General features: G+C 40.4%; 2 protein-coding genes across 3 annotated transcripts; both read left to right on the plus strand.

Annotated features, from left to right (window-relative positions):
- Window positions 1-9,413: 9,413 nt before the first annotated feature.
- efcab7 (EF-hand calcium binding domain 7) lies at window positions 9,414-26,361 on the plus strand. 2 transcript variants are annotated; one of them, XM_012878076.3, is made up of 13 exons: window positions 9,415-9,756; window positions 11,238-11,449; window positions 12,397-12,483; window positions 12,740-12,929; window positions 14,327-14,448; window positions 17,445-17,586; window positions 19,681-19,790; window positions 19,961-20,124; window positions 20,281-20,414; window positions 20,790-20,938; window positions 21,052-21,261; window positions 23,538-23,645; window positions 25,125-26,361. In XM_012878076.3, exons 1-13 carry the CDS (start codon window positions 9,627-9,629, stop codon window positions 25,209-25,211), a joined length of 1,845 nt encoding a protein of 614 aa, XP_012733530.2. In that variant the 5' UTR covers window positions 9,415-9,626; the 3' UTR covers window positions 25,212-26,361. The 2 variants fall into 2 exon arrangements, with proteins under 2 accessions (XP_012733531.2, XP_012733530.2); XM_012878077.3 differs by lacking the exon at window positions 21,052-21,261 and having other exon boundaries at window positions 9,414-9,756.
- Window positions 26,362-30,435: 4,074 nt separating this feature from the next.
- On the plus strand, window positions 30,436-43,397 carry pgm1 (phosphoglucomutase 1). Its single transcript, XM_036140902.1, has 11 exons — window positions 30,436-30,788; window positions 34,257-34,419; window positions 34,575-34,718; window positions 34,892-35,017; window positions 35,106-35,296; window positions 36,089-36,243; window positions 36,335-36,450; window positions 37,094-37,229; window positions 38,616-38,799; window positions 39,256-39,390; window positions 42,653-43,397. Exons 1-11 carry the CDS (start codon window positions 30,543-30,545, stop codon window positions 42,740-42,742), a joined length of 1,686 nt encoding a protein of 561 aa, XP_035996795.1. The 5' UTR covers window positions 30,436-30,542; the 3' UTR covers window positions 42,743-43,397.
- The last annotated feature ends 7,749 nt before the right edge of the window (window positions 43,398-51,146 follow it).

The raw sequence follows: 51,146 nt of genomic DNA on the forward strand, positions 1-51,146 counted from the left end.
TGATTAATGTCAGTTTAGGTGGACCAGCACGTCTTTCTGGGTTTTTTTTTGGTTCCTTTGTTGGACTATGAATTGGATTTCATGTGATGTTCAAAGTTTAGGAAATTGTTTTATGACCTAAATGCTTAAAACCCTCCCAACCCTATCTTTTTTCCCTTTGTGCTGTCTCCCTGCTCTTCACCAAATCTGAGGCCTTTTCAGAGCAGCGCGAGTTCTGCCGAGATCAGTTATTATTCACTAATTTAGACACTTCTGAAGGAAATCTAGGGTTGAGCACATATGATAGATTTTCATTTGGAAAATGCGTTGCAAAATAGATACATTATCTTGGTCTATCACATAAAGTCCCAATAAAATATGTTAACATCTCTGGGTGTAGCATTACAAAATGTGGATAAATTCAAAGGGTGTAAATACTTCCTGGAACCGTGTATATATAACGTATGTATACGTTTCTTGCTTGTCTCGTTAATATATCACTAAAACATTGAGGTATGAGGTTCCTTTGGACCAGTGGTGTCCAAACTCTTTGCCATGAGGGCCAAAATCATAAAGTCGGAAGCATTTAGAAGGCCGGAGGAAATTACAAAATTACATTTTCTTTAAATGAAAATCTAACAACAAAATTCTTCTCAATAATGCAAAAAACATTTTACTTAAATCAACAAAATAGACTTTTTAAAGAAAAGTTATCTTTAAATCTTTGTATATCCGAAACATTAATTAGTCTTTGACGATTGTTTTTTTTTTTAAGTCAGTTGTCTTATGATAAACCTATCGTCAATGTGTTTTGGGTTGACTTTTTTCCTTTTGGGTTAGAGTCTTTTTTAGTTCTAGCTTAACAATAAGGATGAAGCATGGCTCCTCCTCGCTATATTAAGTTTGCTTTTTGGATAAACGTTGCCAAACATCTGTGGTTATATTTACTACAAAAATACAATGAACGCCTTTCTGTTACACAAAAACTTTCAGAAGGACTTTGTCTGTGAAAATGTTGCCCTGAAAAAAAAAACTGCCCATCTGCATCAACAGAGGGCAAATTTCCACCATGCCAGAATTCTCCGGGGGCCGGTCAAAACCATTCGAAGGGCCGCAAACGGCCCCTGGGCCACACTTTGGACACCCCTGCTTTGGACCTTAAGAAGAATGTAATGACATTAACTAAACCAGAAATCACGTTTTGAAACGCTGCAAACTCGGCCATATCTGCCGTCGATCGATAGCTTTCCGCTTTACTTTGATCAAAGCTCTCCTGTTTAATTACAACCACAAGACCAATCATAAAACACATGGTGGCTAGCTGGCATCTGTCCATGAGCACCCCCCCCCCACCACCCCCCAAATTGATGTGCTCCAGTGTTGAAGCTTCCTAAGCTGACGGCCCCAACACCCTGCGACACTGTGCCATCACTTTTATGACATCTTAAGGAATCTTTTTAATACAGTCCATTACTGCAGCCATACAAATCTTCCCCAGCGAGGCTCCATCTATAGCCTGATCAATTTTTACTCTGCTGAGCTGTACCCTTTACCGTCATTTTGTCATCTCAAAATTCATATTATATGGGATTTCCTTATGAGAAAAACTGCAATAAAAGTACGTTACCGCCCTGACGATGTGCAAAAGTCGGTACCCGACTGGACCTGAAAAGCCTTTCCATGAGGCAAAATTTGTTTCTGCAGTAAGCAGAACTGTTTAAATGTTATTTATTTTCAGGTTACTAAGAAAATATATTGTGAAGTGCAGCATTGATTTAGAACATAACCATGTCTTGATGCGGGTTGGAGGGGCTGAATTTATGAATCCTTTGCACAACTCCTTTAATTGAATTTTCCAAATCTCTCACCCCACACAAATAATCAATACGCACCGCTGAGAGAAACTTGCCTCAGAATTATTAGGGCCCTTCTTTTTCAATTTTGTAGTCATCAGCAAATGGCGTTGGGGGTATTTGTGATGCCGCGACTATACCTGGGGGATTTATGCTCGCCCCAAGCCAGACCGCTCACCAAAAGTGACTTTTTTTTTTAGAATACTTACCGAAACTTTTGTTAACCTTAAAGGAACAGCTGTAAGCGCTTCTGAACGCCGCAGTCCCGCTCTAAAGAAAGATGTAGTTTAAACAACAGCAGCATGAAGGGCGATGACAAGGCAGGAAAACGAGGAAGTAAAGCAAGAGGAAAGGTTACCTTACTCAGCTGCTCTCCAGAAGAGTAAAGCTGACGGCTGATGTCATATTTGAAAACCTGGAGTTTCAGTCCAAATTTTAACAATAAGGGAAATTCAAGTATTATAAACATATGAAAATAATAATACAATATAAACCATGAAAACGTTCTGTGTCATTGATTGTGTCGGGGGTCTCCAGCAATCAGTGGATGAGCACCTTTAACAGATCTCAAGCCCATCAAAGGACGAAAATGTAATAAAAATGCAATTTATGGTGAAGAATAAACTAGGGTGGCCTCAGATTCATTCCAGTTAAAATTACACAAAGACACATAATTAGAAAACTGTTACCTCAGACATTTAGTTTGGCTTGCTCCTCACACTGTTGATGTGAGAGTGAATGTCCGGGTGAGACTGAAGCTGTCAAAGTCCTTCAGAAGAAGCATTTGAGCGGTTCATGCATCTGGTAAGTAAGGGGTCTGAAGAGGTCTGAAAGGAACGTAAACACTGAGCAAAAAACTGTCTACAAGCAGGAAACGTTCAAAACATCTACAAGCATGCCCAGGTCTGGCTGTCCAGGCATCTTTACCCTGAACAAAGTCTGCAAGATGCTAAAAGAAGCCTCCAACAACCCTAAAATATCATCTTTGGGCCTCCTTTTGTTCATATAAAAGCACATGACTGTACGATCAGAGCGAACGCACATGTTAGGTCTGATGGGAGATCTCTAAGGAGAAAAAGCTTTGCTCTTGAGGAAAAACATGAATGCCAAGCTTAGGTTTGATCAAGATGGTGATTATTATTATGCTCCTCCATTTCTGGAATAATCCTCTTTAGCTGAGGCCGTTAAGCATTTTCGTTTCGTTGTACTTTTCCAACGTGGACTCTATGAATTTCAATAGCATTTTCATTCTGCATTGTTTAATGTTGAAGCTCACTGTGAAAACTGCAACAGTGTCCCCCAGGTGGCCACCGTGGGGACACAAAGTCTTCATTAAGCTTTCGTACACACCTTAATATTCCTGGGGGGCTCCTGTACTTTGTTCGCAAAACGCAAATTCACGTCTGTCCTGCCCGTGTGTCAGCTACCTTTTTCCCTGGCGTCCAATAGGCTTTCTTAGACATTCGGCATGCGAGCCCAAAGCTTAAAGAGCATATCAGCCATCTGAACAAACACTTTACACTAGAGGACACTCATGCATCAAGATACCATCGCCATCATCTGTTCGGATTTCACGCCCCCAGCAGATATAGGCCAGCGCTATCCAGCAGCTTTGAATAACAGTTTGTTTACTTAAAATGTGTGTCTCGGTGTTCACAGAGGGCCAACTCTGTCTGCCTTGACTCTGTGAGGTCTGTTGTTGTAAGGAGGTTAATGCAAAGCTGATAAATTTCACGGCCCCACCATGTGACAGAAATGTGACATTCCTGGGGTGTGGACCCACAATGTATCATGTATGTTCGGCTCCTTTGCTGGAACGAATTAAAATAATTTTTAACAACCTTATCAGAAAACAAGCTCGCCTCCCGACAATGCCCCGCATTCATTTTCCACAAGTGCCCATTGTATGAGTGAATCACAAGAATTGCTTCGCTGCAGGCACATTATGTGCCTAAAATAATCAAATTAATTATTTCTCCCTAGGAAATCTGCTCATTGACTTGTTTGTGCAACCATAACAAAATGTTGTTTTTCACCAAAGGTCGCACGGCACACAAGACAAACAAGCATCCATTGATGCCGGAGTTAAACGGCAAAAGGAGATACAGGGAAGAAGATAATCAAATAGTGATGCAGCACACGGGGATGTCCGAAAGAATGAAACAGCCTTGTGACTGTGACGTTTTTTTTCTTCTTCTGATCATAAAGTCGGCCAAACAATCAGAGGCGCGCGTTTCCCACACGAAGTCAAGACGCAGTCACACCAATACAAAAATAAAAAATGTATCCAGGGGCATCATTAGACATTAAAATGTCACTGAAGGTTCATAAATTTCAGTAAATTCATTTAGAAAGTTAAACCCACACAGATTAATTACATATAAAGGGATAGATTACAAGCTTTTCGTGTCGCCTTTGATTGTTATGACTTGTAGCCAACTGAAAACCCAAAATTTAGTCTCTAACAAAATTTGAATGCTGCGTTCATCCATCCTTTCGTAGTTTATACCCGTTTATCTGTGCCTATCTCCAGCGGTCATTGGGCGAGGGACGGGGATAAACCCTGGACTGAGCGGCAGATAAACTGCGTTGTTTTTCATCTGGTTTATGACTACGTTAACATGGTTACCTCTTAAAGCCTCGACTCCAGCTGTAGTCCATGTTTTGTGAATCTCAACCAAACTCTTAAATGGGCTTTGATTTACCAGACTTTTAAGGCTGTGGTCCAGGGATCTCTTGCATTTGCACCTTTTCTGTAGGCACACTCATTCCTTCCACTTAACTTTCCACCACAAAGCCTTCTGTGAACCGTCCGCTCCTTTAGGAAACATTTTCTGCGCCTTACACTCTGTGTGGGGTCAGGGACGGTTCTTCTAGACAACTATCAAGTCACCAGTCTTCCCCATCATTGTGTTCAACAGAAAAACATCATATTCTGACATTTTGGAGAAAATTTGAATAGTTTGTTGATCTTCTGTAACTGGTCAACGATTAAAAGATTGATCTGATTGCTGTAATCCAACTTAATCTTTTTTTTCCTCACCCACAGATTATGGAGAAGGATATGCAAATTTTAAGAACAGGCAAATTTTTCTCTTGACAGACGCTTGGCTTGTTTCCTATCAGAAACAAACTTCTTGGTTGTACGAAAATAGATCTGCCAGGCGTGTGTATTTGTGCCCTTAACTGTAAAGAATGAGAGTTTTACTTCTTCAATTGAATTCCTGAAATAAATCAACTTAAGCACCTAAACATCTGCAGTAATATAAAAATTAAATGCAATATCATCACAAATAGTCCCTGAGGGAATTCCACATGAAATTAAGAAAACTAGAGCTGCCAAACAGTCTAAAGGTAGCTCTGTCAATACAAAACGTGTTTTATGTTTCCATATGCATTATAGAGCTTGTCCATAGTCACTGTGAAACAATTTAAGAAGTCTACAGCACTGATCTGATGTAATAATAACATTATTATTACATTAATAATGAGAAACCCATGGCGACGCTATGCACAAAATCATTTATTTGTTCCTTTTGATGCTGAAAAATCCCCTGATGGTGGAAACATAATGTCATTAAACTCATGTCAAAAGCTGGAAAGAACAATTTGACTGAAATTATCTGCAGTAATCACAGCCATTGCCCAGTTTTCCCGCTCTCTTTGGCCTCAAAGAGAGCTTCTTGTGCTCTCATTGAAATCAAAGGAAGAAATACACTTGTTCGCTGCTGCTGCCCTCTGCTGATTTATTAGAATGCTGGAATTGAAAGGCACAGAAAGGAAGAGAGGTTGCATTGCAATGGGACCAGAGAAAAATCATCCAGTCACATGAGCAGCTCTTCCAACACAACGAGCAACACCAGAAGTCCATAGTCAGTTGGTAAAGAAAGGTTATCTCTTCGCAGAGAGGCATCATCGCTCTGTCTTTCTGCAGGATGAAGACGGCGATGGGTTTTCCTGCAGCTCTTTCCTTGCTCCTGTGACCAGTGATTGTTACAGTTTTGATAAAAAAAATAAAAAAATCATGTTACATTATTAGAAATTACAAAAAGATTGCCATTTCTTTGAATGAAATCGGTACTTGATCCATTACAACCCAGCAAGAATTTTGCCTCCCACAGACTGGTTATCCCTTCATGTGGACACACAAGATCCCAGTCAGTCGATTGAATGTAGATAACGCTGAAGTTCAATTGTCAAAAACCTCTAACTGTCCACAGAATCAGTTCTTTCCATTTCAGCCTCTTTGCATGTGTGAGCAAGACCGAAGGTCTAGGACTGGACAGCGGATCATCACAAGGCTGGGGTGAACCACAAGCCTGCCAGCAAGATCCTCCGTAACAATTCATGGTGCATTTATTCAGGATTGGATTAAATATGAACACTTCCCTGCTTCTAGATTTTCATGCAACGTGTTGTCTCATGGGGTGAGGGTGAAGGATTAATTCCCAACTTCACTGGAAGAGTTTGTCAGTGAAATGAAGGCAGTTGTGACCAAAATTACCTAGGACACCACACACAGTAATGTATTGACATCGTGCAGCTCCATGCTGTAGAAGGAACATGTAAAAGCCTTTTTCAGGTTTTCCAGAGAACATTTAATTAATGGGTTGAACTGAAATCAAGGTCTCTGGTAACAACTAGACCCCCTATGCTGTGCTTTAACCCAACAAATTATATCCCCACAGTCAAGCATGGAGGTGGAAACATTATGCTATGGGGGGTTTTAAGGGTGCTGGTGTCACTCCGTTAAAGGGGCAATGGAGAATGCTATGTAACATAAAACCTGGGATGAGAACATTGTTCTTTCAGCCAACACACTGATGATAAAGTTGTGAATGGTCATCCTAGCATGCCAGTAACCTAGAAACATACCATCAAGGCAACAAACGGAGTGGCTGAAGAAATACATTATGGTACTAAAGATGTGGAACATCTCAAGATCATCATCCTATGGAAAATCTGCCCATTGCACCAAAAATCTGAAGGATTTAAAGTTTTTTATGTAAACAAGGGATGAACAAAATGCCTCCGGAGAAGAGTGGAAAGCCAGCGACCAACGTCAATTAATGCTGTGTGTGCAAACAAATGTCTATATGTGTCTCCATCATGTTATGTTTCCCTGTGTCATGTTTTGCCGGACAATCAGGTTAAATAATAAATCTCAATCTCACCCACTGCCATGCAAATAAATTTTGTACTTTTATCGGATGGACTTTTTGCATTGCGTCTCTATTAAAATAAAAAAACACCATTAAAATTGCAGGTGGTTCGTATTACAATCCGTCTTATGTAATTCAGTTGTGAAATTAATTCCCAATATAGCCATTGAACATGTATGTCAATTTTTCATGTTTTTTTTGTAAGGTGCTATAAAGTATCTGTTTATACTCTGAAATGACTTAGATTGCTGCAGTCCTCAGAGTTACCTTAAGATGACAAATCAACTGTGTGTTACAAATCCTCTGTAGACTGATTTTGTGTGACTATAAAACTCTGGACTGATCCTTGTTTTGATAGATAGATCCAACTCCAACTGTCTGCCTCAGCTAAGGAAATGGTTCCTGTCTTAAGTGACTCTTACACAACTATTTTTAGTGCTATGTAAATCACTGATAATTTGGCCCGTGATGGATCTCTGTCATTCTGCGTCTCCTGTCATTAAACTCTGATTTGTCATTTTGACCATCAGAAGAGTGGTGAAAGCTGAAATATAGAGACCCATAAAAGGGAGTATTCTGTAACTCAGTGCTTAAGAAAGACCTTGGCATCATTTTGTGTGTAACAATTGGAATAGATAAGAGACAGAACTAAACCTAGTAGACCTCTTGTAGACCACATGGAGAACTTAAATATAAAGTGCAAGAAAAAGAATAAATGTTTTTGAACCAGAAAAAAGCATTTTTTCATTTAATAATCTAAAATTTGTGGCATTTCTTGGAATTAATCTTTCTTTATTCCAATGCCCCTGAATAAAATATAGAACTGTTAATTACCTACAAATTTCCTTTAAGTCAAATCCACCTGTGTGTATTATGAGCTCAGTTTAAATAAAGTTGTTCCACAAAGGCCGCATAGAGATTTGTTAGAGAACATTAGTAGACAAAAAGCACAATGAAGACCAAAGACCACACCAGACATGTCATGAATGAAGTTGTGGAGAAGTTTAAATCATTGTTAGGTTATATAAAAATACAGGTTTGACAATCTCATAGAGTACTATTCAATCCATCATTTGAAATACAGTATGGCACTATTACAAATCCGCCAACACAGGGCAGTCTACTTTCTGGCATTAAATGTCACATTTACAGTTTTCCTAAAAGACGAGTGCCACAAACAGGTGTAAGAAGGTGAAGAAGGTAAGATGAGACCAAATTATGTCACACATAATGTTTTCCATGGCCTACATGCAGACTTTATGTGGGACATGTAAACACAAAATCCCATGGTGAACATAGTGATGGCAATATTGTGGTGTGGGGATGCTTTTCTTCAGTGATGAAAGAGAAGCTAACCAGAGTTGATGGGCAAATGGATGGAACAACATACAGGGCAGTCGTGAAAAAACACTGCAGGTAAAAAGCTTGTGGTGGAGGTCCAACTTTTGACAGAATGGCAACCCCTAAACATGCTGCCAGAGCTCCAAAAGGAATAGGTTAAAAGCATAAGTATATGTCATTCTTGCAAGTAATGTATACTGTTCAGGTTCTGCTCTGGTAATATGAGAAAACCGATAATCTACTGCAGGCCTATAGCCTACGTACTGTGGGGTACTCACACTATTTTGAAAATATTATTGTGGAGGGTGTTGTCCAAAATTTCATCCATCATGGACAACACCTTTCACCCCCTGCATCAGACTGTAGAGGAGCTGAGCAGCTCCTTTAGTGACAGACTTATACACCCTGTTTGTAAAAAGGAGCGCTACCTGCAGGTCATTCATCCCTGCTGCCATCCGACTTTACAATGCCACTGCACTAAAACCTGGTGTAATAACAATGCAATAACTGTGCAATAACCTGTGCAATAATCCTGTACTATAAGAGCCTTCACCTATCTCAGTTATCTCACTTATTTTATTTATTTATTTAACAAACCAGAAACCGTGCTGTTTTTTACCTGCCACCACTTGGCAGGTAAAAGGAATGTACATAAGATACCTTAAATCCGTACTGTATATAAATCACCTTAGATCTCTTCTTCTTTATTTGTTCCCCATCCACTGTATATATCTGGATGCACTGTATATACTCATGTACCTTTTCCTCCTTTGTGCACCTTCTGTTGCTTATAAGAGCCGATGTCACAAGTGAATTCCTCCATTGTGATATCAATAAAGTTCTATCTAATATAATCTAAATAACATTTTTTAATTTGAAAGGGTTCCAATAATAATCAGCTACTTCGGTGATGTCACCTGTACAACAGTTTTATTAAACTCTTTTCTTCTCCGCCAAACACACTGAAATGGTTCACGTTTAATTTGACCAAACACGGGAACTTTAAATTCGCAGAGGCAATATTTTTATAAACGTAAGAGGAACGTTTTTCCTTTTTGATTGTTTCCCCCGTGTCCCGTTTGATGCGCACTGTGGAATTTTTGTTACCTTAGCAACAGTCCGCGCGTTAGCAACAACGTATCACGGTTATCAACGAAAAGGACAAATGCGGCAATAAAAACTCTGAAGCCGGTGGTCGTTTTTTTTTTTTTTTTTTTTTTTTTTTTAGCCTTTCCCCTCTATGACGGGCAGACATAGCGAACGGTAGCTTAGCTGTTTCCTCCCCTCCAAAATGTCTTCTCAGGAATCATCTCGTCCCTCCGACGAGGATGAGCTTTTTTACACGCAGTGTCGAGCAGCTTATCTTGCTGTGTTCCGATCAAGTTTGGCAAACATTTCTTCGAAACAGCAGTTATGTCGGGGTAAGGAATACTTTTAAACCACTTGCTAAGTTGCTGCCCGACACTGTTTTTATACGTGCGATAAACGCAGCCGTTGCCCACGTCAGTCTGCACCTTTTTACCTGCCTGTTACATTTTGCAGAATAGGACAGTAAAAATTGTAAATGTCACTGAAATCCCTGAACATGGAAGATCGCTGTTTGGTCTCTGTCAGCCATCTTTTTTTTTCTTCTTTTTTTTTTCCATAACGTATAATCAGTCTTGACATGAAGAAGCTTGCCTCTGATGTTATAAATTTTTAATCACGAATACTGCAAATATGTCGAAAATGCCGGACAAGTTTCAAGCTAATGTAAAGTTTAATATACAGTCATAGAAACCGATTTATTCTCTGCTCCTTCAGGGATTTAAGTTACATTAAGCTAGTAAAAAAATATATAAAGTGCAGTTCTAAATCCAAAAACTAGCCCAGTCAGACTTAATTTTGTGTAAAATGAATTAAAGTCACTTTCACTATAGTTTGAAGACACACTGCTATCAAAGGTTTATAAAAGTATGATTTTAACAGTTTCAAAACTGCCAAAATCTTTTGTCATACTATCCTTTTATAATGATATGCTTAAAAAAAAGGTTCCTGGATTCCATAGTTGTGCCCAACTTTAAAGGTACATAGTCACGTTATATGCTTTAAAAGAAAAGACCAAAAATACGTTTGATCGTGATAAAATAAAGTTATATACACCAAGCCTCCATCCTGATGATGTTTTGATGGTCCTTTTTGTGGATAAAAATAGCACCCAGCTAGCAGTTATAAACACACGTGCCACCAGCAACCAGCAGTATTGCAGTAATGCCGGTTTGCTTAAATAACAAACCACTTGTAAATAATGCCAGACCGAGCCTGATCCTCTGTAAAGCCTCGGTGTGATCGGAGACCAACCGTTATTAAATAAACGCAACAGTCCCAGATCTACAGCAACTTTAAGGGCCTCATATCAGAAAATTCACTCGCATCAGTCAACTCTGCTGTCACATCTGAGCAATCAGCAGGTTTAGCGTCCGCTTCAGTGAACACCAACGTTCAGACTGTATTCCCAGCCACATTCCAGTCTTTTTCCCTCCTGGAATCACAGCCAGTGGGAGCTTCCTTGTTTCATCACCCTGCTGCGCATGCGCAGTGATGTACTTCTGTTATTATTATGAATAAACACGAATGGCTTCTTTTTACTAACAAATTGAGAGAAAAAAAGCAGAAAACCAAAATAAGAACTTATATGCCAGCAGGACGAGACAATCTTTCATAAAAACTTTGTATGCAACCAGACTGAGCTACTGACACTTAAATAAATAAAAAAGTCAAATAATGTGGCTATGTACCTTTTATTATATTATATTTTCAAGATATTCTGTATATTTCCACACGCCTAGTTCCACATTTGCTTTCTGTCAACCTGTTCTTGCAACTAAAAGATGCAACGCTTTCTCCCATTTGTCTTGTTTAGTTCTCCAGCAGGCCGGAAGGAATCCATCCCATGCTACTCTCAATAAATACTGGACTTCTAGAACATCGAAGCTAAACTTTGATGACTTCTGCGAGATTCTGAAATGCGAGAGGAAAACCGACGAGGCCGAGCTAATGAGGGCTTTCCGGAAGCTGGATGTAAACGGCGACGGCTGCATCACGCACAGCGTACTGGAGAAGGCTCTAACCTCTGTGGGTGAAGTAAAACATAATCATAATATTTTTCAGCAAAGTACAGAATATTCTCTTAAAATAAGAATCTAGTTTTGTTGGTTTAATTTTTGATGGCGTCTTTAACCTGGGGCTTTGTTTTAGGTAGCATAATGACCCCTTTATTTTATTTTATTTTTTACAATAGAACTGAGCAATGAGAAAGGCTAGTTTTACCTCTAAATCCATCTCCTTTCACGCATTATGTGTCTCTCTACGCATAATTTATCATTAGGCTGCAAACTCTGCTCTTCATTTCAAATTCTTTCCAAAAAAAAGTAAAAAACAAAGCAACTGGACTTGTCTTCCGTAGTTTGTGGATGTTTCGCTTCCTATCCAGGAAGCTTTCTCAATTCAAAAAGTTTATTTCAAACATTTTATTCATTTGTGTGAAAAACAAAGTGTACATCCTACAAGGTCCCCATTTTAAGAGGTAAATGTGAAATCTTCTGAAAGTCTTGTAAAGTATGGAACTTGAGTTTTTATAATCTAGATCTAAGTATTGCGTAAAAAGTATGCAAAAATATCCGTATCTTTAGACTCAGTTCCCTTTCCCATTGTCAACATTTTTTTATCTGTCCGTTCATCCATCCTGTCAGCAGTTTTTGCAGCTTCCATATTTAACCCTGACCACTGTGGAACTGTCTGCCCTGAATCTACAGTAAACATTTTTATTTGGTGTTACAACTGGAATAAAAAGAACAGAGAACTGTCTAAAAGTATAAAAGTATAGCATTTTGGTTTTAAGGAACGCGTTGAAGTCCTGCATTTAGTAGAAGCAAAGGAAAAATGGCTGCTTAGTCCGAAAGGGTTGATAAGCTCTAGTCTAGGACAGCCAGCCCATAGAACCCTTTTAAGTTAACTTATCAAAGATGCATCTGCGTCACTTTTGGTCATGATTTTGTTTCAAATTGGGTTTGTTCTTGCAGAGAGGTGAGAAGATGACAGCCGAGGAGGTGAATGCTGTTTTCTCATTGGCAGACGTAAACAAGGATGGTAAACTGGACTATGCTGAGGTACGTTCAGTCATTAAATGTCCCATTGTAGGATAAGTAAATCAAAAAACAAAAATAATAGCATTTTAAATATTTTCAGCCTTGTTACTTCCAACGCAGGGCATTCATTTTAACCATTTCAGTTTCTGCACATGGTTCCATCTGTATTTGCCGTAAATCTGTCTTGATTTTTAGCGTTTCTCTTCCTCCTCGTTGGCTGGAAACCGTGCTCGTGTGCAGCACGATCTCCTCATTACTTCTTTCCCGTTGCTGTCAGTTCTGCAGGCGGCTCGCATCCACAGCCGAGCAGTGTCAGACGGCTGCTTTGGAGAACCTAAAAGCTGACGCTAAGCTAAGGAGGCAGAACTTTGGCAGCCAGCTGTACAGCCCTCCGAAAAGCTCAGTGGCATCAGAATCATCTGCATCAGCAGCTCAACATGCAGAATCAGACTCCTCCGCAAAGAAAGGTATAATTTACTGTACGAACGGGCGATACAGAGCAGGTTTACACCCAAACTTCCCCCCGTGCGCCCCCGTGATCTGTTTTGATTAATAAATAATAGCTCTTTTATCGATCAATTTTTCATCACCAGTGTGACAAATCGCCCCATTAAAGCAGTTCACATTTCGTTACAGCCACAAAATTAGGGTGGCTTGTTTAGAGGGAGGAGACGCCATTACTGCCATTAGAAGATTGACAAAACCCACTTTGGCTTGTAACCACTTGGATTCACTCTACTTGAGTTTCTGATTGCCAGTGACAAGGAATCCGTGCATTTTCTGTCACTTCACCTGTTGGAAGAGGACGTGAATTTGCTTTTTTTGAAACGTAGGACCCAACTGTTGAAGAGGGGATTAGAAGGGCGGAGCTCCAGGAAGATAAGGCGAGTGAGAGCCCAGCATTGGGAAGATAGATGGGGTTGATTTAAGTGGTCAGTCCATTGATTCGGGGAGGATTCCAACCACTTCTCACTTGGGAGGTGAGGAAGGATTAGAGAGGAGGAGCAGTCAACCACCGCTGCAAAAACAAATGAGCTCCGCGTAGTTGTCGGGATTATCACGTTATTGTGCCTCTCCCATGTATTGATCGGGACCCGCTGCCTTTTAACAAGGCTTTGACCTGAAATGCTATAGGATCACACGTGGCAAATGTGTTATTTTTCCATCCTCAAAGCTGTTTTGATTTTGCTTTTGCTTTCATATAGACTTACACTTGTCTGTGAAAGGGATTTTACCTCTACTGCCAATTAAGAATTTGGCTGATTTGTTTTAAAAATACCTAAATGAAAAGCTTTCAGGGCTTTACTTTGACATTTTTGTTTAAAACACTGACAAAAATGTAAAATGTAACCACGGTTGAACATGATTCCATTGGGTTCATTTATTTCTGCATCTTAGTTTTTAATCATCCCGATTTGCCAAATTTGAAAACAATCAGCCCCTTCATAAAATATATTATAATATATATATATATATATATATATATATATATATTTTTTTTTTTTTTTTGTTTTGTTTTTTCTTTCCGCTTTCAATTAGTGTTCAAGGAATAAAGTTATGAGAGAAAATGAATTTGAAGGGGTGCCTAAAGTGATTTAATATGGCAACATTATTAATTACAAGGAGCTTGATCTCGAGATAACGCTTTCTCAGAACCCAAAAGCAGTGTCTGTATTGACACTTGAACTGTGCAAACAGACTTCTAAGAAGACAGATTATAGAGGGAATTTAGTCACGAACCTAATTTTGTGTTTGGAAGTCTGTGTACTGTTTGCGAGAGCGCCGGACTGCCCCTAACGTGTCAATTAGAAATGAGTCGTTTTAAATGTTGAGTGTTCCTCTAACCTCTGTGTGTCTCTCTCAGACAGCCAGTCCTCCTCTCGTCCTCCGTCGGCTCGCAGCAGACGGTCCTCCCTGTCGAACTCAGTCACAATGACATCCAGCAGCAGTAAAGCGGGCAAAGTTCTGGAGCCTCAAGGTTTACAGGTACCTCAAGCTGTTAACACTTGTGTGTAAATTAGCATTTACCCATTCTAAATGCATAGAAATACGAAATATTGAGTCCTGCATTACATATAAAGTATGTGTAACATTCATGATGTTGTATACTGTGCGTGTCTCTTTTGGGTTGAAGGGGTGTAAAATTGAGGGAGTGGCGGCCTAGTGGTTAGAGCACAGAGCTTTGGTCCCAGAGGTTCTGAGTGCAACTCCCATAAGCTGCCATTCTGGGTCCCTGAGCAAGACCCTTAACCCCTAATTGTTCCCCAGGCGCCACACAGTGGCAGCCCACTGCTCCCCAAGGGGATGGGTTAAGATGCAGAAGTCAATTTCTCCATTGTGAGATCAATAAAGTTCAATTATTATTATTATTATTATTAATTTACCGGGTGCCACTATGACAGGACAGTATTTTTGCTGTGACTAAATATCTTGTTTTTTTTCTTCGTCCATACCTAATGTTCATCTTACAATCTCAGTCTGATAGTTCAGATGCTCTATGTGCGCGACAACAAACGGTCAAATACGCAGAACTACTCAACAGATAGGGCGGACTCCCCCTGTCATGTCAGCAACTCTAAGCATTAAGCATGCTGAGGTGAGTGAATCTGTCCTGACAGAGCAGCTACACAGTGTCACATGAGACTAATAGACATTAATGAATTAATGAAAAAAATACTTTAATCTGAAAAGAGCAATTCTAATCACTGACCAGCAATCTAGTCCTTGGTTTCCTTTGTTCCTGACGTCGTCTCTGTCTCAGGAATTGCTTCATTTGAAGCAGTTCCTCTCAAAGCTGCTGTTGTCCCTATTGCTGGTGCATTTTTTTTTTGTGCATTTTTTCCTTCTGCTAAACTTCTTATTGAAATGGTTGGACACAGAACTATCTTTAGCTGCAACGTTTTGTGGCATAGCATCACATAACATTTCAGCAATGAAACCGCTTTATTAGTTTATGTAATAATCACTTTTTCTGAGAAAGTAACTTTGGGTTTTCATTAGCTGTAGACCGTTATCATAAAAATAAAAGCTTAAAATACACAACTCTGTAATGAATCTAAACACTATGAGTTAACAATTTTTTAAACAAATTACAGAAATAAATTAACATTTCAATTGTATTTAGTTATTAAACTCCAGCTGTGTACAATAATATGAGCGATATTGTAATTTATAGATATTTACATTTTGTACATTTGCTCAATAACCGGATATCTGTTTTGTTCCTGTGGATGACGGCATTATAAGGAGGACCGAGCGCCGCGGTGCAGCAGCTTCAATGGCCGAATATAGCCTGGAGTGGATAGATATGCTCTGTATTGATCTTCCGCTCTTTGTTTTCACTATTTTTGGCTTAACCCCGGCTGGTTTGCTTTGCAGCAAAGAAAAAGAAAAACCCATAAATAAATAAATAAACAGAAGCGAACAGGTCTAAGCACTGTGTTGAGATTGGAAACGGCCAGACATCATTAAAGGCAACAGAATGTGTGTCCAGAGAGTACCTCGAAGGGGAACTTCTGCTCCCGGCACCGGCCCGCTGGATGGCCACGGGCTAATAAACGCTGGCTGACGGAGGACGGATGGAGCCTGTATCAGTATGCATATGTTGTTGCATCTTCTGAGACATACGTTTGTCCTTGTAAACGGTAATCTGCATCATAATCATTGGTCTTATTTTGTCCCGTAGTTCTTTATGTGTGTGTGTGTGTGTGTGTGTGTGTGTGTGTGTGTGTGTGTGTGTGTGTGTGTGTGTGTGTGTGTGTGTGTGTGTGTGTGTGTGTGTGTGTGTGTGTGTGGCTGGTTGGGTGTCCTGCGACCCAGTGAGACAGTAAATCAGCCCTGTGGCCTGAGCAGGTGACAGAGCCTGAATTAGTCTGCAGGCTGACCCTCTCTCTATGGAGGCATTAATTCCGCTGTCCTTAACCAGTGGATGGGCGCCCATGGCACTTTCCCTCATTTAATATTGTCTGGACAAACCACCGAAGTGTTATGGTTTGATCTTTTATGCCTCTCACAGCCCAAGATAAATACTCTGAGAAAATGGCTTTTCTCCAAAGGAGTGGCATGCTCCATCTTTATGGTACTTTTCTTTGTTTAACTTGGTGATTTATTTGTCAACTAAAAGGATATATGGCCTATTCCAGCCTCGCTTGGCCCTCAATGTGCTTTTTACTGTGTGTCCATGTCAACTGTGTTTTCGTTTAATGTGTCTCCAATGAGGGGAATGAAAACTTCCCTGTGTTGATGTTCCAATTCAATTTCAAATTATTACCTAATTTCGGTTGTGTAGCCAGACAAAGCAACAGCGGGATTGCAAAATGAAAGAAATATTAGAATTCATAAATATCGCCAAAGTAGCCCCTGGATAGCTTTGAATGACCGCTGGCTGAAGATGGAAGAGGCGTTATTTATCAAGGTTAAATAGACTCCAATTTGCCCCGATCAGCTCCAGGAGGGAGAGTTGCCCCAGCTCTCTGCAGACACACAGCGTGACACTCCTGCCCTCTGCTGGAGCAGCACTAGCATGGCGTGTGTTTCATGCTGCTAATACTTAAAAGAAAAAAAAAATCCGCAATGAATTTTCTCCCCTGAAGATTTGAGTGGTAATTAGAACTGTGGCAGTCTCTGTTAATCAGCTGAGCGTCTTCGGATTATTTATGCCAAAATATTCTTCCCCTGTCACAAGATCCATCCTGCTTTAAATAGGAACTCCTAATTAGTTTTGGTTTCTGTTGACTGAATAAATCAATTTTGTTGTCAGCTATAAAACAGGGGTGTAATTGTTTCAGGGCCTTACTCCAGGCCACTCACACAGAGACATTCCTAGACTGACGAGGCAAGATTTAACGTCGGATACGTCCGAAGGCCCCGGAGCCTAGACGGCCGCGTTTCTCTGATTGAGCCCCTGGTTTGTCAGCCGCACGTCCACTCATTGAAGCGCAGATTTTGTGATTGTCAAGCGGAGATGTCCTCTGTCATTGCAGGACTGGCGTCACGGCTCCATGAAAGGCTGCTTCTTTGTAGAGGAGGATGAGAGCATTAGCTCTCTGCAGTACCACCTTCATCTTCCTCAGGCAACCGCCGTCTATCTCACCATCCAACCACTGAGCCTCAGCCACAGACCTGGTTAGTGTCAGCAGCATTTATAGGATAAAACAATAAAAGTGTAGCATACACCAGCACACATTGTAGATTTTTGCGGGTAACCTTTCACACATTTAGCCTGCAAGATCCTTTTTCCAGAAATTAGAGCAGCACCTAAGCCACACCTCATTTTTTCCACGCAGTGCGTCGACTAGTAAGGTTTTAGCTGACATTTTTACAGTAAACAGCAGCAGTCGTTTAATTGGTTTTCAGACATTGGATGGTTCTCAAACATATTTTCAGCTCTTTGCCATTTTGTGACTAATGATTTGAGTCCTTTAATAAACATTAAATCAAAAATTGGCGTGTTAATTCAGCAGTTGTTAAGTGTAGTGCATATGCAACTGACAACTCTGCACTGAATTTATTTTGTGTTGGAGCTTTAGTTCTTTAGCTCAGCCTGTCACGAAGTCAGGCTGAGTTTAACTGAATTATTTATTTTGAAACCTCCATAAGACGGAGGTGACAGATTGCAATAACAGAATTTGATGCCCTAACAATAGCTGTTTCTTTTTTTACAATGTAACTTCCAAAAAGGAGTCACGTTTCCAAAAAAGTGTCTGATCCTGTTTAATCCACTGTAGATAACTTTTTTCTTTTTGTTTTCTTTTGCTTTCTCCGTGCCTGTTTTTGTCAGCTTATCAGGGAAACACCCACACCTATGCTAAGGTACAACACTGCAAAAAGGGAACTAAAAGTAAGTTACATTTTCTTGAAATTAGTGTATTTGTCATTGATTTGAGCAGATAAATAAGATGATCTACATTTTTAAAATAAGAACAATTCATCTCCATCTTATTTCAAGTGAAGTATATCTAATTATCCTATTTTTTGGGTCAAAATACTTATTTCTTTGGCAAATAATCTTATTTATCTGCTCAAATCAAGGGCAAATACACTAAATTCAAGAAAATGTTACTTACTTTTAGTTCCCTTTTTGCAGGGAACACCCTCCATATATATTAACTTAAGGAAATGCTAATATTTCTTTCTTCCCCTTCCAAAATTCTTAGAAAATGCATTATTATAAATGTTCCTGAAGTTGTATTATTTTATGTAAATCTTTTTTTTTTATTCCAATGATTTTCCTGGGGGTAAATGTGTGACACTGAGGGCCATTTCTTTTTAATAATGACACAAATTTGTGTTGATCTTGGCTGCAAGAAAATAGCTGCCCCCCCCCCCACACACACACACACATCACACATCTACAGTTGCTGTAACACTTAAACAGCAGAAGCAAGGCAAGACAAGTTTATTTGAATATTACATTTCACTAACAAGACAATTTGAAGCGCTTAGCATGAACAGAACATAAGAAAACACTGAGGAAAGCACATTGCGGTGGTATAGCAGCAGTAGGCCAAGATAAGTTGGACTACATCAAACGTCAAAGCGGTTGGTCACAGTTAAGAAGGTATTTAATTGTTGAACCACAGCTTTTTCAATAATCTTCCTGATAAAAAAGGAGGTTTGAGATGAGCCTGTAGTTCTGCTGTAGTAGTTTGTCCAAATTGTTCTTTTTGACAGAAGGGACGTGTTTATTATCTGAGTCAAATCAATCGTTATGACAGGTAAAACTTTCTTAAAGAAAGCTGTGGGTAGTACATCAAGGCAGCAGGAGGAGGAACTTAGCTGGTGTATGATTTAGTAGTTTATTTGGCTTGAATGGGGATAATTTGTCAAGATCAGTTCTAGTTGTAGACTGCTTTGGTTCTGAACTTGACATGGATGTAAAGACTACTATCTAATCTTTTGGATTTTTTCAGTAAAGAAGTTTGCTTAAAACTACTGGACCTGTGGCAAATGAGGCCGGACGAGAAGAAAACTTTGCCTCGCCACCATACACTAAGAAGGACCGTGAAAGGGTTCAAAAAGAGAGTTTTCATCTTATGAAGGGCACTTAGTGTCAAATTTGTATTTGTGGAAAAAAGTTTAATATAAAGATATGATAGGTTGTACAAACTTTGCCAAGCACTGCACTGTAGAATTGTATCTGTTTTAGATGTTTTTTGGGTTTTATAAAATAAAATAAAAATCTATATCTGGTTTTATTTCTTTATTTTACCTTTTCAGACAAGCCTCCAACATGGATGAACGTTGACACAGCACTTTTTGTCACGTCTGCTGGTGAAACCAAAGAGAACTTGTCTTTAGTGTGTTTCACTGAATCAAAAGATAAAGACGTAAGTTTGTATGTGAAAAGGAACTTGCATTGCCAGATTCATTTATATAACAAACGATTGCCTTTTATCCATAGAATAGAATAAAACACCAGTGCTCTGAAATACTAATGTCTAATTTGTGTATGTTTGTCCTTGTTAGATTGTTTGCTGACCTCCTTTTGTTCTTGCAGAAGTATGTTTGGAGAGGAGAACTCAGTGCTGGGACCTACCACCTCCTTCCCTTCACCACTGGCTGCAGATTAAAAAAGCAAAGCAAGAAGAACTTTTCGGATAAATCTGTTAAACTCGTCTACAAGACTGACACGGGAGAACTGGACCTCACCAGTGAGCTGAGGTGGACCTCCCTCTATTGATAGATCAGATATTTGTATCTGCTGCTACTACAGGGTTTGAATGGAAAATGCCTGTATGGCTGCATGTTTTTATAAAAGAAAAGCCGATGAAGTCAAGATGTGGGTTATTTATGTGTCATACTCTGTTTTTGCCACAGGGAGGTGCTGTCTGAAATCTTTGAGGTGATAGACCTGGACGGCAATGGTTTGCTAAGCCTGGAGGAGTACAACTTCTTCGAGCTAAGGACCAGTGGGGAAAAGTGCGACCAGGATGCCTGGGCCGTGTGTAAAGGTGATCCTCAACAGAATGATGATGTGAAATCAAATTAAAGGAGCAATAAATGCTAAATGGACTGAACTTCTTTAGCAATTTTCCAGTCATACTGACCATTCAAAGCACTTTACACTGGAGCCGGATTCACACTCATTAACACACATGGTCATACACCAATACACAGATCAGTAGGTGAGGTGCCTTGCCCATCAACATGTGACAGGGGGAAGCTGGAATTCAACCCACAACCTTCCAATTGCAATACAACTACTCTACCCATTGAGCCATGTGTGACTATTTTTTTTCTAAAATATTGAATTTATTGCTTATTGCTTCTTTAACCTGAAGAGAACGTCTGGGTTTTGATAATCCTTTGCTGTTTTGTTGGTCCAGAGAACTTTGATATGAGAAAAAACCAGCTGACACGGCAAGGTTTTATGGAGCTGAACCTGATGGAGGCCACAGAGAGAGATGGAGACCCCGCAGACCTGTGGGTGACCCTGGAATCTATGGGTTACAATCGTATGCTGGAGTTAGTAGAGGTAGGTTCAAACACATGACTAAACTCAAAGCATATAAAAGTCCACTCGTTTTGAGTTTGTGGTATAGCATGAATGTCTCCTAAGTAAACAAACCTTTCTTCCTGCTCTGTAAGGCATGTCCGTTCCAAATCGATGTTTACTGCGAAGGCACTCAGCCATCCATGCAGCCACTTAGCTTGGACTCGGGCACCAAGCTTTTGAATCAAGCCCTCCAGAAGTCAATCACCTCGAGGTTTGGGGCCAAAGCACTGCGGGGGCATGACAACGTCTTTATCTACACCTACAGAGGAGACCACCGCATTTCCTCCCTCATAGCCAACAAGGTGGACCACAAGCTTGGTTTATACTTATCTAGCTGGGAGTGGCCCTGTATCAGTCAGAGGTTTTCATACTCTCATTATGGGATGGATGTTATATTTTTTGGGGCTTTTTTTGTGCATTTTAAATTAGAAATATATTAAAGCAAGAACAAGATGTAGAAGCTTAAGTGTAAAGTTGTCCTACATCGCAAACAAGCTCATTTATATTAACTGCTCAAAACAAAAATTAAGGATCACTTTGAAAACACATCAGCTCTGAATGGAAAAGGTCTGGCTGGTCCAATTTCCTGAAATGTCATTGCAGCAGCTCAAAATGGATTTAGTACGTACTTGTATCCATGCTTAACAATGTTGGGGTACGCTCCCTATAAGATGACGGGTGGTGTCCTGGGGTATCTCCTCCCAGATCTGACCAGGGCATCACTGAACTCCTGGACAGTCTGAGGTAAAACCTGATGGCGTCAGATGGACCTAAACATGATGTCCTAAAGTAGCCAGGGGAGTGTGGAGGCCAGTATCAATCCATCATCCTTCAGGAATTGCTTGGGGTATTTAGGGTTGACAGTCCAGAGCAATGACAAGTGTGGAAAAGAGGTTAAGAAACGTGTCAAAGAAGGTTGGAACGGGTGGAGAAAAGTGTCAGGTGTATTCTTTAATAAAAGAGTATCTATGAGAATTTAAGTAAAGATGTACAAGATGGTGGCGAGACAAGTGATGTTGTCTGGTTTAGAGACAGTGGTACTGAGGAAGAGACAGGAGGCGTTAGAGCTGGAGGTAGAAGGTAGAAGAGATGAAAATGTTGAGGTTCTCTCTGGGAGTGACGAGGATCAAGACTGAGAACAAGAATGAGAGGGACAGCTCATGTTAGATGTATTGGAGATAAAGCCAGAGGCCAGACTGGGATGATTAGAAATCAATTAAATTTTATTTATATAGCACCAATTCACTACATGTCATCTCAAGGCACTTTACAAAGTCAAATTCAATCAAATCATACAGCTTGGTCAAAAAGTTTCCTATCTAAGGAAAGCAGGTTGCATCGAGTCTTGACAGGCAGCATTCACTCCTCCTGAAAGAGCGTAGAGCCACAGTGGACAGTCGTCTACATTGCAGCAATCCCTCATACTCAGCATGCATGAAGCTACAGTAGAGAGGAAAATTCCCCATTAACGGGAAGGAAAACCTCCACCAGAACCAGAACCAGGCTTAAAGTGAACGGTCATCTGCCTCGACTGACTGGGGGTCAGAGAAGACAGGGCAGAGACACAAAAAAAGCACAGCACACATTGATCTAGGAATCCTTTCTATGTCAGGTGTACCTACTATGAAAAGTGACAGAGAACAAAAAGTTAAAAGGTGAAATAACAAAACACAATGCAATTAGGAGAACAGTTGGAGAACTCAGCAGAGTGAAAAAAATTGGCCCTGATGTCCTCCAGCAGCCTAAGCCTATAGCAGCATAACTATAGAGATAGCTCAGGATAACATGAGCCACTCTAACTATAATCTTTGTCAAAAAAGAAAGTTTTAAGCCTAGTCTTAAAAGTAGACAGGTGTCTGCCTCACGGACCAAAACTGGGAGTTGGTTCCACAGGAGAGGAGCCTGATAGCTAAAGGATCTGCCTCCCATTCTACTTTTAGAGACTCTAGGAACCACCAGCAGACCTGCAGTCTGAGAGCGAAGTGCTCTGTTAGGAACATACGGGGTAATCAGAGCTCTGATATATGATGGAGCTTGATTATTAAGGGCTTTATATGTGAGAAGGAATTTTTTTAATTCTGGAGAAGTATAAGGAAGGGAAAGTGAGTACATCGGTAGAAGGATCCTGAGGCTGGGACTGCCAGGCAGGAGCCTAAAGGAAGACCAAAGAGGAGATTTATGGATAGAGTGAACGAGGACAAAAAGGTTGTTGGTGTGAGAGAAGAAGGTGCAGAAGATGGTGTTAGATGGACCCGTGAAAAGAAAAAGCCGAAAGAAGAAGACTTGCTGTAGTCCTAAGAGTCCATTGAATTCACCATCATTGATATGCAGCAGGGGTGTCCATTCTCTTGGCAACAAAAGCTAGATTGAAAGAATGACTGAGTGGCACGGAGAACAACTAGCAGAGAAAGTAGTTTACTTCCTTATCTTGACTATTGCTTAGCTAAATGCTACACGCAAAGATGAATTTGAGTAAATCTCTGCTGTTTATTTTATGCCCATTGATCTGAATAAACCACTTTCTGCATTTTCACATATTTTAACTGCGGGGAGTAAAGCGCTGCTTTGTGTTCTGCAGGCCAATCAGAAGGTGACGGTTCATGTGAACAACGAGCAGAACAGGAACTGTTGCAGCAGCAGAGGGATGACCGTTTTTGCTGTAGAGGTTCCAGCCAGGACCAAAATGGTAATAAATAAATAAAAATAAGATCACTGCATAAATAGTAAAGCTAGTGTTTTCTCCACCTTGTGTTTCTGTAGTTGTGAAGGCTTCATATTATCAGTGTGTGGTCAGGTCAGATAAATAAGCATAAGAACTACAGCAGTGGCTGGCTTGAGTAGCTAGCAGGCTGTACACATGTGTGCATTTCTGTAAAAATAGTCCTAAAGATACAGACTGTACAAGATACAATAAAAAACTGCAAAATTGAAGTAAAATGAAATTGCAGCTTTAAAGTCCATGTAATCCACTTCATGGTGTAGTGTCTATTTAGTGAACACATAACCAAAGTCATATTTTTTATGTACTGTAAATATCTTATAAACCGACTTATATACATTTTTCTTCAGTGAAGGTTTATAAAACAAATCCACGAAACTGGAATATTAATTGATGTTGTGAAACAAACAAAAAAGTTTTTTTTAATCAACAGCTTGCTATAATAAGACTTTTTAAACTGCATCCACATGTGTGTTGAGGTTAAAGATATAAAAACATAAAAGCTTCAATGACGGCGATGAAAGCAAATGAAACGAAAGCAAACATAATGAAACGAAATTACAGCTCGGTTTGGCATTCTAAAAGCTGATAAGTTCTTACAGGGTTTATGCGCGGTAGTAAAATATAGTAAATTCAATGAGCTCAAATTAAGGCCAGTAAAAGGTAGTAAAAAGGTAACAAACAGAACTTGACTTGGTAGTAAATGTGTCCTCATCCCTTCAATGCATTCTGACTTTTCCATTGATACTGACTTTTTGTTTTAAGCTTGTTTTACTATAAAATCTGCATTAAGAAATTATAACTACAGAAGGACCTGAGCTGGCGGTCTTTCTACTTTGATAAAATTCAGGACAGACCTTCATTTTTAGGTTTCCTTCACCAGTTGCTGAGAGACAAACTCCAGCAAAAGTACTAGTCAGTTGTAGCTTTAACTTCCTGCAGTAACTCGTGGTTCTGTAGCTCTCAGCGTATCTGCACTTTCTGAGAAGATTGGGCATTTGATAATTTTTCAGTTCTGAATAAATACAGAATATTTGTATTTCCAGAATTGGTTTCCTTTCCATACCATTATCCAAAAGTTCCCTATCTGCCCATCCATTCATCCATCCACCCATCTTTATTTCATCTCGTTTCCTTATTTTCTGCCTTTCCTGTTCCATATAAATCCCAGACCACTGTGGAAAAATGTGAAATAGATTCACAGGAAGTGTTTGTATACATACTTTTAAAAGAGGCTAAAAGAGATTGAGAACTCTTTAAATGAAAGTTTGAAAAACTATGGAGTTTTAGGAATAAAAACCCGAGTGAACCTCCGGCCACGTCTACAGAAAACAGTTGAAAATGAAAAGAAAACCCGCTGTTAATATAGTGCCAGGACATATTCAATGACTTTGTCTTGGATTCTAATACAAACTTGTATGTTTCTGTTTTGTTTTTTTTCCGTAGGTGTGCCAACACGTGCTACCCATTAACGAGAAGCAGGACTGGATCTATAACTGTGTGGAGACCAGTTTACCCAGCACATCAAGCTGAAATTCCTCAACATGCTGCAGTCAGAAGAAAATTATATCACAAAAAAGACTCTCAGAAGCCTGATAATGAAGGTTTTACTGGTAATTTATTCCATTTCAGAAGATCTCTGTGTTTATTTAAGATTCAGGGGTGAAATCTTTAATCTGGTCAGCTTTTACCAGTCCGTAATAACCACATGGTACAGTCAGCAAAACAGGTTTTCATTTTGTTTATTAGATTGGTTTATTCAATCTTGGTAAGTTTTCTTTTTCTTGAATTGGATATTTACGTTACAAACATACTAAAACAGATTTAGATCAAATTATCCAGACCTTAGTTAGGAGGGAACTCCTCTACAATTGGTTTTAACATGTATTTAAGTGACAGTAGATGCATCTCATAAATTGGCAAACATATCTAATTTACATATGGTATGTAAATAGACCGTGTTTTTATTTTTTACAGGGAAATAAGCTGTTGTGGGAAGCTTCTGAATTCACTTAAAGTGCTTGTCTGCCATGTGTGAAATATGTCTGAAGCAATTGGTAATTTTGCGTATGTGGGCGTGTCGGGATGTGCGTTTTGCAGTGAAATGCATTCCTCTGGACTGCGCTCAGATCTCAACTTTACTTGGCCTCGACCTTTCCAGTACGATCCTGACCTCCTATTTTAGTCTCCTGGGCCATTATCTGCCCTTTGACTTTCACTGCTGAAACAGTAGAGCCAGCTGACTCAAATGTCACATGGCATGTGAGATGTATTTAATACCCCGAGCCCGTCTGCACCTCTCTTCCCAACACAGTAGTATCACTGCCTGCTTGCAGCGACGTTTCGGTTGTTTAAGCTCAATAATGGTCTGTTGTGAAGACAATCTTTGTTAAGGAAGAGCAAAACATTCAAAAAATTAGGCGATTGTCAAGAAATCAACAATGCTGCATCTTGTAATCATACTAATTGAACTTTTGCGCATTTTGTCACATAAACTTCAGTGTGTTCATAGCGGTTTTATATTGCCCAGTATAAAGTAGCTTATAACTATGTGAAGGGGAATAAAAAATATATATGGTTACAAGATACAGATATTTACAGGTAAAAACCCGAAAAATGTGACGTGAATGTGTATTCAATCCCCTTTATTCTGATATCTCTAAATAAATGTCAGTGGACCCTATTGCATTACTTAATTAGTGAATAGATTTCGCCTGTGCATGATTTATTCTCAGCATAGTTTCTTTTTTGTTGGAGAACATTAGATAACAGGTGGTGCGCAGTCGGTAGGTAGCACTGTTGCCTAGCAGCAAGAAGGTCTTGGGTTCGACCAAGATGGAGTTTGCATGTTCTCCCTGTACAATGTGTGGGATCTCTCTGGGTACTCCAGCTTCCTCCCAGAGTCCAAAAACATGATTGTTAGATTAATTGGGCTCTTCAAATTGCCCTTAGTTGTCTGTGTGTGTGTGTGTGTGTGTGTGTGTGTGTGTGTGTGTGTGTGTGTGTGTGTGTGTGTGTGTGTATACATAGTTGTTTATCCTGTATCTCTGTTAAAGTTGCAGTTTAATACAAGATTCACTCATAAAACAATTTCCCAAGCTTTGGACACCTCACAGAGTATTGTTCAAGACGTGACTGTCCACCAGAACCAAACGGCTGGTTAGAGAGAAGGGACCGGAGAAGGAACCTTGGGGCACATGGAGGAGCTCCAGACATCTATAACTGGGAGGGTAACGAGGCATTTGTTTATAGGTGTTAATGGTGTGATTTAACTTTGTCACTGACATGCGCAATGCTATTGCTATATGCTATTCCCCCTGTGAAACAGGGTGGTGGCACAATCATGCTGTGGGGGGGTGGGGTTCTTTGACAGGGAACGTGAAGATGATCAGAGTTGAGGGGTAAAAAAAAATAATTACAGAGCAATACTGAAAGAAAACTTTTTAGAAACTGAGAAAGACTTTAGACTGAGGTGGGGGTTCACCTTCCAGTAGGACAAGGACCCTAAACTGATTCTACAATGCAGTGGTTGAGATTAAAGCATATTCATGTACCAGAATGGAGCAAATCCAACTGAGAATCTGGAGCAAGACTTCAAACTGGACACTTTCCTTCCAGCTTGACTGAGCTTCAGCTTTTTTTGCAAAGAAAATCAGCAAAGGTTTCAATTTGTAGAATTGCAAAGCTGTTTAAGACCTGCTCTAAAAGACTTGCAGCTGTAATTGCAGAGAAAAGGGATTTTTACAAAGTATTGTCTCAGGCGGGCTGAATAAAAATGTGTGACACGTTCACAGAGTTTTATTTGTAAAAAGAAAAAAAAAATATTATTTTCCTTCAAGGTGACAAAAATGCACTACTCTGTGCTGGTCTACCACATAAAATCCCAACAAAATGCACTAAAGTTTGTGGTTGTAACAAAGAAATATGGAAAAAAGGTTTATTAATTCTTTTGCAAACCACTTTAATTCATAGTAATTTCAGAGTTTAAAAGAGAAAAAAAAAAGGTAATCCTACTGACCAAACACTGTGATGCAACAGGTAAACCTTTGGCAAGCAGTCAACATTTCCCAACCTTTTTTGTTGCATAACTCCCCGTTTAAAACTGAAGCTAACAGGTAGTGTAATTGGGCAGCTTTCTGGATTCTTTGTAAAATGCTATTCCTTTTACTCATTTAAATAAAATGTTTTTTCATTTTTTTGTTCTTTCTGTGTCCATAGTTCTGATAATGATGAGGAGGCATGCTTTGAGGGTCCCTGACCTTTGAGTGTATATAAATCGACCGTACTAACGTTGTTAAACAGTACAAAAATGTGCAAACACAAATGGTGCAGTGAAACTCTGATTATACCGACCAAGCCAAGCTCACTATGAGATTCTGTTTAGTTTTTGTTACAAAGTCGTCTTTTAGAAATTCACTTCTATATAGCTTTATTATAATTCTAATTTTTTTATACAGCATCACTAGTTCGACTGTTGACTTAGCAGCAGTTCCTCATCGCAATCGTGGCGAAAGAGAAAAGGAAACACACCCTTTTTGACATTCATAAACCTCCAGCAGAACAACGCTCAAAAAGCTGCGACAGGCTGAAAGGACAGAAAAAAAAACCACTGCAGCGCTCAGCCAGGAGTACTTTTTTATTGCAAAGAAGATGAAAAGGAGTATACCGATTAGACGGCAGCAATAGGTCCATCGCTGACTTTCTTCAGCAACCAGATGCAGCTAAACAGAATCACCTATGAGGACGTGGCTAATGGAACCAATGGCTCAGTCGGGCCAGGGGTACCTTCAATAGAAAGAAAACAAGGTGACAGAACACACGGTTAATAGCAAAATTACTTCGGTCACTGACCCTTTCAAGAAAAGAGACAATAAAGGTCAGAAGTACCGAACCAGGGTATATCTGAAATTCTGCTATTAAGTCTATTAAATGCTAAATTCAGAGGGAGCTGCATTCTGTTTTTGTAGATCTGGACCAGGGCTCACCAACAAGGAGTACTTTTTTATTGCAAAGAAAATGAAAAAGAGTACCCAGATTTTTATTCTTTTGATAGTGTCCTGTCTGGCAATGTGGCTTTAATTAAGAATTGTTGTCTCAAAGCCAAAAACAGCCCAACAGATTTTACTTTCACAAGTGGAGCCTTAGCGCTTTCGCCATAGTGCTCCGCTTGTTTTATACATGTAAATAACTTTGTTAGGATTCATGCAGGGAATATTTCATGTTATATGGACACTACAAAAAGAAAGTAGAGAGAAAAAAAAGGAGAAAAGGTGAAAGAAAGAGGAGCTAAAAGGGAGAGAATGATAAAACAACACCAGTCTGGTTCTTCACCTGCAAAGAGAGATGTAAAAAGAACAGCACAACCAGCGGATGAAGTATTACAAATACTGTACAATTAAGCCTATTGAATGCTAAATTCAGAGGGAGCTGTATTGTGTTTTTGTAGATCTAGACCAGGGGTCACCAACATGGGGTCCGCGGGCACCAAGTAGCCCCCCCAAGGACCACATGTGGCACTCATGGGCCTGGGCCTGGTGCACAATCCACCAGTGAGCTGCATCTAAAACGTTATTTTATTCCTGGTTACGCCTCCTGTTTATTCACACTTGCATTTATATCGATTTTAAAACGACAATATCTATAACAAAGCATGAAAAATTTTGTTTATTTTACATAAAGTTAAGGTGAACTCTGACTCTTCTCGTCCAAAGGTCAGTACTGGCAGCCCTTCGTATGGCACAACGCCAATAAAGTAGCGCTCAGTTTCAAAAAGGTTGGTGACCTGCTGGTCTGTGGAAAGCATATGAGCGGGTGACGAGACGGGAGCTGTGGTGTTGTAGGAGGAAGTTTGCGTATAGCACAGGGCATGTGTGAAAGCTGTAAGATAGTGGTGAGGTGTGCCGTGTGTGACAGAGGAGTTCAAGGTGGAACGGATTCTAGGGTTTTCCTCATCTGTTGTATTAAACCTTAATAGGGCAACGTATCCTGGGAGATACAACTCATAAAATCCAAAATATTGAATATATATATAAATTTTGAATGTGGAAATATTTCACTTAGGGCCTAAAGAGATGAGTGATACAATTTAATTATCTTTTTGCAACTTATTTTCCACTCCTGTCTGTTTAAGGGTTAAAAGATGGTCATTCAGTTAGCAAATTATTCTGAATAATTGAATTAGACTCTTTAACAATAATAAACATTACTCTTTTTTGGTCTAGCAATATAAGAACAACATTTGGGTCAGTTGTTCTTTGACAAAACACTTGCTGTAATAAGCCAATTTTAATAATCGAATGCAAAGCAGATTTTGATGCACCAAAGTCTGCCTTTGAGTAAATAAATGTCATTGGATAGATGTTACTATGAAATTAAAGAGGATGTCAAAAAGATGAATACTTTGTGGTGTACTTAACATTTTCAATTGTAAGATTTTAATTTTTCCTCTAAAAATGTGCTCCAAATTAAAAACTAAAATCTTCCATTTGCATCAGCCACAGTCTGTGCTGGTGGACCAAATCTTTCTTGAAATACAGTTGAGGGGCGGGGGGCACCCGGGTTAGATGGAGACTAGCCGTTCTGTTTTTACCTTTAGAAATAACTACTAATATAGAATAATAAATGAGGTTTAAAAATAAAATTATTTCTACAACTCAAACGTTCTTGCAGAAATAATCATGTTGCATGGAAGCAGCCCTCCACGGCCCCTGGTTGCCCTTTAAACACAGAGAGGGGTGTGTGTGTGTGAGACAGGGGGCGGGGGAGCTGTGTACGTGTAGCCGCTCTACCGCTGCAGTCGCTCGGACCACAGCGCGGATCGCACGGGCTGCTTGTCCGGAGGGGCGCGTCGGAATAAATAAAAAAATGGTGAAACCTACGACCGTGAAGACCAAGCCGTACGCGGACCAGAAGCCCGGGACGAGCGGGCTGAGGAAGCGGGTGACGGTGTTCCAGCAGAACCAGCACTATGCGGAAAACTTCATCCAGAGCATAATCTCCGTCATCGAGCCAGCCGAGCGGCAGGCGGCCACTCTGGTGGTGGGGGGAGACGGGAGGTTTTTCATGAAGGACGCCATTCAGCTCATCGTCCAGATCGCTGCGGCCAACGGGGTCAGTTGGAAAAAGAAAAAAAAAAAACAGCCGAAGAAGTAAACGGCTGCGGCGAGCTAACGCGGCTAACCTTGCTAGCAGGCGTTAAATTTAGCTAGCTGTCAAGGTTGCTCGCTTCTTCTTCCCCTTTTATAGAAATACTGCTTTAGTTTATTCCGATTAATTAAAAGGCCGGTTGTTGTTGTTTTTTAATGTTGAAATATAATTAACATTACCCTAATTATTAATATTATTAAGTGTTTAAGAGAGGGGTCATTCAGTTCAGTGAACAATGAGCTGATAATTGATGGCATCAAAGTTCATTTCTCCCCCAACGTTTGCAAAATAACCAACCCCGCAAGCCTCTGCAGGTTCTCCCCATTCCTTTGCTCGGAGCAACAAGGGCATTCCTGCCATCACCTGTCGGCCCTTTTTAATTACTGGCCTGATTTTAATTCAGTCTGCCTAAGTTCATGGAAAGCTGCCTGGCGATAGTTGGCAGCTTCAGAGCCCTTCAGAGGGAGCTACGCTCACATGTCATCCACACCCCCTCTGTGGATTTTTACCAATAACCCCTCATGACAGCAGAGGTCCCCAGGATGAAGCGCAGGAGGGATAATTATGGCAAGCAATTTTAGCATATAATGAAACCATAATCCGTTTTTTTTATTTTTTTTTATTTCAAAGGCTTAAATATACCTAATAATACATCTAGATGTAATTAGCATGATAATTTACACAATTTCAAATGCTTGAAATGGGGGTGAATTTTTTTTGTTGCACATATTTAATCCTATCCTCTATCACTAGTTAGTGCGTTTTTAAATAAAAATGTTGCCTATCCCATGTGATCGTTGGACAGGAGCCAGAGTACAGCCTGAGCAAGTCTCCTAGACCAGTGGTTCTCAACCCTGGTCCTCAGGGACCCCTGTCCTGCATGTTTTAGATGTCTCTGTTCCAGCTCACCTGAATCAAATGATTGCTCCTCTATCTCCTCTGCGTGCTATCGGGTGCTGCAGAAGCCTCGTAATCATCCATTGAAGTCAGGTATGAGGCAGCAAAGACACACTGGAAACATGCAGGACAAGGGGTACTTGTGGAGGACCAGGGTTGGGAACCACTGGCCTAGACCGTCACAGACCAAACCAAAATAACATTTATTACAATGAGCAATACCTCATTAAAGCGCCGTAGATTGTGACAAGCTATATATTTTTTCATATATCGATGTACCATCTATATATTTGACGTAACTGTCCAGGTTGTACCCCGCCTCTCGTTCAATGACCGCTGGGGATAAGCACCAGCACCCCTGCGGCCCTGCATAGATTAGCGGGTACACCCGATGGATAGATGTATGTTTGGACATTGATTTTACTGTACCTTTAAGGTTTTCTACCTATTTTCCACCACAAATGGAAATAGAAAACATCTTCGGGACACCCGAAAGCCTCACATTTTTAGATTTAATGTATCCCTTATACAATAACTTCCCTCTCTATCAAGGAAAGCAGTTCTGTTTTGAATATCAATGCATTGGAACTAGAGCTGTACACAATACATCAAGTTGCAGTCGTTATAGAATTATCCATGTGTGCCAATCACAAGTCCCAATCACAAAGGACTGCTTGAACTTGATATTATGTTGTATTTTAATTGTTATACATTCAAACCCTGCATATCAGTAATATGTTTGTCCAGTTCTCTGGACCCTAAATGCCCGCATCAGTTTCATTTCTCTGGTAGCTGGGAAGGTAAACTTCATGGAGAGTGGTGGGGGACATTTGTTTTTAATTGGTAATCAACAAAAAGAGTCTGAAAGGAGGTTCAGTTGTAATTGATCTCTTAATCGCAACGTGCAGCAATAGTATTGCAATTAAATATTTTCCTGAAATGATGCAGCCTTTGGTTAGAACCTCTGAATGCAAATTAAATTCATTCAGCCAGGTGATTTGTATCTGGAAAAATTGAATGTATGAACAATTTTCCTTCTACTAAAGATGAAGGAAATGACAATAAACTGTTTATATATATATCTCCTGCATGGAGAAACCGGCACTGTAAACAATCAGGTTCAGGGTGGCTGTGGGTTGGCCCCATTTCTTTATCTGTACTCTAACCAGTTAATAATTTTCTTTTCTTTTTTTTACTGCACATGCTTTTAAACATAATATTTGCCTAAAGTTCTCAAATTCTTTGAGCAACATCTCTGGCTTCTAGTTGCACATTTTTAGGAAGTAAAATCAACAGGGAGTCATAAGATGATCTGACCTTTGTGTTGTAGCATCTTTCAAATAGCATCCATAAACCCTCAGCATAATGTTATGGTTTCTAGTCCTGCTGCGTGCCTCCTCCAAGGCTGTTGTTGGTCTCCAGGAAGCTGGTGCTGATTTCAGATGTTTAACGCCGTTGTTTCGGGTTAGAACCATACGCAGGACATGAATTTTTTTGTACCTGCATCTTACATGCACATTTTTCATTTGAAAGACATCTGTTTCAGACGTTCGCAATGCTCATTTTAATTGGGCAGAATTGATTTATTACATGATAAGATGGCTTGCCATAACCCTTCCAGTATCAGCAACTACCTTTGGCATTTGCGCTCCGACACTGCAGCTTGTTGCTGCGGCCTGGAAGACTGAGACGTTTTATTGACTCTCTGCTTGGTTCCGTCTTTTATAGTTGAATAAACTATATAAATAAATTGAAAACCCTGCGAAAAGAAGTCCAGACAATGTTTACGCGTTGCTTCACAGAGCGGGCCACTGCGGCTGGGGAGGGGGCGTGACGTGCGGCTTGTCACGTTGCCCTGCAAGTCTGCAGCCTTGGAAGCAGCTGCGCCCTAAATGGCTAAACTGCATCACTGGCTGTCATTTAAATTGGGAACTTTAGGCATTTAGTGGCTAAAGGCTAAAGCTGACGTCCTGACGCTGTCAATGGAGAGCATCAGGCAACCAAACTAGTAGACAGAGCCCAGAATAAATTACTTTCTCTTTAAAATGCCACTATGCCTGAAAGCTGAGTGATATGTGCAGCATTGAGAGTGGGTTAAACTCTCCTAAAAAAAAAAAAAAAAAAAAAAAGTTGCATTTGGTGTGTTTAGTAATTGTTAGTTGATGTTAGGAAATGACTTGTTGGGTAACGGTAATATGGACTAAGCAGCAGACAAAGGTTCACATGTTTTCACAAAACATACCGAGATGAGATAGGGGCGTTATTTGAAAGCGGAAAGCAGTAAAGTACCAGCAGGCCTCAGCGTAAACAGAAGCCTCTGAAAATAGAAGAGTCTGTGCTGGTGGTGGGGTTTACTAAACTGGATTTGACCTACTGGGCGTTCCAGTCACATCAAAACAAAGCGTATTAACAACGTCCTGTTTAAAAGGCAGTGTTTGTTTTTTATTCAACTATCAGGCTTTTATTATTTATTTATTTTTTATTGTATTTGCTTAGTTCTTGGATCCAGGAATTAATCAGTGCATGTGTTTGCAGATTAATCACCTTGTGATTGGTCAGAATGGCATAATGTCCACCCCAGCCGTCTCCTGCGTGATCCGCAAGCTAAAAGCAGTGGGTGGCATCATCCTCACCGCCAGCCACAACCCAGGAGGCCCCAGTGGAGACTTTGGCATTAAGTACAATATTTCCAGTGGAGGTGAGAGGATGTTTCAAAGAAAATGCATCATTTTGATAGCGTAAACCTTTTTTTTTTTTTTTTTTTTGTTCCCCCTGCATTTTATGTGTAATTAATCCAGTATTTCTGTCAATCAGATTTTCTTTTTTCTCTCTTTTGACACTTTATTTCTGCAGGACCTGCTCCCGAAGGCATCACAAATAAAATTTATGAGATCAGCAAAGGCCTGCAGGAGTACCACATCTGCCCAGAGCTGAAGGTGGATCTGGCCACCATAGGGAAGCAGACCTTTGAAGTGGACACTTTTAAACCCTTCATAGGTACAGCATTTTCAAGAAATGTACATTAAATCCGCTAATGGCTCATCAAATCCGGATTTCTAACACAACCTCAGCATTTATTTATCTAGTTTTAAATGGATTTTCTCAAGCGACTATAGGGTCCATATCCTCTTGAAATATTTAGCTTTAAAATTTGCACCTTTTCTCATCAGTGGAGATTGTGGACTCAGTGGAAGCCTACGCGGAGATGCTAAGGGACATCTTTGATTTCGCTGCCCTGAAGGACCTCCTCTCCGGCGCCAACCACATTAATGTGCGGCTGGATGCGATGCACGGAGGTAAGAAGCAGCCACGTAAAGGAGCTCCACAGGTTGGCCTCCTGTGGGCATGCCTGCTGCTTATTCATACGTTTTTTTCTCCCCCTAGTGGTGGGTCCCTACATTAAGAAGATAGTCTGTGAGGAGCTGGGTTCCCCCGCAAACTCGGCGGTCAACTGCGTCCCCCAGGAGGACTTTGGCGGTCACCACCCCGACCCCAACCTGACCTACGCCGCTGACCTGGTCAACACCATGAAGAGCGGAGAGTATGACTTCGGAGCCGCCTTTGATGGTGACGGTGTAAGTTTTTTTTTTTTTTTTTTTTTTTTTTTTTTTTTTTTTGAGGGCCGATACTTACAGCTTTAAATCTAGCAGCGTGTTTGTGAGTTGTGGTTTTACATGATGATGTCATTGCTCATAAAATGACTTTATTAAACACTTTTCTTATTGTTTTTTTTTTTTTTTAAAGTAATCCAATTTATTGCCTTTCATCTTGTTTTTTTCTCTTTGCTTTAATATTTGACACTTATCTCATGCACTGCAAAGACGGATCTAAAAACAAGTAAAATGTTCTTAAAGTTAGTCTATTCATCCTTGATTTGAGCCAGTAAATAAGATTATCTGCCAATGGAATGAGTATTTTTTTTACCCCTAAAATAAGATAATTAGACATCCTGCCCTTGAAATAAGATGATGGAGAGAAATTGTTCCTATTTTAAGTGGAAAGAATCTTATTCTATTGGCAAATCATCTTATTTATCTGCTCAAATCAAGGACAAATACACAAATTTAAAGAAAATTTTACTTATTTTTAGTTACAATAAACGTAGTTCTGTTTTTGCAGTGTTTCATTAAATAAAAAACTTAATACATGAGGCAATATAAAAAAAACTAAGTGCAAATAAGTTGGGTTTGGTCAATATTTCTTTTCAAGGCAACGATGTGGAAAAATGCAGTGTTTGTAGGGGAGGACAGCGACGGCATTGATTATTGATGGTTTATTTGTAAAGGATCAAGGCAGCGGCCTTCTGTCTCAGAACCAGCTGCTTTTCCACCATGAACGTTCACTCTGACCTCTGGACTCCTGTTTAGGACCGCAACATGGTGCTGGGTAAACATGGCTTCTTCGTGAACCCTTCCGACTCCGTGGCTGTCATTGGTGCCAACATCACCTGCATCCCGTACTTCAAAAAGACCGGCGTCAAGGGCCTGGCCCGCAGCATGCCCACCAGCGGAGCCTTGGACAAGTAAAACAAATAATTAAAAAACAAATCCTGGTAATCTCAATTGTACCTCCGTGATCCGTTTTTTTGATCAAGTGTTTCGGATTTGTCCCAGCGTGGCCAAGGCTCTGAAGATGCAGCTGTATGAGACTCCGACGGGCTGGAAGTTCTTCGGCAACCTGATGGACGCCGGTAAACTCTCGCTGTGCGGAGAGGAGAGCTTCGGCACCGGTGAGAGCCAGTCTGCCGCTCCGGAAACAGGGCGCGCTCTCCCTCACCCGTTCTCCCACACGTTTACCGCCCTCGTCCTCACTAAGACTAAGAAAGTAGAGAACATCACCCCAGTTCTAAAGTCCTTACACTGGCTCCCTGTATCTCAGAGAATAGACTTTAAAATACTTCTGTTAGTCTATAAATCCCTGAATGGCTTAGCACCTAAATACATCACAGACTTGTTATCGGTGTATCAACCCTCCAGACCACTAAGGTCTTCTGGCTCCAGTCTACTCTGCATACCTAGAACCAGAACTAAACAAGGAGAAGCAGCATTTAGTTCCTATGCTCCGCTTATCTAGAACAAACTTCCAGAAAACTGTAAAAGTGTGGAAAGCCTGAGTTCTTTTAAATCAAGATTAAAAACACATCTGTTTAAAATTGCCTTTGACTGTTCTAGTTAAACAGTTTTACTGTTTTTAATGTTCTTTTTTGTTACTACATTCTATCCCTACTTGCTTTTATTCTATTTTCTATCTACATTTTATTATTTTGGTATATCTTAATCATGTAAAGCACTTTGTATTGTCTTGTACTGAATTGTGCTATATAAATAAATTTGCCTTGCCTTGCCTTGCCTCCCTGTTTGTTACCCGCGCAGGTTCCGATCACATCCGTGAGAAGGATGGCCTGTGGGCCGTGCTCGCCTGGCTGTCGATCCTGGCCTCCAGGAAGCAGAGCGTGGAAGAGATCATGAAGGATCACTGGCAGAAGTTTGGCAGGAACTTTTTCACAAGGTCAGACATAATTCAAGCTTGAGGTTTGACTGTCTTGGAAATTCACGAATTAATGAATGGAAATCAGCTTTATTAGTTTGATTGTTTGCACCATCTGGTGGTAAAAGATGGAACTACAACACATTGGACATTTAATAGGCAAGGCACATTTATTTGTAAGGCAGATTTCAGTACAAAGACGATGCAAAGTGCTTTACATGATTAAAGAGTAGGAAAATAAAACAGAATAAAAACAAGTTGGAATAAAATGTAGACACAAAATAAAACCTGGGAAAATAGAAACTAAAAGCAAATATTAAAAACAGTAGAACAGTCGAAGGCAGTCCTAAACAAATGTGTTTTTAATCTTGATTTAAAGGAACTCAGGCTTTCAGCACTTTTACAGTTTTCTGGAAGTTTGTTTTTTATTTAGGCACTAAATGCTGGTCTGTAGGGTTGGTACACTGATAACAATGCTTTTCATTTCTGCTTCCTTCACTCTTAAAGTATTCGTTTTATGACAATAATGAAAAACCGTCTTCCCCCTTTATTCCTCTCTATACTTGAGTTAAACGTGTGCGATTCTTCATGCAGGTCCAAAAAATATACTTATTTTTAGTTCTGTTTTTGCAGAAGTTTGGCAGGAACTTTTTCACACTGTCAGAAATAATTCAAGCTTGAGGTTTGACTGTGTTGGAAATTCACGAATTAATGAATGAAAATCAGCTTTATTAGTTTGATTGTTTGCACCATCTGGTGGTAAAAGATGGAACTACAACACATTGGACATTTAATAGGCAAGGCACATTTATTTCAGAATCAGAATCAAGTTTAATCGCCAAGTAGGTTTGCACTTACAAGGAATTTGACTTGGAGTTGATGGTGCAGACAAAAACTATTATTTTTTTTGCTATACAAAAAAAATGTGTATAGCAGATTTCAGTAAAAAGACGATGCAAAGTGCTTTACATAATTAAAGAGTAGGAAAATAAAACAGAATAAAAACAAGTTGGAATAAAATGTAGAAACAAAATAAAACATCGGAAAGTAGAAACTAAAAGCAAATATTAAAAACAGTTGGACTACAAAGTTGAACTAAATGATGTTTCAGTAAAACAGTTTAACTAGAACAGTCGAAGGCAATCCTAAACAAATGTGTTTTTAATCTTGATTTAAAGGAACTCAGGCTTTCAGCACTTTTACAGTTTTCTGGATGTTTGTTCCAGATAAGTGGAGCATAGGAACTAAATGCTGGTCTAGAGGGTTGGTACACTGATAACAATGCTTTCCATTCCTGCCTCCTTCACTCTTAAGAAAGTATTAGTTTTATGACAATAATGAAAAACTGTCTTCCCCCCCCTTATTCCTCTCTATACTCGTGTCAAACGTGTGCGATTCTTCATGCAGGTACGACTACGAGGAGGTCGACTCAGATTCCGCGAACAAGATGATGAAGGATCTGGAGGCGCAGATGTCCGAGCCGTCCTTCGTCGGAAAGCAGTTCTCATCGGGCGACAAGACGTACGTGGTGGCTGTGGCTGACAACTTTGCCTACACGGACCCCGTGGATGGGAGCGTGTCCAAAAACCAGGTAGCCATCCGGCACAGCTGGACGCTCCCTTCATCGCCCCGCTGTCGTTACAGGGCCTTCCCCGGGTGTCGATGCCCCCACCCTGCTGTTTCTTCTGTTTCCATTCCCCTTTCACAACAAACGCTTCATTTTCTTTCTCTCCCTTCCCAGTAAAGTATGCTGAAGCTTGCAGCTGTAACATGATGAAACACGGGAAAAGGCCCTCATACTGTGTTTTTTATGAAGTGATTTAATATTTTAGACAGAACCCTTGTTACTTGATATATTAACAGTCTTTATATTATTTAGAAATTGGCCTGATACTCCATTAAGTCATCCCTCCAGTGTTGCAATCCCACCACATGCGCCCCGACTCCTCATTTTCTTACCCCCGCACATGGTTCCCATTCAGCCTCTACTTCCATTTATCTTTCTTGGCTCGTCTCTTCTTACCTCTCCCCTGTTTTATTCTCCCAGGGCCTCCGGATCATCTTCTCTGACGGCTCCAGGATCATTTTCCGTCTCAGCGGCACCGGCAGCGCGGGAGCGACCGTCCGGCTCTACATAGACAGCTACGAGAACGACGGCCAGAAGATCCTGCAGGATCCCCAGGTCAGGACGACGAGCAGTGATCTCAGCCGATTTTAGAAAAGCGACACAAACGGGACCGCCGCCCTTTGCGTCTTTGAGCCGTTTTGGCCCGTCACCCTTTAGTAACGTAGAGGAAAAAAACATGTTGATACGTTTTGTCCTCGCAGCGGGAGCGCCTTAGCCCGACTCTCTGCGGGTCTGCCAGCCCACAGTGGGCGGAGGTCTTCGTTAAAAACAAGTGTCAGACATTTTATTCAACATGCGAGCTGATGGTGATGGAGATGTTTGGCAAAGCTTTGAGTTCTGACAGCTTATTAGGACGCGTAGGAAGAGGGGGGGGAACGAGGAGCACATGTTCCGGCTGACGCTTCCTAAAATGCTCCTGACTGGTGTGGACAGGGAGGTGATGCAGTACAAGGAGAGAAGAAAGGGGAGAGACCATTCTTCTCCGGTTCTTCACTTTCCTTTGAGCTTATGGAGCATGAATAACGCGTTAAGCGGAAACATACTGCTGCGGGTTCTCGACTTGACAGGAAAATATGTCCTGCGGGGAAGGATTCAGTGGGCTTTGATTTGCAGGCCCAAAGGAAAACGGAGAAAGAAAAAGGATTTTTATTTTTTTCTGACCGCTGGGTGATCAAGCCTAACTACAAAAATAAACGTATCTATCTGCAGCGTTCTAACACTTATTGGTAGATGAAGTTCAATCTATTTACTGGTAGTTGAGTTGCTTTCTAAATGGTTCCTGTGACGTCTTTAAAGCCCCAGCGTGGAATATTTTCACCGTCTCACCATCTAGTGGTGCTCTAAACGAATTATAAGCAACCTCTGCATTAACTACTACAGAAGCTGCAGAGGATCATAAATGTGACAATGTCAACATGTCCTCCATGTATTAGCTGCTGCTAATGGCTAACAGCTACCCACGTACCGTACAGACGAGGGGGAGAGGGAGCCGTCTCTGCTGGGAGGACAGTAGCTGCTGGACTACACTGCCCTGTTTCTAACATAACACCAAAAATAAACTTCACCGCTGTATTGAATTAACGTACCTGTCCAGCAGAAAGCATGCAGCCTCCACATTCGTAATTATTACTCCTGATTATTACTTCTTTTTCTTTTCTTGGTTGCTTCTTTTCTAAGACTATGGATGGTCTTCCATTTCAACAGAAAACGGCAAACAGAACGATCTACAGTCGTCTTTGCTTGTTTTCTCCTCCTCCACCAACAGCAGGTCCTCATATAGACGACAGTCAGGAGAAAACGAGTATGGCTGACAGTCTGTCCCCCTTTTGGCTTCTGAAATCGCAACATGGCGCCTCCCAGTGGTTGCACCGCCACCTATGTATTTATAAACTGCTAATTTTGAAGTTATGAGAATGATTTTTGCTGATTAAAAACCAAATTAGTTACACTCTGTCCCTTTAGGTTTTCTGGAAAAAAAACTTAACATTTTTAGCTTTCCAGTTCTGGATAAAGGTTACAAAATATTTGTGTTTCCAGACTTTAATCCAATTTTCTAAACGTTGGCTCCATTGGTCCCTTTTATCTGTTTGTTGATCCATTTGTTAACCCATTCATCTGTCCATCTATCCGTCTATCGGCTTGTCCATTCATCCTTCCATCCATTTATCCATCCATCCTCCATTAATCATCATCCAGTCCCTCCATTAATGTGCCAACTTATCGCTCCACCCTCCATTTATCCATCCATTCATCAATCTATTTATCCATTCATCCATCTGTCCATCCCCCATGTATTCCTCTGTTCATCTATCCATCCATTCATCTATCAGTTTGTCCTTTCATTCATCCATTAATTCACCTATGTATTCGTCTCTCTGTCCATCCATTTGTTTTTCTTTTCATTTGTCCATCCACCAGCGATCCATCCTTCCAATCTGTGTTTTCTGCAGGTTAACGATTTGAAAATATGCTCATCAAAAACTCCTAGTGAATCATTTTATTTAAAACTTTAACTCTGGATCTTTGAGTCTGGATTAGAAGTGAATTTTTACCAGAAACCGTGTATGGACGAAACCTTTTACCGCCTTTAATGATTACTGGAATACTATTTCCAGCTATAGATTTTACAGTCTTAAAATGGGGGGGAAAAAACGTACCTGAAGTTGTTGTTTTTTTATTGTCTAAGAAAACGCAGCATCTCTGATTCTCACTTGAACAGACAGATATGAAACACCAAATAGATCCAAGTGTTGAATGCACCGTAGCTGCCTTTTAAATATCAGGACTGCGTAAGGAAGGCTTTTTAGGGACGCTTTATTCTGCATCCGGTAGTTTAGCGGAAAATGTAAAGCGACCGAACGTTTGGCCAAATGTGTGCAGTTACAGAACGGTCCGTTTTTATCGTACGCTGCTTCTGACGTGTAAGTTTTGTCAGACCGACTGCGTTTTCTCGTCTTTTGATGCTTGACGGGACAATTAGGAGGTTTCTCCACTAAGCAGGTTTGACAATGTTGTATTTTGTTTAAAGCCCCAATACATAATGTACATAATACGGCGACATAATGCTCTCCGAAATTTATTCTAAAGCAAATTAAAAAAAGTATTTACTTAGTTATTAGAAACACAGGAATCTGAATGCTGGCAGAACTGCGTGTTGGGATTAAACACTAAATTGTCCCATTTGTGCACTATTGGTGAAAAAACTTCAGTTTTTATAATGTGGCATATTTTTAACAAAACCAGGGGAGCATTGCATTAAAAACTGTTAATCCCTGATATTACATTTTTATACTGCTCCATGTACTAATAAAATCTATTTTTATTTATGTTTCAAACATTAAAAATATAAAACAAAAAGAGGTTTGCATAAATGTACATTGATAAAACACAATATTTATGATAAATTAGCTGTTAGCATTACAGAATGGGTTAAATCTGAATCGATGGATCTCCATCGTTATGCTTGTTGGTTCTACATGAAGTTATAAATTAAAGACATAATTTGGCTTGTCAGAAAAATGTCGTTGTGTGTATATATATAAAGAAATCTCTGCTTTTTATGATGACTCGTCTGAGTCATTTGCATTTTTCTGCCTTAACGGCTGTAATGCCGTTAAAGACTAAAACCTCCACTAGATGTCACTACCTCCTGCACGCTGTCTTGGAATGGCCCGCTTTAGTTCTTGTTCCTTTTTTGGGGTTTGACCTCTTGATTATAACACATCTCCACCACGGTCACAAGCATCCGGGCGTTTTTCACTGTAAACTGAGCAGCAAATCCGCTTCACCTCGGTCCTTTCCTTCTGTCCTTGTCCAGGTGATGCTGGCCCCTCTGGTGGACATCGCCCTAAAGCTCTCCCAGCTCCATGAAAGGACGGGACGCACCGGCCCCACCGTGATCACATGATTCAGCAACACGATACCTCAACCCTCTTTACGGGGGGGTTAAGCTGCCCCTGAATGCTGTCATGGCCTTCGTAAAGCTAGAGTTAGATTAGAAAAAGGGAAACACGGGATGAAAAGAGGAAAGTGCACAAGGAGCTCTATGATTTAGTCACTGCCTTCTTTTTGTGCTAAACCACAGTGATGGTTATGACGTCTGAGCGGTACAGTTAGCTGTCCTAACCTGCCTGACGTAGAGACGCTGTTAGACGTTCAGATTTGCAGGAGCAGCCTGGAGGTCTAGTGCATCTTTCTCACCCCGGTAGCATATGTTCTCACTTGAGCTTTCATTTAAAAAAGAAAAAAATAAATAAATGAAAATAAGCGCTCTAGAGCTCGTCTTGTGTCATTTCTGGAAACAAGTTTTATTCCAGGAAATGATTGTGCCGCACATCAACTTAACATAAAGCAGACGGCACTACACTGAGCATAAATCGGCTATTCAGGGCAGCTGTACCCCTTTGTGATCACTTTCTCCTGTCAGGATGTTGGGTCTTCCTTCTTTTTTTTTTTTTTCTGTCTTCGTCCAAGCCACCGACGTCGCCGTTAAACCTGAGCCCCAGCTGTGGTATCAAGAATCAGTCAACCAACTATGAATTAAAGAGCCTTGTGGAAAAGAACAGTGTTCAAATTGATTTATTTCTGTGTCTGCTGATTAAACGTTTACCAAGTTTACTACTGCATCCCAGTAAATTGCAGAGTGATTGTATACTGCTCAAAAAAATAAAAGGAAACACTAAAATAACACGTCCTAGATCTGAATGAAAGAAATATTGAATAATTTGTTCTTTACATGGTTGAATGTGCTGGTAACACAATCACACATAAATTATCAATGGAAATTACATTTATTAACCCATGGAGGTCTGGATTTGGAGCCACACTCTAAATTAAAGTGGAAAAACACTAGAGGCGGATCCAGCTTTGATGTAATGTCCTTAAAACAATCAAAATGAGGCTCAGCAGCGTGTGTGGCCTCCACCTGCCTTTATGGCCTCCCTACAACGCCTGGGCATGCTCCTGATGAGGTGGAGGATGGTCTCCTGAGGGATCTCCTCCCAGACCTGGACTAACACATCCGCCAACTCCTGGACGGTCAGTGGTGCAACATGGCGTTGGTAGATGGAGCGAGACATGATGTCCCAGATGTGCTCAGCTGGATTCAGGTCTGAGGAACCAGTGGGCCGGTCCATAGCATCAATGCTTTCATCGGGCACGAACTGCTGACACACTCCAGACACATGAGGTCTGGCATTAGGACGAACCCAGGGCCGACCGCACCATCATATGGTCTCACTATGGGTCTGAAGATCTCATCTCTCATCTTTATTGAATGGTCTTGCTAATTGCTTCTAGTTTCCACCTGTTGTCTATTCCATTTACACAACAGCAGGTGAAGATGATGGTCAATCAGTTTGATTTCACAGAAGTCTGATTGACTTGGAGTTACACTTTGTTGTTTAAGTGTTCCTTTTATTTTTTTGAGAAGTGTGTTTCAATAGTTTGTAATAGAATTATAGGACCAATGAAAAAAAAGAATAATGGTTGTCAGCAAGTGGTTACATTTTAACTAGCACAATTTTCCTTCCACCAAACTTTCCTTAAACATGCTTACCCTTCTTCCAGAGATTGTCCATGCTTCAGTTGCCCCCATGACGTGGCTCATAACAAGTCCTAAACATAATATTTATTAAAAAGCCTTTTTTCATGCAATATTTTAATTATCTGACAAACTGAATTATGGGTGTTGGTGAACTCTTAATTGTCAGAATAGGCAGAAACAAATGCTTATAAAGCATCATTCTGTGCATAATCTGATTTTTTTTTTTTTTTTTTTTTTTTTTTTTTTTAGTTCCTGAAATTAACCTTTGAATGCTATTCTAATTTCTTAAGTTTCACCCGCAGTCTTTAGTCTGCAACATTTGAGCAGACTAGAGCGTTCCTGTGAGAAGAAACTTCCTGAACAGACCAGGATTTAGAGACTTTCACAAGAGAAGATTGTGTTCAGTCAGTGCCGATTAATGAAGATTTTCTTCTCTGTGTTGAAAAATTACCATAGATAAACGTAGACATCCTATTGGACCAGGAGTGAGCCAAGAGCATCATTTTCCCTCCAAAAACCGTCCAGAAGAAGACAGAAAATGACAAACAGCATTTCTGTCCATCCTAAGTCTTTATTTGAATAATTTTTTTTATTTGTAATGCGATACACTGCAATCGTCATTAAAAGAAAATTACAGATGTAAAGTTTCAGGATGTCGGGAATCCCACAATCGTTATCTGAAGACATTAGGTTGAGCAGATGTTTTTTCTTTCCTTTTTCTTTTTTTTTAAAGGAAAAAGTGGAATTTTAGAAGGCCGCCGGCAACAATCCCAGAAGCGGCCTGGATCATCTTAGACTTGAGGCACTGGATTAGTTTAAGCCTTTTCCTCAAAGACCTCAGTTATTTTTGGAAAATTGGTCGTAATTTAGTTAATTTGACACTTTGGTGGAAAATGGGACTAACCTCAGCGAGCTTGTGGATCGGTTTACTTTTCTTGGATCGCAGTATGGAAAATTAGCCCCGGTTACACCTTATACTGCCTCTGGTTCTGACCAATCCTGGTGCTTTCCACGTCAACCAACCAAACTAGGTCGACTTTAGCAGGCACTAATGGTTGACTTTTGTGTGCTAAGGGTTATTCATGCAGCTATCCTATGAGCTGGGACTATGATGGCAGTATCCCAGATCATCAGACATTAGCTTCCTCTCATTTAACGTCTGCAACGTCAGACATTTCTGGCATGCCATTGCTGGCTATAGATCTGAGTAAGGGTGTCCGATCTTTTATCTGTGTGTTCGCCGTAAGTTTGCAGATAAGGTCTTCATGGCTGGCTGCCACTCTTCAAAGGTAGAAAGCGGGGCTCTACAGCTGCTCCACGTTCTTTTTTTATTTTACAAGCAATCGAGGCAGAGTGGAAACGCTCTCCATGCAGCATTGTTTAAACCTTGTCAAGCTGACATACTGCAACGTACGACATGCCCTTTTCTTTTGCCTCATGACGGCGCACAGGCTTTCGTTAGGATTACATAGGTAATCACGAAGAGGCTTACGGTAAACTGTTAAATGTCCAAATAGCTTAACTTGTTGGGAAGCTGGGGGATTTCAGAGCAGCCCCTTCGGTGCTCTCCTGGTGAGGAGAGGGCTACGCAGAGGATGAACGTCATTCTGGAAGCCCAGAGATGAGGCCAAGTGAAGAAATGAGGTCTCTTCTTGTCGGTTTGAAATGTTTCATCTGTTCCTCCACAGCTGATGAAGTGTGGCAGGAAGACCACGATGACACAGTATTTTATTCCAGTCTGTCTTTTGAACTACAATGAATAGTTTTTCAGTTTTTTTTCTTAGTTGTATTAAGTTTTTTTTATGGCATATCATTTGATTTTACTGTCTCAAATTCAAATAAACACAAATTCCAGTGAAAAACAGTATTTTTTTTTTCATGGCGGAAAGATGATGCAGCAAACAATTTCAAGGATCCATTTTCATTTTGTTGCATTGTTTTGGCTAATTTACGTCGGCTTAAAATTATATGAATGGATGTCCCTTAAACTATTAGAGCACTACCAGCTGTCAAGCACGGTGGTGGTGGCTCCATGCTGAGGGTTTGTCTTGCTGCTTGTGAAATACAGCAAAGAGCCACAAACTGACAGACAGGAGCCGTTAAGAAGCTGTCCTGATAACCAGAGTTCTGCAAACACTAATAATTATCCATCCATTCATTTTCTAACACGTATATCCCTTGTGGGGTCTCCAGCTGTCAATGGGCGAGAGGCGGGGACCCTGGACAGGTCTCCAGTCTATCGCAGGACACACTAATAGTTACATTTCAACAATTTTGTCTCAGACACATGTCGGCTGTAAACTTTATTTCACCAAATTAAAACATTTTGTCGTCTATCTTGCCTGAAACTGTTTAATTTTACAATATCTGTAGCCCATGGCAGTCATTCTAGATTCAGTAGATTACACGTGTTCATTATGGGAATAAATGTCATCTTTTCTTTCTAGGTTGGATTGATTATACAAAAAAAAAATGCTTAAATAATTTTCAGAGGAAACGTTTGAATTTGAGAGTTTTCTTCAACCCACAAATTAGGTGGCACACATCCTGCTTTTTAGTGTGGCCCATAAATATTCATTGGGTTTGAATTCAGACACTTGCTATTTGCTTGCTTTATCCATTCCAGTTTTGACTGTGTCAAAGTTTCACTAATCTGATCCAAATCCAAAGCCTACAAACATATGTAATTCTGACCCTTACTGGATTACAGAAAATCCACAAATGTGTGCACCCAATTGCTGTTTTTATGGAATTAAAGTTGCATGTTGTGTTATCTGTCCATCCCAAAAAAGAAGCAGTAGAGAAATCATTAAAAACCCTGAATTAATGACAATCGCATCATTTATGAGTGTACAAACATCACTTATTGGAGCTGTACCACACATTGAAACACATTCCAGGAGAAGTGTGTGGAAAAGTAAAGTACTCCCCGTAAACAAATAGACTGCCAAACCATCTCTCCTCCAGTACCCTTAACGGTTGTTGTTTTTTTTTTTTTTTTTTTGCTAAATGTGGTGCAATACATTATCACAGTCTTTCATCTCGTCATTTAAAACAACAAATGTTTCACAAACCTGCAGGATTTGAACCCATGAACAAGTTTCCACTAACAGAAATTAAACGTTTATAGGCTGTCCTCTTTGCCAGTATTCTGCAAGATTTGAGAATTATTACCAGTCATTTTGTCCCGATTACATATTGTAAACTATTTCACCAGATGAAAGCTTTTTGTTGCCCAACGCATTTACACAAACCACTTTAAATGTAAGATGTGGCTGTCTGATAGGGCCATGGCCTCATGGAAGTGATGGGACATTAATCCACCCTGGTGCGTTTTCACAAAGTCAACAACTTCCTTCGCCACAATCCTTTCCGTTTGCGTTTTGATTTCCATGCCGGAAGGCAAAGCAAGAAGCTGAAACAACTCCGCCTAGTCGGAGGAGCGGACGGGCTTTTCGCAGGGTGTGCGAGGTTAGCCAAGTCTCAGAGAATCCTGAAATAAAGGTTGACACTAATAGATGCAGAGGCACCGAATGAATCATCAGTTTTACCGTCTCAGTTTCCTGGGTCTGGAGCCAAGCGTGCAGGATGATGTGTGAGGCCGTTAAAAACTGTAAGTAACGGTCCAAGATGAGCTGGAATGTTTTCTGACCGCTCAGAGCCGAACAGAGGCTGGACTCTGTCCAGACTTCTCACAGAATCGTCTACTTTCTCTAAATCAAGAGGAAAATAAATGCCCCCACAAGACCCCACAGTTACATGGTTCATTGTCCTGTGGAGTGCGTGTCAGATGGAGGAACTACTGGACCTTTTCACGGGGTTTAAGATGAAAAATAATCACTTATTTAACTTCTGCCACAAAACCGATTGTTTATCCTGTCAGTAGGCACGGTTCTCTTCTTTACAAATACAAACAGATGGAAATCCAAGCTCACAATCAAATCCTTTCTCGCTGAGGCTGTGTTTGCCATGTTGAATCAGACGTCATGTAATTTAAGATACTGTTGGGCCATTAAAGAACAGCCTTGGTGCCAATTCAGTACCTGCCTTCCTGTGTTTTTAACACAAATTGCAGAAAATTGGATCGTTTTAGAAGTCTTCCCTCACTGTTTATTACTCATGGATGCTAGAAGATCTTAAGGAAATACTGAATTTGATGGACAGTGCCCGGCAAAATATTCATACCCTTTATACAGTCCACATCTCCCTCATGTTATAAACGCAAACTTTATTGGATTTGGTTATTTAGAGAGGCCAACACAAGAAGAATGAATGGCTCTGAATGTTGCTAAACAGGCAAATTTTGAAATTGTCTTCACACAGCTTCACACATCTACAGATATATATTTTTTCTTTAGTTCTTTGAAAAATACCAAACCTTGGTTAGATTTGATGGAGATAATTTTTACATTAACTCTGCTGGATTTATCTCTGGCTCCTGATTGTGCCGCTCTAACGGACGAATAGCTATGCTTTAATCTATTCTAAAACATCCCATTTCGGCTCTGACTCGTGAGTTCAGTTTCATTTTCCTGAACTTTAAGTGGTCCAATATGCTTGAACCCAAATCCTCTCCTAGTAGCTCTGGTTTCATATTTAAGGTTCTTGTCATGACTAGTGCCTCCTGCAACGGCCACCTACTCCGCTGTAAGCAGCCTCCGGCCGTGCTGTGATCTGCTTTAGTTAAGTGCTCCAGCTAGTAGGTGGCTAGCAGTTTACATGTCTGAGCTTCTAGTTTTGTTCTTGCTTTTGTGTCCTGGACTTTTTCTGTCTCGCCTTGGCCTTGTTTGGCTTCTGCTGAGCTTCTGATTTCCCGACCAAGGGCTATTTTCTGTGGCATACCAACCTTGAGTAACGTCTGGATTTTATTACTGACTTCTTGCCTCAACGCCAGGTCCTCGCGTGCTTTGTCTCGCGCTGTATTAAGCTTTATCCATCTTCCCACCAGCTGTGACCATCTTCTTTGTGCATCCCGAAGAACACAGCATGATGCTGCCACCGCCACGTTTCACCTTGGGCATGGTGGGTTCTTGGGGATGCACAGTGTTAGTTTTTAGCCACACCGCTTTGCGTGTAATCCCAAACGTTTAGTTTTAGTTGCATCTGGTCACAAAACCTTCATCTACACGTTTGCTGTGTCATCTAAATGACTCCAGCCGCCCCGTCGACAGATTCTCCTACCTGCCTGAAGCTCTTCTTTTATAACCAGTCAGTTTAGTTGGGTGGCAGTTGTGCCATGTTTTTATTTAAAATAAAATATATAAAAAAATTAACTGTGTTCTGTTAGATGTTCAACGCTTCAGATATTGTTTTATAACCTAAACTTTTAAACTTCTCCACAACTTTCTTCCTGGCCTGCCTGCCGTGCTCTTCGGCTTTCTCCAACAAACCTCTGACTTCTGAATTTATACCAGGAATAAATTAATAAATCACATACAACCAGGCTCTGTCAATTTGTTGCACTGGCAAGTGGTGGTGTTAAAGCATTGCGCTTGTGTCCTGGAGGTTCTGGGTTCAACTACCACAGACTGCCACTCCCTGAGCAAGATCCTTAACCCCGGGTGCTGCACAGTGGGAGCCTGCTGCTCCCCAAGGGGATATGTTAAATTTCATAGGAACGTATGTTGCAATGGCAATAAAGATGATTACAAAAAGTATAAAAACATATGTATATATATATATATGTATTTCTAAAAAAAAGAGTAAAGGGAGATAAATACTTATGCACACAACATGAAAGTTTTGAGACATTTTTGTCCGTCTGCCATTGAAGAGTGTTTCATCCCAGCTGTTTCTCTGAACTGTCTGGGGTATCCAATAAGAACCAAGGTTTTAGATGTCATCGGGACATTGGACAGAAAACTTGGGAAAGCAAAACTACTGAGAGCATGTCAGAGATATTTTGGAATAATTATGGTTCTCATCCTTTCATTCTTATTTATTGACTGAGACATCATTGCCAGCTGGGGAACAAAGAGCCTCCCTGTGCTTGTCGTTTAGTCGCAGCACAAAGTCCCAGCCTCTGGCATTTCGCTTTAAGAGACCTTTTGAACCCTAACCCCCCCTCCTTAAATTAAAGGAAGAAGACTTTCGCCATGCATGGTTGCAATTTTAATAATCGTATCTTAAAATAAGGCAGGATTACACTGATAAAGATCAATAGGAAGAAAAAAAACAGGGCAGAAATAATATCACGTCATGATTGGCTCCAAAGGTGAAGCTTTTTCCGTCTGAATTAAAACCACATAAAGCACATGTTGGATTAAACTGATTTGGCTGCTTGTCCTAGAAATGGCTCAGAAGTGAGACATGATTTACACGACGAGCATCATCTCACACATTTCTTCCGAATGTAATTAGCCTCGTCCGATTTTTAGTTTTCCTGGTATTTGCTCGGCAAATGATTCGACTCGAACACAAGAGCTTTGCTGCATGTTCAACGGATTCCTGTGTGAAATTAGGCACACAGACATTACCTATAGGCTGTTTCCTTTTTTATTTCCTGGGATCCTTCAAAAGCAGGATAAAGGTTTGAAAATAGCCAGAGAGGGTTGAGAAAGTTAGACCAAAAATAAATGGAGAAAGTAAATAACTTTTACTCAGAAAATATCTCATGAAGGATTTGTCATTCCACCCCTAAAAGGAAAGAGCGCACACTGATCATTGGAAAATACACTAACCTAAAAATATCCCTTACAAATTTATCTGCATTTCTGATTTCTTTAGGAATCAGAAATGCTGTTTTCTAAAGAAAAAAAGTTTAGAA

Source organism: Fundulus heteroclitus, chromosome 9 (genome assembly GCF_011125445.2).
Source record: "Fundulus heteroclitus isolate FHET01 chromosome 9, MU-UCD_Fhet_4.1, whole genome shotgun sequence".
Lineage (NCBI taxonomy): Eukaryota > Metazoa > Chordata > Actinopteri > Cyprinodontiformes > Fundulidae > Fundulus > Fundulus heteroclitus.

Coding starts and splice junctions, on each gene's coding strand:
- pgm1 (XM_036140902.1), top strand. CDS start 30,543: ATGGTGAAACCTACGACCGTGAAGACCAAGCCGTACGCGGACCAGAAG. Junction 34,420..34,574: donor GTACAATATTTCCAGTGGAG/GTGAGAGGATGT, acceptor TTATTTCTGCAG/GACCTGCTCCCGAAGGCATC. Junction 35,297..36,088: donor CCGCCTTTGATGGTGACGGT/GTAAGTTTTTTT, acceptor ACTCCTGTTTAG/GACCGCAACATGGTGCTGGG.
- efcab7 (XM_012878076.3), top strand. CDS start 9,627: ATGTCTTCTCAGGAATCATCTCGTCCCTCCGACGAGGATGAGCTTTTT. Junction 12,930..14,326: donor AGACTCCTCCGCAAAGAAAG/GTATAATTTACT, acceptor TGTCTCTCTCAG/ACAGCCAGTCCTCCTCTCGT. Junction 20,125..20,280: donor GACCTCACCAGTGAGCTGAG/GTGGACCTCCCT, acceptor TTTTTGCCACAG/GGAGGTGCTGTCTGAAATCT.